This window comes from Quercus robur, chromosome 2 (assembly GCF_932294415.1).
Source record: "Quercus robur chromosome 2, dhQueRobu3.1, whole genome shotgun sequence".
Lineage (NCBI taxonomy): Eukaryota > Viridiplantae > Streptophyta > Magnoliopsida > Fagales > Fagaceae > Quercus > Quercus robur.
The window spans coordinates 43,109,975-43,182,063 of NC_065535.1; the positions used below are offsets into that span (position 1 = coordinate 43,109,975).

The following is a 72,089-nucleotide window of genomic DNA, read 5'->3' on the forward strand; positions in this document are numbered from 1 at the left end:
GTAGTAAAAATCTGCAAAAGAACCTATAGATTATAAGTTCTAAAACATAATAAAAAAGTAACTAATCTCATCAATGATCAATTAGAAAGTTTCTTTCTATTTCACTTTAGTTTTAAAACAAAATACATTTATGACTTTCCCACACCAAATGCCCAAAGACTCAAAGCAATTGCATGCTTTACAAAATTCAAAACATCTGACCTCAACATCAAAATTATAATCTATCATCACTCAATAAAAAAAGCAAGCCATCTTTCCTTTGTTATAGCCAACCCATATGGGTTAAGATTAGATGAGACGACGAAGTTGGAGCTAGGTAAGTGTCATTGAAAGGTTAAAGATAAATAACATCATTTTTTGTCTGGATGTATTTGAGATGAGATGACATGAAGGGTTGTGGGCTATACATAAAAGAGTAGAAGTGCAAGAAGTTTAGCTTGAAACATTGAAAAAAAGAAAACAAAGAGTCATACAAAGAATATTTATTCTTTAATAGAAAAAGTCTTTAAACATTGAACCAAAGAACAAAAAGTCCATATTTTTTTGTTCTTATCTTGTGCCTTAAGGGTATTTCAAATTTCTTTTTAAAAAGTGTGCCACATGGCAATATCTCATGTTCTCCTGCATAAAGTCTCTACTTTTATATATACTAGTCGCTAACCCGTGCGATGCACGGGAAATGTATTGAGTACAATATATAATTTAATCTTTGTTTATTTTACTACAACACCAAAATTGAATTTGTAAAATAAAATCATATAGCTAAAACATTTGTTAACAGCTATACGTTTCAGACATTTATTAAACTATATTATTATTATTATTATTATTATTATTATTATTATTATCAACTTACCAGTATTTTAATATATGATACTAACATGCTTTAAGAAAATGTCCAACACTGAAAACAATTTCGAAAACAAACTCAACTAAACAGTTTGATGAATAAATATATTACAATCTATAATATAAGCCAAGAAATAAACTTTGAAACCAATATGAACAAAATCCACGTCAAACAAAACCATTTCAATCATTAAAAATATGACTCACTAAAGTCATGAAAAACATAGGATTCATTACCAAAAAAAAAAAGCATCTTTAGTCTTTATAGATTTTGCCTAAGTACCCAAATACGATGACACATACTCACACAAAAAGAGACATAAACACGGACAATTAAAGAAAAAATAAGAAAAACAAAAGAGACGTAAACACGGACAATTAAAGAAAAAATATAGGAAAAAAAAGTTAGGAATAGAAATATAAGATAAAGATGGGTTACCCTCAAAAAGAATAATCCATGGATATTCATTGAAATCTTCTAGATAATTTCTGATAATAGAAAAAATAAAACCCAAAAGTTATGATGTTAAAACTTCCAAAAGGAAAAAAAAAAAATATATATATATATTTTAAAAAAATCAGAAGATTCAAAGCTTCAAAAGTATTGAAATAAAACAATATATATATATATATATATATATATATATATATATATATATAATTACGCAATAGAGAAATACAATAGAAAGAAGGGAATTCATGATTATAGCTTTTCCACTTATGTATTGGACTCCTCTCCTTCTTCGGTCAATGCATCAAGGTTAGGGTTATTTGATTTGTTCAATAAAAATTTGAAGATTTAATTAAAAGATTCAGGCCCAACAATTAAATAAACAAAACAACAATTGACAAACTTATAAGAAAAAGCAACAAATCTATAATTTTTATTGAACAAATCAAATAACCCTAACCTTGATGCATTGACCGAAGAAGGAGAGGAGTCCAATACATAAGTGGAATATGTGAATTGTGAAGCATGAGCCGCCCTCAAAAAAAATCTTGAAGAAAAATAAGTTTTAAGGAGAAAATTGTGTTGCGGCAAAAATAAGTTTTTGGGGCTTAGGTTTTCTATGCAAGCAATTCTTAAATAGGAGAGAGTAGAGGCGATGGGAGAGTGTCCTTATTTGGTTAGAAGTCTAATTGGCATTGGAAAAGGAAAACAGTGATGAGGTGGAAAATTTAATTTAATTTAAATTTAATTTAAATATTGTGCTGACGTGGAAAATTGTGAGAGCTTCAAAAGTTTCGGTTTTATATATATATATAGACTAGTGTGTAGCCCCATGCATATGCACGGGTACAATTAAAAATAATTATAATTATACGATTCAAATTATAAATAGTCAATTGTAGTGGTACTATTGATGTTAGCTTGAGTTATTAAACATATACGACATTAGTTCGACCAGGACATTTGAAGGTACTAAAATATTTTTTTTTTTGCAATTTTCATGATATTGGTTACATCGAGTTTCTCAAAGTTACATTTATGAATAATCACAATTAGATATATAAAAATTTTGGCCAAATATACACATTAGTTTCAAGTTTTTATTAGAGAATATACTTTAACCATCATGGGAAAAAAGCCATATTATGTGCCTTGGTTGTTTTGATAATATATATTTTGACAATATGTTATTTTTTTCATACCGATCAAGGGAAAAACTACCACCAACCATTAAAAATCAACTACTTTATAGGAGGAATCCCTTAATGGGTGCAATAAAAATAGAAAATATTTATTTAAGATTGCAATTGAAACCACAATTTGTCCCAATATTATGTCCATACATACATTAAAAAAAAAAAAAAAAACTCATTTTTGCGCACATGCCTATGCAGTATGCACCTTAGCCTCTGACATTAGTCAAAATCGCATTGGGTTGAACCCTTGAATCAACTGTAGATCACAAATATCTTTTCTACTCCCTACTTCACTAAAACGGATGATACAAAACTTATATATAAAAAAAAAGAACCAAGTATAAACAAAAGCAAAAACTAAACTTTAAAGTTACATTTATTTGGATCTAATAGATGAGAAATACCACCCAATACGAATCATAGACGCGATCATGCAAATTGTGTCCAATAGCAATAAAAATGTCTTGATTAGTTGAGTAGTTGATCATAGATGTATTGAGTTAAATGCTTCACCACATTTCTTGAAATCTCCCACATCACAACTTCTTAATAATTATGGAAACTGCTTGAAAGATGCTATAGCAATACAATAAATATATCTTATCAACACATGGGATTAAAAAAAGATAAATCCAAATGATTCGCTTATCGTAGAATTCAAAGCATTAATCATTAGAGTACTTAATGATCATAAACCATAACTGTAGGCTAAAAACTTGGAGTTGTAAAAGTAGAAAAGAAAAAGAAATGTAGATAACATTAAAAGTAATGTCTTACAAAAATTAATCTATTTTCACAAAAGGAATGAACTACGCACATCTAAACTAAATCTCAAATTCTCTTAAATCCAATTTTTTCCTTCAAAGCCATAAAGTTATATACCTAAGTCAAATATATAAGGTCCATTACCATAGCTCAAAACATTACAATAAAAGTGGTAACTCAAAACGTTATGATAATAAATAATTAAGAAAAGGAACCCACACGATGTTGGGATTGTTCTATAGTCAATTAATCGATCTGGAGTACGCCCTCTACGACATTCAACCAGCCTTATGGTGCTTTAGTGATTAATTAAATAAAACCCCAAATCTATAACTTTTAATCCATTTACCAAATGAGAAAAAAAAAAAAAAAAATCCAACAACAACAACAACTCAATCAATAGGCCCCTTAGATTACTACTACATAAATTGTGCTCACCTGCATAGTTTGCAACCAAAAAGAAATTGATATTCCACACTTCTTTGTATCTGAAGAGAAAAATATAAGCAGAGCCACCTTAGATTGCTACTAATCATTCTTACTAAAATAGAGTTGACAGGGAATATAGACTCCAGAAAGATTTTGTAGTCATTTCTAGATGTCTAATTGGAATTGAATTAGTTGGTTTGTTTTCTTGTTAATATGTTTATATAACAAACTGAGATAACATAAGACAATACTGGACAAATTTAAAACTGGAAAGGCATTCTAGCACAACACCAAAATAAAGCTATTTTAAAAGTTACTGTTATGTTCTTATACCAATGACATAATTTATGGCAACTTGGATTGGTTCTTGTATCTGCAAAAACCAACACCACCACTTTTTCATCACCAAAAACATAAATTTTCTTACATCGCCAAATATAATACACAAATCCAAATGAATATTGAAGCTAGACAACAAACAAATTCAAAGAGAAAAAACTAAATCCAATTAGGAAGACGATTTTACTTCAAAAATGCTACAAAAATAGTAATAGTGCAAGTACAATATTTTATAGTGCCTATTATGTTGATAAGTTGTATTTTTGAAAACAAAATAAAAGGCAGATCCAATATTTTCTATAGAAAAACAGGAAAAGGCAAACCTATTAGGAACGTTGATCAAAATTATGCTAGTAAACATTATTTACTTTGTCATTTATATCAATGCTTCCAATTCTTTCACATTTACACTTGCCTTCATTACTGAGTACTTCTAAATTTTACATCAAGCGAAAAAAAAAAAAAAAGAAAGAAAAAAAACAACAACAAAACAAAGAAAATTACACACACAAATAAAGAGACAAATGAGAGGGAAGCGAAAATAATGATTATGGAAGTATACAGAGTATTACCATTGTAGAATTCGAGGAATCTCTAGGGATCGTCTTTTTTGTTCTAAGAACCCTCCACCATGCGACTGTCTTCTCCACCCATCTCCAATTGATATCTAGAAATATTTTTGAAAAAGAAAAGCTTAATATAATCTTGAATTTAATTAAGACAATCAAAGCTCTTTGTGATGGACCTAAATTGTGAAAATTATCCTGAATAAAAAAAAAAAAAAAATGGAAGTCCCTAAAATTTCCTAAATGAACCAATCTTTAAAATCTCTAAATTCTAAAATTATCCCAACACCAAAAGAAACCCCCAATTCCCATTTGCAAAAAAAACCAAAAAAAAAAGAAAAAACGAAAAAGAAAAAAGGACTTTGGTGTGACTTACAATTGGAAACTTGGTGACAACAACACTTACTTTCCTTTAGGAGAAGTTTAACTCAAATAAATTGCAAACTGTGCCAACTTTTTAATAGGAACATTAACATATTGGTAACACAACAAACATCCCATGCATGAAAGGAATATAATATGACCATTTTCTTAGCAAGAATGTCACACAACAGAAAAATTATTAGGAGAAGAGCAAAGTTCCTAAAGAGTGCCTTTTAATTATATCAAAAGGCCAATCTTAGGAGCAAAAGCACCAACATGAAGTACCACTATATATCTTTTGTTATGGGAAAAGAAAAATAAAAACCCTTCAATTTCACAAACCCAGAAACCGTTTCACATGCAAACCTCAAAAAATGGAGAAAAAAAAGACCACGCAATCAGATATCAAATAAAGATACTATCTTGTTCTCAAGCCAAAAAAGAATAAAAAAATGATTTTTAAAAAAAGATGCTATCTTGTTATCAAACAGAAAACAAACATGAAACATTAATCATAGAAAAATAATATTAAAATTATTCAAGAAAAAAAATTTCACTAAAAGAAAGGAAAAAGAATATACTTACATTAATGGATTAGAAACCAACAACACTCAAACTAAAGCAATTATCAACATTAGTGGATCAATAAAACTAAATAAAGTTAAAATGATTCTCAAATGTCTGATGCTCTGGGCTAATACTGTTGCCGAGGAAGAGAAATATCTACAAACATTTTGATAGAAAACCCTAAAACCCAAAACAAAAACGAATCAAATCTAAACCTATCCAACAAAAAAAACTCAATTAAAAGTAACATTTCATACCTAAATCTAAAAAATGGAAAAAGAAAAAAATTTGCCAGTGCCGATTTCGACGATTTGGGTGGTTGATATATGACCTAACGGTTTCTTTATGTGCTTGCTATTTCGATGGTCTAAGTCTGGCTAGGGGATGGACAATGGCCGGCCTTGGATATTTCTCTCTTTCTCTTGAGGCCTTATGAACTCTACCTCTATCCTAGCCTATTAATCCAACGAACAACTCTGTTCTCTCTCTTTCTCCGTATATGGGCAAGCCTTTTGAATGTAATTTACTCGGTTAGTTTTGTATTTATACTCATAGACCAAGTTTTAATGCTGTGAGAGGAAGACTCTCCAAATGGTGCACCGTACGGTATTTTTAAGATTAAATTGTATACGTGGTAGCATTTTAAGTGGCCTTTTTAATAAACAGTGTATGGTGAGGTTGTTTTACACAACTTGAATTAAATCTATAGATAAGGGGATGAGTGGATGGCGTGCAATGGAAAGTAAAGGTGGCATGGTTCATGAGATGTTCATGTATGATGTCTGGTCTCACTATTTTCTCTTGGTTTCTTGTAACCCTTGGGAAATGGGATAGTGGTTGGTAGGAGACATGTACAGCTGATGCGAAATTGGATAATATGGAATTGTTCTCGTCTAAATGGGGCTTGGGGCTACTGCTGTGGAAGCTAGAAAATGACTACTTCAATTCCTTTTGTTAGGGCAAAGCTTCACCAAAAAGGACCCAAACACTGTTTGAATTGTGTTGGATATAGTGTATCGAAACACAACTAGTTCGCCATTGGCAGGTTGGAACATTTTCAAATTGCGACTTGATGATGGTGGAAATCGTCAGTAAGCCACATGATACCCACATGCTCGATACGATACCTGCGAGACAAAAATAAGGAAAACCCCTAGGAGAGTACCGGTGTGGTACCGGCCAAAAACCCTTCGAAGGTTAAGTTAGAAAACCTTTCACAACTCTAGAGTGCCAAAGCTGGGATGAATTATGCGTACCTTGTTTTATAAGAGCCTTTGGGTTTTTAAAGTAGTGTAGAACCGACCTCCATTTCTTGCGTAGGAAGGTGTTTCCTTATGGAGAAGATCATCATTAATGGGTAAATATTACAAGATCCTTCTTACGTTAGGATTCTATTCATATTGGGACTCTATCGATTAGGGTTGATCATGGGACGCAAGTTATTTCCATTTAGGATTCTTTGGAGGTTACTCAAACCCTGTGGATGTCACGTGGCCTTGAGATCCGTCCACCTTGTGCTCGTGCATCTTGGACTCGTCCACCATTAGCTTACTGGCCCTGCATTGTTAGGTTGGTTTGAATGGACCCGTCGTCCCTAATTTTACCCTCTTCAGTTGCCCCTTCACTCCATGGATTCGTGATCTTTGAATGGTCGGACCCGTGGAGTGATGGTTCAATTTGCCTCTTAAGGAACACACCCAACCTGACGGTGCTAGGCCAGTAGGCTAATGGTGGACGGATCCAAGACGCACGGGCACAAGGTGGACGGATCTCAGGGCCATGTGACATCCACATGGTTTGAGTAACCTCCAAGGAATCCTAAATGGAAATAACTTGCGTCCCATGGTCAACCCTAATCGATAGAGTCCCAATATGAATAGAATCCTAACATAAGAAGGATCCCGTAATATGTGCCCATTAATGATGATCTTCTCCATAAGGAAATACCTTTCTTCGCAAGAAATGGAGGTCGGTTCTACATTACTATAAAAACCCAAAGGCTCTCAGAAAATAAGGTATGCATAATTCATCCCAATTCTGGCACTCTAGAGTTGTGAAAGGTTTTCTGACTTAACCTTTGGAGGGTCTTTGGCCGGTACCACACTGGTACTCTCCTAGGGTTTTTCCTTGTTTTTGTCTCGCAAGTATCGTATCAAGCACGTGGGTATCGTGTGGCTTACTGACGATTTCCACCATCATCGGTTGGCGTCGTCTGCGGGGAAGAACGTTCATTAGAAGATAAGCCATATTCATTGCTTTCCGGACAAAAATTTGTATAGTACTTACTCGTTCGATGGCAACCACCACCAACAATTAGGGCGATGAACCACAACCCACTGCCCTGGAAAGGTAAGTCCAAACCCTCACAGCAGCAGTGGAACGTCTCACCAAGCAGAATCATGACCTAGAGGAACAGCTGCGCTAGGAGAACACAGCGATGGACACCCAAGAGGAAGACCAAGAAGGCACCAGCGCTGAGAAAAGGAACCAAGAAGGGCCGAAAATTAGCAATGCCCCAAATAGGCCAAAATGACAGGACACATGTTGCCCATCCGTCACAGATACGGTTCCCCTCATAGTTACTGAGATGCAGATGATGAAGGAACAAATGGACTTTATGATGAATGCCCTTAGAGGACTGGTGTTTAGTGACCTCGATAACTTGGTCTATCAAACTAATTCACCATTCACAGCGTTTGTCACTTCATTCCCCCTTCCACTGAACTTTCGTATGTCGCAGGTGGAAAACTATGACGGATCCAAGGACCCTTTAGATCACTTGGAGTCTTTCAAGACCTTGATGCACCTTCAAGGAGTGCCAAAAATCATGTGCAGAGCCTTCCCCACCATGTTGAAGGAATCCACAAGGATTTGGTTCAGCAGGTTGACACCCAACTCCATTAATACTTTCAAGGAGTTAAGTGCCCAGTTCGCCTTACACTTCAATGGAGGCATAGGTATAAGAAGTCCACTACATGCCTAATGAACATTAAGCAGTAAGAGGACGAGATGCTGAGGTCTTACATCACCTGCTTTAACAAAGGGGCTCTCCTGAATGATGAAGTAGATGAAAAGATACTCGTGGCTGCATTCATGAACAGACTGCGGAAGGGTAAGTTCCTATTTTCCCTATACAAGAACGCCCCAAAAACTATGTCAGATGTGTTGTACAGGGCAATCAAGTACATGAACGCAAAAGATGCGTTGCTGACCCGAGAAGAAAAGCCGAGGAAAAGGGAAAAACAAGAGGACGTATGGCAGGACAGGGGGCAGAAGATAGCTAGGATCGGAGAACGGCAGGAGGATAGGCGTTCTAAGCCCTCCACGGGAAAATTCAAGAGTTTCACCTCGCTAACTGCCTCGATTGACCAAGTCTTGATGCAAATCAAAGACGAAGGAGTTCTGACATTTCTCGATAAGCTAAAGGGAGATCCCAATAAGAGGTCTAAAGACAAGTGCTACCGCTTCCACCGTGACCATGGTCATGACATAGCCGACTGCTACGACTTAAAACAACAAATTGAAGCTCTCATCAGGCAAGGAAAGCTGCAAAGGTTCATTAGCAAGGGGAGAACGAGGTCCATAGGAGATATAAGAATGATTGTAGGAGGCACAACAGCTGCGAGGTCCTCCAAAAAGCTCGTAAGACTTACATCAGAATGGTCCAGAACGTCCAGCTGACGAGTTCGGTACCAGAGATGGCGCGGGTCGACAACCCTATTATCGAATTCTTGGAAGATGATGCTCGACGTCTTCACCACCCACATGACGATGCACTTGTCGTTAGTATACGGGTAGGGGACTACAACACGCACCGGGTTCTGGTTGACAACAGCAGCTAAACTGACATCCTATACTTCCCAGCATTCCAGCAGATGAGGATTGACAGAGAGCGACTGGTTTCAACGAACGCCCCTCTCGTTGGTTTTGGAGGAACAATGGTATTCTCCCTGGGCCCAGTTATATTGTCCGTGACGATTGGCGACTACCCCCAGCAGATCACTAAGGATGTAACATTCCTTATGGTCGACTGCTCATCTACCTATAATGCCATTCTCGGACGACCCACTCTCAATTCATGGAAGGCTGTAACCTCAACCAACCACTTAATGATCAAGTTCCCTACAGATTATGGAGTAGGGGAGTTATGCGGAAATCAGGTGGCTGCTCGCGAATGCTACATAGCTATGATGGAGATGGACGACCATCTCCAGGCCATGAACATAGAACAACATTGGATGGTGACAGAGCCCATTGAAAGGCTTGAAGAGATACTTCTCAATGACTCCAACCTTAATCGTACGACCAAGATTGGTACCCTTGCCCGCCTAACAGTCCGCCAAGCACTTGCAATTTTACTCAAAGATAACCGGGATGTATTTACATGGAGCCATGAAGATATGCTGGGGATCAACCCTTTGGTCATAGCGCACAGAATGAACATGTTGCCCTCCTTTCCACCCATCCATCAGAAGAAGCGGGTATTCGCCCCAAAACAAGACCAAGTTATAGTGGAAAAAGTTCACAAGCTACAAGAAGCGGACTTCATTAGGGAGGTTTACTACCCTGACTGACTGGTAAACGTGGTAATGGTCAAGAAAGCCAGTGGGAAGTGGAGGATGTGTGTAGACTTCACTGACCTGAACAAGGCATGCCCCAAAGATAGCTATCCCCTTCCGCGGGTTGACGTCCTAGTTGACTCTATGGCTGCTCAACACCAGTTATTAAGCTTCATGGACGCTTTCTCGGGCTACAACCAGATTAGAATGGATGAAGCAGATCAGGAGAAGACTTCATTTGTCACTAGCTAGGGCCTCTTCTGCTATAAAGTAATGCCGTTTGGCCTAAAAAATGTGAGCGCGACGAGGCTTATGAACAAGATGTTTGCATAGCAAATTGAGAGAAATGTCCAGGTCTATATAGACGACATGCTAGTGAAAAGCCAAAGAGAGGAAGATCATTTGGAGGATCTTAGAGACACATTTGACACCCTTCGTTCCTACAATATGAAATTCAATCCAGGCAAGTGTGCCTTTAGAGTGACGGTAGGAAAGTTCCAAGGATTCATGGTGTCGTAGAGGGGTATTGAGGCCAACCCAGACAAGATCTAGGCTATAATAGAAATGACACCCCTAAGGAACGTGAAGGAAGTACAAAGCCTCAACGGCAAGGTAGCAGCGCTAAACAGGTTTGTGTTAAGGGCGACGGATAATTGTCTACCCTTTTTCCGTACATTAAAGAAATATTTTGAATGGACGCTCAAGTGTTAGCAGGCATTTGAGGACTTGAAGACCTACCTCTCATCCCCTCCCCCCCGCCCCCCCCCCCCCCCCCCCCCCCCGGGGTTATTGAGTCCTTCCCAACCTGGAGAAGAACTATTCCTCTACTTAGCAGTATCATCAGCGGCCGTCAGCGCAGCCTTAGTCAGGGAAGAAGAGAGGGTACAGAAGCTCGTATGCTACATAAGTCTAGCGCTCAGAGGCGTAAAGGGAATATACCCACCAATAGAGAAGCTCACCTTCACTTTGGTTACAACGGCTCGCAAGCTAAAGCCATATTTCCAAGCCCACACTATTGTCGTCCTAACGGATAAACCTTTATGATGAGCAATGAATAGTCCCAAAGCTATCGAACGAACGGTGCTATGGGCAATAAAACTGAGTGAGTTTGACGTACAATATCGCTTGCGTACAGCCATAAAGGGATAAATGGTCACCGATTTCATTGCGGAGTTCACCAATATGGAGGGGCAGGGTGTAGAAGAGCCTCCTCACTGGAGCATCCACACGGATGGGTCATCTAACAAGCACGCTGATGGAATCGGTGTAGTGCTCCACTCCCCAGAGGGAGACGAGATCGAATGCATGGTTCAACTCGACTTCTCTACAACAAAAAATGAAGTAGAGTATGAAGCGTTATTGGCAGGAGTAGAACTAGCCAAAGTTGTAGGAGCAATAAGTGTGATTGCATACTGCGACTCTTAGGTAGTCACCAGTCAGATAAATGGCGACTATGAGTGCAAAGGAGAAAGGATGAAGAAGTATCTGGATCAAGTGTGGAAACATGTTGACAAATTGGAAGCCAAGTTCTTCCAAAGCCCGGGAGAAGAAAACGAGCAAGTCGATCGCCTTGCCAAAGCTATGTCAGCCGAATATATGCTTCTCCCCTGTAAAGTACTTTCCTTTGTTCAAATTTCACCCTTGATAGATGATGTCAGTGTGCAGGAAGTAAACTTAGAAAACAATTGGACTACACCAATAGTTTCATATTTGAAAGATGGCACACTACTCGACGATAAGGGGGGTGCAAGGAAGTTGAAGGTTCAGGTAGCGTGGTTTGTTGTGATGAAAGACGTCCTGTACAAGAGGGGCTTCTCTCGACCGTACCTGAGATGTTTAAGTCCTGAAGAAGTGGATTATGTTATGAGAGAAGTACACGAAGGGATCTACGACAACCACTCAAGATCACAGTCATTAGTACATAAACTAATTAGAGCTGGATACTATTGGCCTACTATGCAGAAGGATGCCCAGACTTATGTCAGAGCATGTGACAAATGTCAAAGGTTCAACAATGTCATTAGATAGCCGACGGAAGAATTGACCTTGATAACAGCCTCGTGGCCATTCGCCCAATGAGGACTTGACATCATGTCATTCCCAATAGCAACGTGACAGCTGAAGTTCTTTATAGTTGGTATAGACTATTTTACTAAGTGGGTAGAAGTAGAAGCCTTGGCTACCATTATGGAGAAGAACATAAGAAGCTTCGTTTGGAGAAACATCGTTTGCAGGTATGGAATCCCCAGAGTCTTGGTATAAGATAACGGGAAACAGTTTGACAACGACTCCTTTATAGATTTTTGCTTATAGTTGGGAATCAAGAACCACTACTCCTCCCCCGCCCACTCACAGGCCAACGGGCAAGTTGAGGTCACAAATCGATCCTTGCTTAAAATCATCAAGACTCTGCTCGAGGGGGCAAAGGGTGTATGGCCAAAAGAGTTACCAATCATATTATAGGTGTATAGAACGATGGCCAGAACACCATCAAGGGAGACACCGTTTCGATTAGCTTATGGAAGCAAGGCAGTCATCCTAGCAGAGGTTGGACTCACTAGCTACAAAGTGGATAATCATGATGAAGGAAGGAATGATGGAACTATGCGTCTACAACTGGATCTATTAGATGAAGTTAGGGCAACAGCTGAATATAAGCTTGCACGATACCAAGACCTCATGGCTAAGCACTACAACTCTCGAGTCAAATACAAAGACTTCAAGGTTGGAGACCTCGTCTTGAGGAAGGTAATGGGTGTGGCTAGAGATCCTACCCAACGAAAGTTTGGCCCTAATTGGGAGGGACCCTATGAAATCACATCATGGCAAAGGAAAGGCACCTACCACTTGGAGACATTGGATGGACAGAAGCTACACCATCCATGGAACACCGAGCATCTCCAAAAGTACTACCAGTAGAAGATAGCATGAAGAACAACACTCCTTATTTCCAGTTTATTTCTTTTAGTTAAATTTTTGCTTGCAGAAATTTTTAGGCCCAAAGGGCAGGTTTTTTTCTTTTAAGAACAATTTTTCTACATACATTTACCATAATAAAAGGAGTTTATTTAGATATGTCTTGCGTATTTTCCTGTTTCTACATGTTTATTCTACATGTTTAACAAAGTCCACAAGTGGACGGATTCAACATAAAGTCCATAAAAGGACAAGTTCATCCTATGAGGGTGAGTTACCATTATTAAGCCCCTAACTGGATGACTCTAGAGTCCACTAGTGGATGGGTTTATTATAGAGTCCATAAGTGGACGGATTCATGATAAAATCCATAAGTGGACGAGTTTAGTCCAAATGGACGAGTTAATATTATCAAGTCCATGAGTGGATGGATTTAAGATTAAGTCCAAAAGTCTACGAGTAAATTATTATTAAATTCCCAAGTGGACGGATCCATGATCAAGCACTTAAGAGGATGGGTTCATCAGATGAGATGAACGGAAAATTATAGTCTATTATGTGGATAAATATAGGTCCATAAATGGATGGGTTAACCCCAGAGGATGAACAAAAAATTATCAAGTCCATAACATGGACGGTCTCATTAGAAGACATGTTGGATTACAAGTCCATAAGTGGACGGCCTCATCAGTTTAAACAAAAAATTATTTAGTCCATAGAATGGACAGGTTCAACAAGCATGTTGAACTAAAATCACAAGCCCATAATGAGGGCGGTTTCAACAAACACGGTAGATTAAAAAGATATTAAGTTCATAATAGGATGGGTCCATCCAAGAAGATTAGAAAAAAGTCCATTTAAGAGGACAGGTTCAACCCCACACTGAAATGAAAATTACAAGTCCATAAGAGGACGGGTTCATCTAATAGGACCAGAAAATTATGAGAAATATAAAGTAGACAAATAAAATAAATATTAAAAAAACCCATAAAGGGAGATGTATATATATAGAAAGCAATAGTTAAATTAAAAAGCTGTTTTTCAAAAGGATTACATTAAAAAAAAAAAAAAACTACTTTTGAACGAGGGTGTTTTCTTCTTTCTCCTGCTCCACTTGAATGTCATCAGAATAACGGATGCTATCCATGACGGGTTTAGCTTGGATTTTAGCAGCAGGGTCGTTAACAGGGCCGTCATCAGCGAACAACTCGTCTGTGCTCTTAGAGTGGACGGGCTGAATTGAGGTTTGGGCTTGGGCATCAATGTTGACTCAATATGTCCAAGTTAGGATAAGAAGCCTTAACTTGATGAAGGGTGTTGTCGAAGCCTCTGGCAAAGGAGCCTTCGAGCTCTGCCAGAAGGGCATCGGAATCACGATACTCATGTATCGCTTCTTCCTTCGCCTGATGGAGCTGGTCCCTGATGTCACGAATTTCTTTCTCCTTCTCCTCCAAGACCTGCTTTAACAGCTTCGTCTGCTTCTCTAGCTCCTCCCTAGCTTCCTCTGATAAAGCAAGCTTCTTCTCCTGGATAGTCTTCCAGGCTTTCAACTCGTTCAGTTCATCCTCCGTTAAGCTTGCCTTCGCCCTAATACAGTCCAGTGTCGTCTCATGGTTCAGGCAAAGACCCATTAACCCCTTCATCATTAACATTGCCTTGAAAACAAATGGGTTAGTAACAAGGTGAGACAAAGGAAAGAAAAAAGAAAAAGTGGACGGATGTAGTTACCTGAGCAATGCAAAAGAGACCTGTCTCCCCTATGGCCTTCGTTGCGTGGTTGCTCAAGTCCTCATAATCATTAGTCGTGATGATGGACGAGAGTTGCTCCAGTGCATATTTCGAATCCTAGCAAAGGAGGATGGGTGCTTTCTCAGTGATGGGAACCAAGCCCATCATGAGTCCATTGCCCTTTCCTGGGCCAAGTTTCTTTATTTCAGCCTTCAACCCCACAACGGGCTCTGGGACCGTCTTGGGTTTCTTGGGAAGATGGTCAGTCTTCTCCAGCTGCTTCCTTTTAGTGGACGGATGGGACGAACCCGTCTCCTTAGAGGGTTGGCCCTCAGCTTGTTTTTTCAAAGTAGCTTCTGCTTGATATAAGCCCTTCTCTTAGTAGTGTCCATCTCTGCACAGAGGTAGACGGATGTTTAGAGTAAGATAATGTAAAAACAAAGAAACCAAAATACAGGATGACGGACTTATGTTGGCGAACTTGAGCGTCGTATCGACGGGCGGTTGCGGTTGGCATTGGTTCATCACAATACCAGTGTAGAGTGTCTAAATTGACCAACTTAGCCCACATCCTCTCCACTAACTTGGTTTTGTTAAAAAATTTCTCCGAAAAACTCCACTGTTCAAGTGAAACTTGTGGACGGTCCCAAGCTGCAACAGGAGACGAACAATTAAAATAACATACAGAAAATTTAAAATAGTAATGAACCTTGATATAGACAGATGCATAGCAAACATGTGGCATTATGCCACATGTTTTGTTGACGGGCCTAAATTCATTATCACTAGGGTGACTCATCCACTCGTCACCTTCCATAAATAAATAACGACTCTTCCAATCCCTGTTGGAGTTTGGGGTTTCACAAATGAGCCTCAGCAATGGGCTCCTGGGCAAGAAACTATACATGCCCTTGGACTGAGCTATCTCAGCAGGACGGTAGCAATGAAAGAATTCTTCCACCGTCAACCTCCGTGCTCCATTTGACATAGCACCATATAAGACCTCCACGCCAAGGAAGACCCTCCAAGTGTTTGGGGAGATCTAGGTGACGGCCAACCCAAGGTATTGGAGGAGGCGACGGTGTAGACTGCTTAAGGGAAACCTGAGCCCGGCCTTAAGCATTTGCTCATAAACTCCATCTATAAACCTTTCCTCTTGCAGCTGTCCTTGAGTTTATTGTGAATCTTCTCCATTTCTGAAAGGAATTTCCCTTGATTGCAGAGCTTTTCCAAGGCAATAAGCATATGCTGATAAATTTATCCCAATGAGGCTTTATTCAAAGTTATTCTTTGGATATTCATCATGCGAAGGGTTTCGTCTCCCAATGGTTTTGGAAGAGAATTGAGAAAAGTCCACTTGATATTCACATCATCCATGCCATTAAACTATGGAATTTGGAACATGGAGTTCAGCAATACACCATGACTACATGTCAAAAAAATTTTCATGCCACTTAGAAGGAGGAGCATCATCAATAGTGAATAAATGCTTCGAATCTATCATTGATGAATAGGTGAGACGAGTCTAGTTGTCTGGAACAAAAGGTGGAGGATGGAGGATGAAGAACATCATCTTCTTCTACTGTTGGTTGATCATCTTGTTGATACATAAATATTCCTTTAAGACCAAGATCAGAAAGATTCAAATCAGTATCAGTAATGATTGGGAGTACAGGCGGGTTATATGAGTCTTCTAGAGTGATGGCTTTTAGGAAAGATGAAATTGGGTTTGGAGGATCAAGATCTATGGTCAACATGTTCATATCTGGAGGTTTGGAGGATGCACCAACAATTGGATCTGAGTGTTGGGATAATGGGTATTTATCAGGGGAGGGTTTATTCTGTGATTGGCTTTGAGTCTCTGTTTTGGGTTGGATTGGATATGTTATGGCTAGAAATATTCCATTGCTCTTGAGAAGGTTATGATCAGGGTGTATTGTGGTTAAGGGTTGAAAGTTTTGACTTGTTGAATTGGACAAGAATGGAGAGGATAAAGGTATAGAAAAATCTTTGTACAACGTCTGTCTAGATTGGTAGGGGGTATAGACAAACATTGGACAAACCTGTGTTTCTGTCTTCTAGGATTTCTTTATAAACTGGAGTTGTGACAACAATTGTTTTCTTTCTTTTTCTTTTTGTCCCAAAAGGGAGAAGGAAACTGACATATCTTTGACTGTGGATGCAATTGTTGAAAGCTCTTGTTCTACTTTCTTGATTTTCTTCTTCAAATCATTGGTAAGAGATTCAGAAGATGAAAAGGTCTGTGTGACTACTTCTGCCAATTTTTGCTGGTTGTCAACAATCTTTAAAAGAGCTTGGTTTTGGGCCACATCATTCTCTGCTTGCCAATTTAAAGCTGCCTCTACTGACGAAACTTGTTTTTGGGTTCCATCTGAATTAGTTCCAACAGGAGTTTTGATCTTCCAAACATGTCTTGTGTTGGCTTGGGGGTGGTAAAAGTTTTCTAGTGGAGGAAAATCTTGATCATAAGAAGATGAAGGTCTGTTAATAGTGTAGCAAGGTAAAGGGTTTTGTGTTTGGGTTTGTGTGAAAGGAGGAGGATGATATTTATATAATTGAGGGAGAGGATATTCTAGTAATATGGAATCAGTGGAGAATTGGGCTCATGGTTAGGATTTTGTTTAGGCTTGGGTTCTTTGCATGGAGGAGGAGAAGACTAGGGTTTTTGTTTTTTGGTCTGGGATAAAAGACATAATAGTCAAATTTTCCAGAAGGTTCTCCCAAGAGATCTACTACAGGATCACTAGCTTCATATCTTTCTTTCAAGCTTTGCTAGAGAGATTTTTTCTTTCTTCTTCTTGATTGATCATCATCATCAATTGATTCTTCTTTGCATTCATCACAATCACAAATATCCCACCATATATGGCCAGAGGATGATTTTCCTTCATAACAACATTTTCCTTCATAACAACATTTTCCATCTTCACAGAATGCTTTAATTACAAGACCTTTTTCAGCAACTTATGGTACAGGCTATAACATTGCCATCTAGGTTGGAAAGGCTGTTATATCCTTCTTTTCTAGTGGAGCCTTCAGGAATCTTGTCTCTACTTCTCCATTTTCTTTCTTGATAAATAAAGGGTTATTGGACTGGATCGGCTGAACTACTTGATGAAGTGACTCGTACTTCGTGATCCATGAATCTGGGAAAAGGGAAGTCATCTGGTCCTTTGTATGCTGTCTAGGGACAAATGTACACATCGGAGTTAATCCCAGATCAACTTGAATAAGCAATGCATCATTAGTTTGAGCTATTTCTGGGACTGCTACGTCAAAGGCATGATTCTGGAGCCTATAAGCAAGCTGATAATGGAGTGTAGCTGCATAAGTATCTTGTACTTGAGAAGCTCTAGTAATCTGAACTTGAACTTTGAGAGCATCACAAAGATAGGGATCTTTTAAAGGCATATTGAAATTTGAGAATAATGTGACAAAAACAGTTCCAGCATTTAGAGTTGTCTAGATAGTTCTTATGACTGCATGTTGATACTCCAAAAATATGGAGTCAAGAAGTACCATTCTAGAGACTGCAAGGAGTCCCTTTCTTCCATGGAAAGTTAATGCCAACCTTACAGCACCAAAGTTGAGATGAGTATACCTTTGCTTTTTCCATGAGCTAACAAATTCCCTAGGAAGGGAAAGAGTAATGAAGTTTTCACCATCATTGGTTGGAATATTGAACTGGTCAAACTTAGAGGCTTGAACATATTCTTTACAGTAGAAGGATAAGAAGGACCAATATATATATATATATATATATATATATATATATATATATATTTTATGGTTTTTTTGAAAGAGAATTGGGGTTTATTAAATATAGTGTAGGGATTTACAATAGGGAAATCAATAATAGGGATTTTACTATCTTCTAGTACATGGGAGATTTCATATAAATATTCTAGTCTATTTGCTGTGGATTTATGAAGGGAAGGATCAAAAGGGAATTTAGAGGTATCACTCACTACAAAAGATGTAGTAGCCATAATAGTTTTCAACTGAAAGAGTTGTTTTCCACACACCAAACAGGACCACACTACCAACTTTTGGCTAAAACGTCCACAAGGTGACTTTGGAAAACTAGCTTCTTTGGTTCACTTAAAAACATACTCCTTAGTGTTCTACTTGATTATATAGTCTAGTGTTCTGATGTGATTGATACAGAGGATCCACTTATTATGGCAACTGTAAATCACAGAGCGTACTAATCAAAGGAGATGAAAACGTGATATGGCTTTGATACCAAATATAGAGGAACATGTAGAAAGACACAAAATATAGAGGAAGACACAGAGATTCAAAGGGGGTGTAAGAAGATTATTATGGAAGTTGGTTGAGAATGTAGAGAGCTAACAATACATACAATATTACTAGAAGATATGGATTAGAACAGGATACTATATACAACAAACTTACTGATATTATTAGATTGAAAAGAGTTGTTACATATGACATGAGAATTTTACATAAGTAGGAAGGAAGGGAGTTCTGAAACTCTAAGGCTCTATATCCCTCCTTCATACACTGATCTTCTATTTATAGCACTCGGAACTCAAACTACAATTCAACATATTTTACAAGCAATTATTTTGCTGACAACACAGTAGAATGCATGGGCTTGACAAAGCATCATAATGTCTTCTGGTAGGAGTTGTTGGAAATGATAAAAGCTGAACTTGATAAAAGCTAGGGGCAATGATAAAAGTTGCTACCATACGGAGGAGTGAATGGTTCCAATAGATAAAGATGCAATCTTCGTCCTTTTTTTTAATTTTTTTTTATAATTTTTTTATATATATAAGTGTCGAACACAATTAGTCCCATCGATCTCTTCCTTGGAACCAATCATCATCAATATCCAGATCTAGGTCATGATTGTCATAATAAGGGTCATTGTTTATGAAATGATGGGCAGCTAGCAAAGGATTTGGTAGTTCCCAAGCATCAACATGTGGCAATTGCTGGTGATAGACTTCTGGAGTACTTGGTCCTGAGTCATTCGGGTTTTGAATTCCTATGTTGAGTGTTTCTGTCCACTTGAGTGCTTTCAAGCAATATGACCAAGAGGGGTCCACATGCACATGGAGAGAATTATTTAGATTAGTGAGCCAATGGACTTCTGGTGGGTGGAAAATTCTTTCTGCTTGAACATCATTTTTTGAATTAAACTTGACAATCATGGATCCTGTAGTAATTCTATGTCCAAATCTTGTATGAGCTTCAGTGGTATATTATTTCCAATCTCCATCATGAGCATCATTTTTGAGGATTTCAAACCAGAATTTTTCAAAATATCTATTATTGTTTGGGAAAAAGAGCTTGTAAAATCCTGGTTCAAAGTGAATGCATAAGTAATACTCATTGAGCAGATACCACATGTAAAGGTAATGGAAAACAGTCTAATTGGATATCCAAAAGGCAAAAGGTGTTTTCCATGGCTGGTCAGGGTCAGGATAGATGGCTAGAAAATGGTTGTAATGTTGTTTAAGGTAATCATGGAGGACACTGATGAGTCTTTTGGATCTGGCTTCAAGGGTTAAGGTTTTATGTGGTCTTTTATATCTGAGGGAAGACTTTCTATCATATCAGTTATGGAATATGAATGTGAGGATGAGGATAGATCTATGATAGGGTATACACACAAGGGTGAAGGAATGACTGTGGTATTAATGGTTAGGGATTTTCTAGAAAGATAGTCAGTAATCAAATTATCTTTTCCTTTGATATGCCTGACTTGGAAAGACCACTGTGAAAACCAATTTAACCATTTGAGCAGTTAAGGATGAGGGAGCATCTTTCTTTTGAACTGAGGCATTTTTGGAAAAGAAGACATATCCATTTCAACTAGGAAATTATGCCCAAGGAGATGAAATTGGAACTTTTCAATTCCATTCTTTACTGTAAGTATTTCTTTAAATGTGGAATGGTAATGGAGCTCTGAGGTCTTGAATGCACCACTTTTATATCCACAAATTCCTTTTTCCATCAGTTTCTTCAAAAAGAGCTACTGCCTAGTATTCATCACTGGCATCTGTTTGTAGTACACGCTTGCCTAGTCCTGGAATTTGCAATGGAGAAAGCTTTTCTGCCAAAATTTTCAATTGCTGAACTGCTCCTGTATGGGTTGAATCCCATTCTGGGGGGTTCTTCTTCAAGAGTTGAGCTAGACAGTTTCTGTACTTGGAAATCTTTGGTATGAAATCAGACATATAATTAACAATTCTAAGAAATTGTTGTATCTGTTTGGCAGTAGAAAGCTTGTCTAGAAACTCTTTAAGAGACGTAGCAATATGTGGCTGTAGAGTATACTTTTCATTTGAAATAGTTATCCCCAAAAACTCTATTGATGTTTGCCCAATGACCATTTTTTCTTTGAGAGCATAATTCCTTGAGATTTCACTAAATTATAAAATTCAGTGAGCAATTTTTCATGAGAATTTGCATCTTTTGAGAAGAGAAGAATATTATCTACATAGATCAATGCATTTGCCAAGAGAGGTTAAAACCAGGTCACCATTGCTTTTTGAAACTGAGATGGAGAATTTTTTAGTCCAAAGGGCATAATCGTCCACTGGTAATGATGATCTGGGATGCAAAATGCTGTTTTGTATCTGTCTTCCGAATGAATTCTTAACTGACAAAATCTTGCTTTAAGATCAAACTTTGAGAACACTTTTGTATTTGAAAGATGCTGGAAAAGAGCACATTTGTTTGGCAAATGAAACATATCATCTACTAGAAAATGATTGAGATCTTGGTAGTTGATTACCAATTTGAGTCTTCCTCGGATTTGCTCAGCATGCTTGTTAACATAAAAGGCTTCACAAGCCCATGGGGAAGAAGTGGGTTCAATGAGTCTTTCAGTGAGGAATGCGGAGACCTCTTGTTTGGCTAGAGCTAAATGAGCTAAATGTTCTGGATTCATTCCTCTATGGTTGGCTTTTGTAGGATTGACATCTTCATTCTTTTTAAAGGGAAGGCGTATGAAAAAGTCTGGGTTCATCCACAAGGGATTTGGATTTTTTTGTAAGAACTCAGAATGGCTATTTGCACAACAATCATTAATGATCTGGAGTCTTAGGGAATCATAAGGATCAACAACGAACAAGTGAGGAACTTGGGTCTAAGTAAGGAGATGTTTTTTATGTGAAAGTCCTTTTGATGACCATCTAAGGTTAGGTATTTGGTGAAGGATATCAAAGCCTATAAGAAGGTCTCTACCAGTGAGAGGTGATCCAAGAACTTGATGTTTTATGGTGAGGGTTGGGAAAATTCTGATGAGTATGGGTTTGTCTTTTTTTTTTTTTTTTTTTTTTTTTTTTTTTTTTTTGTGATTGGGAATGTTTCTCCATTTGCTACACGGAACATCTAGTAATGAGGTAACTAGAATTCTTCAGGTAAAATTTTGGGATGAATGATTGTTGCTACTGCTTCGGTATCAAAAAGGGCAACGACAGGGGTAGGTCTAGAATATATGTCAAGGAGAATGTGAACTTGGGCAATAGGAATGGGGCTTGCCAAAGAGACTAAAGCAGGTTGAGAAGTATAGATAGCTTGAATTGAAGAAACTGATGGAAAAAGGAATATTTGTGGATACAAAAGTGGTGCATTCAAGACCTCAGAGCTCCATTACCATTCCACGTTTAAAGAAATACTTGCAGTAAAGAATGGAATTGAAAAGTTCCAATTTCCTGGTTCAAAATGAATGCACAAGTAATACTCATTGAACAGATACCACATTTAAAGGTAATGGAAAACAGTCCCATTGGATATCCAAAAGGCAAAATGTGTTTTCCATGGCTAGTCAGGGTTAGGATAGATGGCTAGAAAATGGTTGTAATGTTGTTTAAGGTAATCATAGAGGACTTTGATGATTCTTTTGGATCTGGTTTCGAGGGTTAAGGTTTTTATGTGGTCTTTTATATCTGAGGGAAGACTTTCTATCATATCAGTTATGAAATATGAATGTGAGGATGAGGATAGATCTGTGATAGGGTATACACACAAGGATGAAGAAATGACTGTGGTATTAGTGGTTGAGGATTTTTTAGAAAGATAGTTAGTAATCAAATTATCTTTTTCTTTGATATGCCTAACTTGGAAAGATCACTGTAAAAACCAATTTGACCATTTGAGCAGCTGAAATGATAAAATTGAAAGTAAGAAGACTATAAAAAAAAAAAAAAAAAAAAGAAGAAGAAGAAGTTAGAGGCACAGTTTTGGGTTTTTTCCAAAAAAAAAAAAAAAAAAAAAGAAAAAGGAAAAAAAGAAAAAAAAAGGGGACAAGCTTCATTGTCTTGTATTGTATGTAAGCATGAACGACGAGCTAAAAAAAAAAAGTTTGAACCCGAAGAGTCTCTCTCTTTGCGCGTATGCGAGTGTGGTGTGTGTCAGTGTATGCGAGTGTTTCGTCCGAGGAATCTTTCTCCACACAAAGATGAAGCTGAAGCAACTAGAAGGCCTCCTCGGTGATCTTCAACAGTTCTCCAACCCAAAGGTCTCTCTCTCTCTCTCCCTCAAATAAATACCGACAGACAGACATGAGTGTTTAATCATACCTCTTTCTGATTCATCATTCTCTATGCTGCAGGTGGAGCTGGAACAATACCCAACTGGACCCCACATTGCCTCTCGCATGCTCTTCACTGTATTCCTCTCTTCTCCAACTTCTCTTATACATCTCTATAAGTAAAAAAAAAATTATATTAGCTTTATCTGATTCTAATTTTGGTTGTATCAATCCCTTTTGTTTGTTTGCCGATCTTGGTCTTTGTCGAAATTGCTTATGGGCTTGTAAAATTAACAACTTTGGCTACTTCACTGTCTTTAAACAAAACTTGCATCCAACTTTCAAATTAGGGAAAAAAAGAGAAGATTGTAGCTTTTTTCTTTTAAGTATTTGTTTGTGATAGTAGCTTGAATTTCTCTGTGCTTATCTCAATCCTGAAATAAAGCCACTTATAAGTCGCTTTTTTGAAGGTGGAAATGTTATAGGGGTAATATTTTGAACCAAATGGCATGGCCTGTAATTTTTGTTGTTATGCCAAGAGCTACAATTTCCTATGATTGTGGTAGAATTTAACATTATGCTTCCACTTTGTTACTGTAAATTTTCTTTTTGGTGGTTAACATGATTTTTTATTTTATTATTATTATTTTTGGGATAAGTAACCACACCACCACCAAAAACCAAGCCCTAGTCCCAAAATTTTGAGGTTGGGTATGGATCCTGAACAAACTAGTCAGGGTCACATATCCTTTTCCGTCATTGTATTCCATTTGAACTCATTCTTTGTTACTTCCTTAATTGACATGTCTTTTTTTTTACTACTTCCATTAATGTTATTTTTGGGGTTAAGTAACATGTTTAAAAAATATATCAGGCAGAGAATTCATTTGGGGATATAAGCAGCAAGGTAGTGGCCGATTTTGGTTGTGGCTGTGGTACATTAGGTGCTGCCGCAGCTCTTTTGGGTGCAGAGTAAGAACCATCTTTCCCCTTCTTTTCTTTCTGCTTTCTCTCATTTGTTTTAATTGCTAAATTTTGGCTGAGATTTAAAGAATGCATCTGAGGCTTAGACTTGGCTTTGTCATCCGTTTTACCATTTATTTCTCTTTCTGTTGTATCTTAGGCCATGTATTTTGTTATGCATGGTCCATTATCTATTTCCTTACTGCCTCTATCTGGCATTTATTTCCTCTTCTTATTTCTTCACAATCCCCTTAACTTGAACAAATTTGAAAGTATGCAAAAGAATTTGCATTATTAAAAATCGAAGCAAACATTTTTAGGACTTAAGGATGATAGTTTACTCATTTGTGTTAATTTGTACTGCTCTTAACTTTGTTTACTTTGAATAGACATGTTATTGGCATTGACATCGATTCACAATCTCTTGAAATTGCGTCACTAAATGCAGAGGATCTTGAGGTACGGTCGTTTTCTTGAATTTGTTAGGTTGTAATGTTTATAGGTTTTATTATCTCGAAATGTTTATTATTTCATAGATTAGGAGATGCATGAATGGAATAGCCCAATAGTTTTTGTTTTATTGTTCATTTATTGATTGATTGATTTTTTTTTTTTTTTTTTTTGGTGAGGGGGGTGGGGGGGGGGGGTGTTCATATATAAGTTTTGTGATGGAAATGTTTTGAAGTAAATCTCTCTCTCTCTCTCTCTCTATATATATATATATATATATATCGCACACACACACATACATACATACAACATATGTCGCTAATTTTTCTTGTAAGTGGTTGTTCATTGTTGATGATTATGAATTCAATAATTAGATAATTTTGTATTAGTGTTGATTCAACTAATGTATTGTTGCTTTCTTAATGTCTTGAACCTGCAGTTGGATATAAATTTAATACAGTGCGATGTCAAGAACTTAGGATGGAGAGGTAACAATTTTTGAACCCAAACTGGCCACCCCATTGTGTCTGTCTTGTTGAAGCAGAATATTGTAATTGACTCTTTTATTAAAAATTCAGGGCTCAATGAGGTGGTTAGAACTTATAATTCCCTAGAATTCCAGGAATCCAAGTATATTGTTGACATTTAGGATGACAGAATAGAATATATTCTTTCTCTTTTTGTGCAAATTTATTTTAGTATTCACTCTTGCTGGTAACAACCAGGCTCCATAATCTGAAATCTTGTAAGTTTGCAACAAATTGGTTATTTATTATTTATTATTTATTATTAATAAGTTTGCAACAAATTGGTTTTTGACCAGCTACAGTGCGTTTGTGTAATATTGCTGTTACTCCACAAAGCGTTTCTTTGGAAATATAGGATTTTGTAATTTCAAGTAGAATAAAATGTATGTAGTCACTTTACTATAATATTCTATCTCAAGAAACACTGCTGGACTAATTTTGGGAGATAGCATATAAACTTTTAGCAGAAAGTCCATGATAGGTTTCATCTTGCATTGGTTGTATTTATAAAGATGATGAAAGGACGGAGATGTGTGGAGAATGGTTTTTTTGTTCACAGAAGCATGGATGGCAGGGACTTGAATTTCCAACTGCTTCTCTGATGATTTCCTGTATTGCTAGTTTCTGGAAGTTATTTATTATGTGATGCACAGGACAGTGTAGGTGTAATCTTTCTCTCTCTCTGGGATTACAAAGGGGTGGGGTGGTGGGATTTATGTAATTAAAAAAGTTGACAAAATAGTGGGGTAGGTGACTTAAACACTAGTAGATAACATCTGAGCCTGTGATAATAGATAATATTTTAACTTGGATTTTAATATTACATTTTCACTAGATGTGTGCCATTGACTTTGTGACTAATTTTTCTTGACTTTTTTGTTCCTTGTATTTTCTTGATCACTTATTTAGGTCAAACTGTTGATACTGTTGTAATGAATCCTCCATTTGGAACCCGGAAGAAGGGTGCTGACATGGAATTCCTCTCTGTGGCTTTGAAGGTAATGGGAATGATCTCATTATTTGGATGTTTCAAATGCATCTGAGCAATACTTTTTTCTAATATGTGTTCTATATTTTGCTTTTACTATCAGATTGCTTCTCAAGCAGTTTATTCCTTGCATAAGACCTCAACAAGAGATGTAAGTAATTACCTTTGATATCCAGCTTTTAGAATTAAAACTTAATTTCACTTTATAACATGGCATGTTGATTGCACTTTATTCATGTCTTATGCATCACATTAATTATTTGATTGAAGATAGTTATTCAGCCAAAAAAAAGAAGAAGAAAAAGAAAGATTAAAGATAGTTATCTAAAGATTCGGTTAATCTTGTACTACAAGACAAGCATTTCCTGTTTTAGATACATAGCGGAATCTGAGAGCATTTCAAGATGCTAGCATGTGTAATCTTTATTGTATAAATGAAAGATGGTCAGTATGGTGAATTATTGCCACATTCTGTTTCTTTAAATTTATGTTTTTACCTCTGATGGCTTGGCAGAACTACTTTTTGGTTGTTGTTCTGGACTGAACTACTTAAGTTGAGCCTCATGCTAAACAAATAGGTTCTGAAACACCTCAAGAAACTATTTAGTAAATGCCTAAAATTATTCTATGAATTGATTTTGGACCATATGATGTGGATCTCGTTATTTTATGCCATCATTTTTCTTTTGTCATTGCAGCATATCAAAAGGGCAGCCTTGCGGGACTTCAATGCTAGTAGTGCTGAGGTTTTATGTGAGGTCGGTGAAGATGGCTTTGTTCAGTAATACCCTGATATTTCCATTAAGATGTTGCCAATTGCATATGACCTTATTTTCGGCCAAACCATTCAATATTGCTCACAAGTCATTCCTTTATTTTATGCTGTTTAATGAAATGGTTTGATGAGTACAAATGATTTGGTTGTGGACATGCTATTCAGCTATTCATGTTATGTTTTCATTTTGTCAGCTTCGATTTGATGTACCACAGCTATACAAATTTCATAAGAAAAAGGAAGTGGACATTGCTGTGGACCTCTGGCGATTTGTGCCCAAAGTTAATCAAGGAAAGGGGGACTAGCGTCACATCAATATGTGCATGATTAAATCATAGGAAAAGAATATAAATATTAAAATAGGTATAGGAATGTGCCTTTCTAATTTTATTGGAGTTCTTATCCTGTAACAATTGAAGAGACAATGTTGAGGCGTTTTTTTCCTTCCTATTTTTAATTTTATACCCCTACTCAGTTCTTAATTTTATGAGAGCTGTATTAAAATTGTTGAAATGTACTTCTATTCTCAGGTTTACACTCGGTTTTCATATTTTTCTACTTCTTATATGGACTTGTTTTACTTTAAATGAGACAGACTACTTTTTTATTTTTTGGTAAATGGGATTATAAAACAAAGAAACTACACAAGCAACAGATCAATAGGACAACGCCTACTTACATACAACCCAGACAGGTCATGGTTAAGAGCAGGGAGTAACTCCACCAGAGGAACATCAAAAATGTAGAAGTCTTCATTTTGTTTCACACCTTTTCTGGCAAGGTAGTCAGCGCATCTATTAGTTTCACAGTAGCAGTGGCTGAAACGAATGCGTGGAATCTGAGCTGCTAACTGCTTGCAGTCATCCAGAAGGGGAGAAAGGATTGAGATTTGTCCGATTGGGATTTTTGAGGACATCTATTATAGCTTTTGCATCCAACTCTACTTCAACAGATTGGAAGTTCTTGTTCACACAGATGGTTAGGCCATCCCTTAACGCCCATAACTCCGCATCAAAATTCGAAGTAACACCGATCTTTCTTGAAAAGCCTACCACCCAATTACCAGACTCTTCTCTAATCACACCTCCTCCACCAGCTAGTCCCGGGTTGCCTAAAGAGGAGCCATCCGTGTTTAGCTTCCTCCAACCACTACTTGGCCTCTCCCACCTAATATTCTTCATAATGAAACTGTTGGCTTTCTTCCACTCTGCAGCACACCAGTAAAAATCACTTGCTTGACTGATAATATGAGCAACCAAATTTGGGTTGGGATCTCTATTCTGAAAAATTACACTATTCCTTTGCTTCCATAGCATCCAAATGGCAAAAAGGAACACAATATTCAAGGGGGGTTTGCTGTGACAATTAAGTTGCTCTTTCCTAGCGTTCACGATCAGCCATGTATGAAGATCACATGTAAAAAAGTTCCTGTCCATCTTGGAGATGCCTAACTGCTTCCAAAGTTCTTTTCTATCCCCGCAATCCCGCAACAAGTGGATAATAGTTTCCGGTTCGTCTCTGCACCGAGGGCAATAAGGGTCAGAACTGACTCCTCTTGAAGCTAGGCAACCTTTTACACCAATACTATTGTGAAAACATTTCCAAACAAAGAATTGGATTCTTGGAAGGATTTTAATTTTCCAAATCCAATCCCCCTCGAACTCATGGTTGACACTTCCTGAAGTTGCCAATTTATACGCACTATTTAGATCAAAATTCCCATGGGAGTTGGCTGCCCACGACAGCCTATCCTCACTTCTAGCTACTGATTTTGACATCTTGAGGAACAAGTTTACCCAAACTATCAATGTGCTTCAGTCAAGGCCTTAATTTCAGTTGTTGAAAAACTTGCATTGTGATTTTTGGTGCGCAAATGAAACAAGTTTCTGCCAAAGAAATTAATGTCAGGTCCTGTGAATAGCCACCGCTTGATGTCCTGTATGTCCATGGTTATACCTTGGATGCCAGGTAATGTCATTCGTGCACAAACGTAATGGGCACAGAATAGTAGTAATGTGATGTCACAAAAACGCATGAATTTTACGGAATCCACTCTCATTTTGAAACCCATATAACAAATGACTTATAGGGTTTTAGTGGAAAAAAGCACCATCATAGAACAAATTCAGTGTTAGAAGTAACCATCATTTTACCCAAAAAGAACCTTCAGGCAAAACTTTTTAACTGCAGAACCAGATTTTTTCCTTATAGGGTTTGGGGGATTGGGGGGGGGGGGGGGGTGGGGGGGGAGGTATCATAAAAATTCTTAGAGCGTGGGCCCACGTGATCTACAGCTCTTACTAGATCAGAATACTAAACTTATGCAACCAAAAAATTTATTTAGTGTGTTTAGTGTGTGTTTGGATGAGCTTATTTTGTTTTTGTTAAAGTGCGGACTTGAAAAAAATAATGCTTTAAAAATCTATACATTCCCTTTTAGGATGAACATAATGATTTACTCAACAAGAAAAAATGGTAATAAAAAGGTATTTTGCCATGCCTTGATCTTATATATTTAGTAATTCAAAAATGCCTCCACAGAATTGTATATCCAACTTTCATACTGCAAAGAACAAATTAAGAGATGCGCCTCTTTTCATCTCAAAATATAGATGCCGAAAGTAGCTTTCGTGATCATATAACACATACATAGGTGCCATCTGCGTATGCAACATTAATCATAACAAAAAGAATCAGACAACTCTCATCTAAAATTAGTCTTAGCCTCGATATCTTTGTGCTTGCTAACGCACCATGTTCCACGGGCTTCCCACATCTGGTTGTGCTGAAATTGATGTGTTTTTATTCTTCTCATGCTTCAGTTGCTGCTTTTGCATTTTCTTCAACTTTTTCCCCGAGAGTGAACCGAACAAACCTCCTAACTTTTATGTTCTCCCCAATTTCAGCTACAGTTTGTTTCACCAAGTCCTTCACCAAAATACCATCATTCTTAATGAAAGGCTGCTCAAGAAGAGCAAGCTCCCCAAGCCTCTTTGAGATCCTCCCCTCAACAATTTTCTCTCTAATGTTCTCGGGTTTTGATAGGAGGTCCTCTCTTTGCATTTCAAGCTCTTTTTCCTTGTTCACAATACTCTTAGGAATATCTTCAATGGATACGAACTGCACTTGTGGGCAGGCCACAATTTGCATTGCCAAATCATCAACCAACTCCTTGAATTTTTCACTTCTACCAACAAAGTCAGTCTCGCTGTTCACTTCAATAAGAACTCCTATGCGGGCATCATGAATGTAGGACCCTATTCTGCCTTCAGCTGCAAGCCTGCTAGATTTCTTGTCAGCAGCTGAAAGACCCTTCTTTCTAAGGTATTCCTGTGCCTTCTCAAGATCCCCTCCAGTTTCAGAAAGAGCTTTCTTGCAGTCCATCATCCCTGCTCCAGTTTCTTCTCGTAGTTGTTTGACCAATGTGGCAGAGACTGTTACTGTTGGTTGCCTAGAATAAAGAGTTGAAAAAAATACAACATTAGTAAGATATAGAAGAAAATGTCAGCCTCTTTTCAAATTTGTGGGAAAAAAAAAAAAAAAAAAAAAAAAAAAAAGGAAAAGGAAAAGAAAAGATATTTGGTAGGTCCATCATCCCCACTCCAGATAATTTTTCACATTTACTGGCTCACATAAAGAGCTAATGAGTTATTCTCCCAGAAGAACCATCAACAGCATTCAGTTTACGAAACATACATATAGGAATTTGAAATTATTTTATTTTATTTTATAATTCAATTGTTACATCACGTGGGGGGAGGAGGATTTGAACCTTGGTTCTCCTCATAAAGGAGACCAAGCAATGTCACTGAGTTATAAGACGCTTGACTTGATTTATGATGCATCTTATATTAGATTCATAATATCAAGGTGCATGAGAGAGGAGGAAAAAATATTTGGTAAGAGCCAACACGCTAGAATTTATTTGTATTTTTATTTTATTTTAAATAATGCCAAATTGATGCCAATCTACTTTTCAAAAACCATCAAGTTCTTTGCAGTTTGCACTATGGAATGTTTTTTCTCAAAAAAAAGAAAAAGAAAATCATAATATTGTTATTTCATCTAATCTCATTTCCCAGCTTTAAAACACTCATATACAATAGTAAGTTAGAATTCAAAGAAAGCAGTCACTTACTTTTGAACAGTTTCCTTGGCTTCCACTGGAGCAGGCTGCTCTTTTTCTGCTTTGGGCTCTGCTTTTGCTGCAGTTTGGGCTGCCACCTCAGCAGCAAAATCCTGGCTTTTTTTTTCCAAGCCCTCTCCAAGATTGTACCGCACAAACCTTGTCACTTTTATATTTTCTCCAATGGTTGCAATGGTCTGCTTCACCCAGTCCTTTACCACCATCTTATCATTCTTTATGTATGGCTGCTCAAGCAATGCCAGTTCCTCGAGCCTCTTCCTGATTCGCCCTTCAACAATCTTTGATCTGATTTGCTCTGGCTTTGACAATAGATCTTCCTTCTGCATCTCAATCTCTCTTTCCTTGTTCACAATTTCTTTTGGAACATCTTCTGTAACAAGATACTGTACTTGAGGGCATGCAGCCACTTGCATGGCTAGATCATCTACCAGCTCCTTAAAAATGTCACCGCGAGAAACAAAATCTGTCTCACAGTTTACCTCTACCAAGACACCAATCCTGCTATCATGAATGTAGGAACCTATCCTTCCTTCAGCAGTGGCTCTGCTGGCTTTCTTTTCTGCACTTGCTAAGCCTTTCTTTCTAAGGAATTCCTGAGCTTTAACAACGTCCCCTCCAGTCTTTGAGAGAGCTTTCTTGCAATCCATCATTCCAGCTCCTGTTTCTTCACGCAGCTGCTTCACAAGAGCTGGTGATATAGCAGCTACAATCCAAATATAAATAGATGTTAAAAGAGGAGACAACTAACCAGTAGAAGATTGCTACTAAACACAGTTGAATTCTTATTGATGACATCCTTCCTTAATATGCCAAGGCCTAAAGTTTTTAATAGCCAAAAGAACATCTATTGAAGAGTTGGCCCATTCTTATTCTTGGTTTATACTTTATAATATCCTTTTATGAATTGGCAAATGTCTTGGTATCAGATAACAAACTATGATGTACAATAAATATTGCAATAAAATAAAAAAGAGAGTAGAAAAAAAGATAGTTCTTGGTCCATCCTCATATGATTAGATTCTATATTTTACATACATTAACATATATTAATGCATGTACATGAAAATGTTATTATCTATATGCATATTTACACTACCTACATCATCACACCAAGTTTCTTCCTCTATCACATGGTCGTGCTTCAGAACCATTGGACAATCCCAACCCTTTCCATACTAATGAACTAATGTATCAAACGAATGTTATTTAGGTTTGTCTTCAAGTTATAATTTTTAACTTGTTTACTTTGGGTTTGACAAAAAAAAATTGTGAGACGCATTAAAGCTAGGAAAAGGAACAGGCAAAATGGAGAGAATAAAAACCTTTAGTTATGCTTTCCTTGGGGGAAGAACTACCATTGTGTCCATTTGAATTAGTCATGCTGCCATTTTTCTCAGGGGCAGCTTCCACATTGTCATCTTCAACTTGTGAGGCAGAAGGAATTTCACTCTCTGCAGCAGGTTTTTGATTCTGCATGGCATCATTGGTACTGTCAACAGAGCTCTCTACAACTTCTTTGATTGCTTGACTTCCTGAAGAGATAACTTGATCATCAGCTAATTTTCCAGATGGATCAGAACTTTCATCATTTTCCTCTCCGTCTGTACATAGAATTGACAATTCAAACATATACCCACCAAAGTGAAACAAAAACATCTTGAGAAATGCAAAATCAAAGGACCTAAATCCATACAGTACTTACCAATCCATCATTACCATCAAACCCAACAAAAAGATTGCATAGAAAAAAAAATTTGCAACATGAACCACAGCAAAGATTATAATAGGAAAGGTGTCTCAACAATTACATGTTCACTGGATGAACCTTCCTATGATATATCTTACAAATTATCTTTTACTGTTAAATATATTAACTGATACATTATTGTACAGGAATTAATAATGTTTGGTTTCAAGTGACCACCTCAGACAAGGAGTTATTACAGAAACTACACAGAATAGAAGACAAAAAACAGAGAGAGCTGGGGAGGGCACAAACCTTTGGTTTCCTGGGTAGGAGCATCTGGTTGTAAACCTGAGCTGGTTATACTTCCATTTTTATCAGGGTTGGGTCCAACCTCATTATCTTCAGTTGGTGCACCAGAAGGAAGTTCATTCTCCGCACTAGGTGCTTGTATCTGGAGTTCATGATTCACTACTGCAACATCAGCTTGACCCTCTATAATGTCTACTGCGGCTGGAATTTCTGAAGACAAGATTTGATCAGATATTTCATCAGATGACTCGGATTTTACTTCAATTTCTAGTCCATCTGTTGTAATTGCCTGCTCAATTATCTGATTTGCAGTAGATACACTCCCTTCAGGAGCTGAAATTTCAGAAGTCACCTCTGCTTCTTTCTCTATGGTTTGAACGGCGTTATCCAGAGTTCGTGTTGAGCCAGGGATAGTGCTTTGCAGGTTCTTTTCATCATCTGAAACATCAGTTGATGTATGATCTAATGTTCTGGCTACCACATCCACCTCCGTTGAAGAAGCTTCATCATTTATTTCACCAAGCGAATCAGATTTTTCATCACTTTTCAATCCATCTGTTTGGGAAGCCTCTTCAGTTATCTTATTGAATGTAGATACACTCCCTTCAGGAGCTGAAATTTCAGAACTCACCTCTGCTTCTTTCTCTATGGTTTGAACGGCACCATCCAGTGTTGGCATTGAGCTAGAGATAGTGCTTTGCAAGTTCTTTTCATCATCTGCAACATTGGTTGACGTTACATCTAATGTGCTGGCTACCAAATCCACCCCCACTGAAGAAGCTTCATCATTTATTTCACCAAGCGAATCAGATTTTTCATCACTTTCCAAACCATCTGTTGGGGAAGCCTCTTCAGTTATCTCACTGGAAGTAGACATATTTTCTTCTGGAGCTAGAATTTCTGCACTCAACTCTGCTTCTTTATCTTTGGTTTGGGCAGCACTGTCAATACTTTGTGTTGAGCTAGAGGCAGGGTCCTCATTGTCTGCAATATTGGTTGAGGCATCATCTAACGCAGTGGCTCCCACATCTGCCTCCTTTGAAGAAGCTTCATCTTCTTCAATTGTTTCTTCCACAGTAGAAGGGACACTGACCATCCTCTCATAGCTGCTTACTGGTTGGGCCTGCTGCTCCTGCACTTCATCAGACCCGATTTTGCTTTGATTTACTTTTTCTTCTATTTTTTCTGAAGTCTTTGTTATTGCTTCAGTTGCTTTCACTAATTTCTCCCTCTCATCCAAAAACATAGAAATATCCTTGTTTTTACGAAAAGCAAGCACAAAAGGGTTTGTCGCAGCATGGACAACCCCTTGGTTGAGCTGTGAATCCAACTTGGCAATATCTTCTTCTTTCTTCATTGTCAAGGTTACCCGCCCTCTTGAGATACGCAACACCCGGACACTGACTTCTTGGCCAACCTGTAGTGAAGAGTTCCCCATAAGAGTTCCAAATCCTTCATCAACTTCCTCTGACATGGGCAAGAAACCTTCTTCCCCATCAGGAAGAGATATAAATGCACCAGACCTTGTCATATTCTTCACTGCGCCCTCTAGGTCCTGCCCCTTGACAAACTTTGAGCTTTTTTTTACCTCATCCCTCCTCTGGTTAGACATTGGAAAATTCCTATTGGCTGGTCCAGCCTTATCACCACTGGCAGGAGAATCTTTCCGTTGCCGCAGGTTACTAGCATCATCCCTTTCACGCATGGTGAGAGAAATTCGTCCTGTCTCAGTGTTTGCTTCAACTAATCTTACCTTCACCTCTTGACCAACAGAAACAATACTTCTGACATCCTTAACATAGCTATCACTCAACCTGGAAACATGCACCAGCCCATCAGTGAAAGCTCCAAAATCAACAAAAGCACCAAATGGCTGGATTGATCTAACTTTCCCAGTAAAACTTGCACCAGGAACCAGTTCCTCATCTTTTACAGGCGGCATCTCACTTTTCCTAACAGGTCTTGAACGTCTGGACATAATTGAAGTAGGACTGGCATCTGGTTTATTGGACAATTTTTCACTACCTCCAACTCCACCGGATGGATCTTCTGATGCTCCTGAGGAATCTTCATCTGCAATAGGTGAATCTGCCTCCACTGCCACATCAGTTCCTGTGGCTGATAATCTATGGATTCTAGATATATGATGTAAAGAGCATCCCCTACTATACTGAGGGAACAATTTAATAGAAGTTGACAGAGGTAACAGACACTTCTGGGGAGATGGTGTAAGTTTTGTAGGTTTCCTTGCCAAACTGGATCTTGTCAAACAATTGTTCTTCCTTGTTGCAAACACAGTTCCAGGAATAAGTGAAATATTGCTTATAGAATATGGCATTACTGGCGTCATATTGACTTGAATTACAAAAGTCGAGCTATTAGTCTGCAGCTAAAATAAGTTCTTCATCCCTTGCTTTTCCTGCACAAACATAAAAATGGGGCATGACAGAACCCTTGAGAGTTTGAGATTTAATTAGACACCTGCTGTTGGGGTGACTTTCAAACCAAGATGCTTAATGTCTTCAGAAGATATAGAAGAAGTCACCAATTTGGCACAGCAAGAAACATTTGCAATCGAGTGCATGAACTACCATCTAGAGCTTTGTGATAAAATTTTTTGCTCCGCAAATCAGTTTCATGTTCAATACAACACATGGAAATGAGGAAATCTAATCATGCGAAAACCCAACAGAAGCTAATTTTAAAAATACATAAAAACATGAACTAAAACTCAATTCATATATCTGGACATAGTTTATCCTGATAGTGGAATACAAAAGAATCTAAGCAACCAACATCAAGGCAGATAATTCAATCAATGTTCCCATGAAAATAATCAGTGGCACAACACAAGGATATTTATCCTCTCCATTGTTCAATGTGATAAGAAATTGTCAGAAAATCAATTTCGTAATTTTTAGAAATCAATTTAAAAAATACAGCCTTAAGGTACATTACAAAGCATTAAAAAAATTTATAAGATACAAGCACTTGTCCCCAATCCTGTGTCTACAATCCAATTCACACAATTCTCCATCAGTGTACTACAACTGGCAAACCATTCACAACTAAACAACCCAACACCAAGCTTTCTACAGCAATTCAACGACTAATGAAGGAAGAAAAGTTCAACAAATATCACAAGAATTCACAAATTGCTGAAACAGCCCCATAGCCATAAAAGCAGGTAAGAGCAGTAAATAACCAAAACCCACATAAATTAACAACAACCCAATATTGGAAGGTCATCCAAATTCACAAAGCAGTACAAAAGTCAAAGACCCATTTGTCCAAACAAAGTAAAGGTAGTACCTTTGAAGCCTGAAGAGCCAAAAAGACCTCAAAAGAGTAGTACTTAGAGAGTTAGAAAATGTTAAAAGAGTGTCTAAACTTTGCTCGTTCAGTGGTGAAGGGAGGGAAATGAAAGGTGGGGCTTTAAATCCTTATCTTTTATGACATTGTTTTTTTTTATAGCTCATGATGGATAGGAAATCCGGGACGAGGTTCTTCGGCTCTTTCGGCTCGAGGTGTAGAGCCAGCCAAGCCAGCAAGACCATGATATTATCACTAATAGTACTGGTACTGTTCTTATTCTTTTGGGCCTTGCAAGATTGGAGTTTGGTACTATTTGGACCCAAAATTTGGTACTGCACAAATAAGAGCAGGCAGTAGGCCCAAAAATGAACTCATGTTGTGCAAGTGATATTGGGTAACTGCCTAACGGGTGCTCCAATTAATAAATTCTTTTATAAAATTAAATTGTAACAAGTGCTGGTGGAGGACAGGAGAGAGATTTGCATCCAGTTGCGGCTGCTCCACGTTTCGGTCAGGATACTTGCAAAAAAAATGCATATATATATATATATATATATATACTTACCAATATATATATATATATATATTCACACACTAAATTAATCTATTTTGATCACCCTAAATAAAAATGTTGAGTACCCTGATTTGAGAATTACAAGAATTTGAGTTCAATAAAAATAAGAGTCATTTTTACTATAATTTCATAATAAATCCTATGCGGTAAGTTGTTATTGATTTTGATTTGAGCCCAATATTGACATCACTTTTTTTACCCATAAATATAGCATGTCACATAAGATTTGTTAAATACTGTGGACATAACATTACTCGAAAAATAATTGTGACCCCTCAAACATAATCTTTAATCCCTTAAATAAATAAATAAAAGCTTACATACAAACAATAAAATGTTTATTCAATAACAAAAAATAAAAATAAAAATTCCTAATTATTCAAATTTGTAACATGTTCAATCCATTAAATAAAAATAATGACAAAAATACCATTTCATAGTCACAGTCAATTTGATCCTTACATTTTGGTAGTAGTCAATTTGATTCATACAATTAACTTACTAACGGAAATGCTTATGTGGCAAACAGTACGTATTGTTGGCACACTTAAAGTTGACAAGGCTAACAAAAAATAATATAAATTTTTAATAACTTAAAAAAAATACAATATCAGCATTTAAATTAACAAAATTAAAAAAAAAAAAATTAATCTCCCAATTTTAAAAGACAGAAAACAAAAATTTAGATCATTCCCAATTTTCCTTGCACTTTCTTTCTTGTCAACCAAACATAAAAACATGAAACTCAAACCTAGATTTAGACCATATCTGACTATTATTCTCACTCAAACCCAAATAAACTCTTCTAGCATCTACTACCAGTAACACTGCCACTTGATTGCCAATGAAAACTCTTTGTCTTCGCTCTCCTCCACTACCATTGATCACCACAACACCTTTGGACACAATGTTGGCCAAAACAGATAACACACATGCACACGATTACACAAACTTAGACACCTTCCTGCCTTCAATTCTTTCCTTGGAACCATTTTCTTTTCACATTTGACATTTGGGTAACCATTTTCTGTTTGCTTGCCCAGAAACAAGACAAAATATAAAAAGGGTAAATTATAGTAAACTCACTTGTGGTTAGACTCATTTTCATCTTACCTATCCGTGGTTTAAAACTTGACACTTTACCCACCCGAAGTTACCTCTATTAGGGTTCTGTAACCCACTTCCGTTTAAAAAAAAAAAAAAAAAAAAAATCTAAATGCATATTTGTAAAAATTGTGAAACTTTGGCTAAAAAACATTCTTCGCCTACCTAAGAATTTTCTTGAGCCAATCTATTCAAACAATTCACAAGAATCTAGCATTCAAATAAGGGTTTGTTTGATATCTGCTTATTTTGCTGAGAATGAAAACTTTTTACTGAAAGTACTGTAAATAAAGGTAAAAATTAGCTGAAATAGTATAGTGCGACCTATGAATAGTACCAAAAAGTGTAGTGGGACCCACGAATAGTAGCAAAAATAAGCTGAATAGTAAAATAAATTGGCAAAATTAATCATGCTAAACAGACACTATGTCACAAGAATCAATTCAAACAAGTCACAAGAATTTACCAATCGGATCAAATCTTTCTTTTTGTGTGTTTTATATCCATAAAAAAACCCACAAAAAATCTCAACACCACTATGATCTAGCCGAAAAAGAACCTGGCAAAAATTCATTTTCCACCATGACCCACCTTTCATTAGCCAAGAAAAACCCATAACAGTAGCCTTGAATCTAGTAAATCTGTTAGGACATTTGTGATTTACTTGTTAGGAACATATGTCACTATTTTATGTAATTGGCTAATCTTTTGACAAAACACACTTTACTTGTATTTGGGAAGATCTAAATAGACACTATGTCACAAGAATCAATTCAAACAAGTCACAAGAATTTACCAATCAGATCAAATCTTTTTTTTTTTTTGTGTGTTTTATACCCATAAAAAAACCCACAAAAAATCTCAACACCACTATGATCCAGCCGAAAAAGAACCTAGCAAAAATTCATTTTCCACCATGACTCAACTTTCATCAGCCAAGAAAAACCCATAACAGTAGCCTTGAATCTAGTAAATCTGTTAGGACATATGTGATTCACTTGTTAGGAACATATGTTACTATTTTATGTAATTGGCTAATCTTTTGACAAAACTCACTTTACTTGTATTTGGGTAGATCTAAATAGACACTATGTTACAAGAATCAATTCAAACAAGTCACAAGAATTTACCAATCAGATCAAATCTTTTTTTTTTTTTTTTTTTTTGTGTTTTATACCCATAAAAAAACCCACAAAAAATCTCAACACCATTATGATCCAGCTGAAAAAGAACCTAGCAAAAATTCATTTTCCACCATGACCCACCTTTCATCAGCCAAGAAAAACCCATAACAGTAGCCTTGAATCTAGTAAATCTGTTAGGACATATGTGATTCACTTGTTAGGAACATATGTCACTATTTTATGTAATTGACTAATCCTTTGACAAATCGCACTTTACTTGTATTTTGGTAGATCTAAGATGTGTTTAATACTTTAAGAAACCTTGTTTCAAGATCAAGTATCGAAACCATGCAAGTTTGTCCAAGATTCAAATTGAAAAGTGTCTGTCATTAAAGCTCGACAACTAGCCATCTATCGAGCTTGAAGAGCTGTTCCAGCCCCGTGGCTTGACAGCAGCTCAACAGATAAGGTATCTGTCGAGGTTTAAGAAAAACAGATTTTCAGTTCTGTTTTGACTCTAATTCGTGATTATGTTTTTGGACTTTCTTTTCTCACAACCCTAGACATATAAAAGGATTATTTTAAGGGTCGTCAAAGGTGGAACAAGTTGCACAAGTATTGAGCAAAGTTTGTTTAAGAAAATTGTGACCGGAGACAGAATTTGCCCTAATTCATCGTTCTTGTGTAGAAGTTGCTGTGTTTGTGACCGGTAGGGTTTTGTGACCAAGCATCTTCTTGATCTTCATCATTTGAATGAATTGAAGAATTTTGCAACCAACAACCTTCTCTAGTTGGTGATTGAAATTGTGTACTGGGATCCGCGTAATTGGTTAGCCACGTATTGAGAGCCGTGCATTACAATAAGAGATTGTCACTACAAAACAAGTCTAATTGGGTATTGGGGTAAGGGTTCAATTGTAGGTTGGTATAAGGTACTGTGACTCTTTTACTTGTAACTACTTGTTTTGATAATAGTGGATTCTCGAGAGTGGTGACCTTAAAATCACTTGGTGGGGGTTTTTTGCCTTATAGGTTTTCCCCATTTGTAAACAAATTATCATGTCAAATTTATTTTCTACTGCATATTTAGTTATTTGGTGATTTGTTTGCGCTACCACGCATTTTGCATGTAATTAACTTAATTAATTCACTTGGCAAAATTAATTGGATCCATCTCTTCACCTCCCAAACACTCTTTTCTCTCTCTAAACCTTCAACCCACGTAATTTTCGAACTCTCCTTGCTTCAAATCACTTGGTATGCTCTCTTATCTCTTCATTCTTCATGCATTTCATGCATTTAGATCTAGGTTTTGGGGTTTTTGAAAATTTTTAGGGTTTTTCAAAATTGTTGAGTTTTTGTTGAAATTTTGGGATGGGTTTTAAAGATTTGATCTTAAAAACCTCATGTATTGCATCACATAAGCATTATAATAGTATTATCATGCATTTAGATGTGTGCAAATTGACTGTGTGCTGGTAGGATTAGATTGGGCTAAGCCCATGATGCTTTTTATATTGCATATCACATGTTTATGCATTTCCCATGTATACGTACTCTTTTTTCAATATACTTACTATATTTGAACTGTGTTGGGACTTTTCTGATTGTCTCTCTCTCTCCCTTTCTCTTTTGTCTGTGTTTATGGCACCTAAATGCAAGTCTATTCCGACCTAGAACCCTCTTCGTTCTGGGGCATCCACTTCGTCTGATCCTACTCCATCTGTTTAGTTCTGTGATGAGAATGCCTGAAAGGCCTTCTCGTAGAACTTTTCTCGATGAGACATTCATTCTGAATGCCAAGTCATCCTGGTGGACTTCGCCAACACTGACCTACCCGATGTCATTCACAGTCAGGGTTAGGAATCATTGTGTGACATCCTGGTCACATGTCCATCCATGCTAATCCAGGAGTTTTACTCCAACATGCATGGATTTGATTCTTCAGTATCTCTCTTTCATACTCGCGTTCAAGGTACGCGTAATGTTGTTACACTAGAATTGGTATCCGATGTGCTCCTTGTCCTAAGGGTAGAGTTTCCTGACTACTCTAGTTGTGAGCGTCTGAGGACTGTGTCCAAAGATGAGCTCAAATCTGCTTTTTGTGAGCGCCCTTCTAAGTGAGGTGAGTGTCAGTTCACTTACTATTTGGGCTTTGCAAAAGGCCCTTGGTTTTTGAATATGGTCATGACATTTGTTCTTCACCCTTTTTCTCACTATAACTCTATCACAGAGCCTTGTGCTCGATTTTTGTTGTGCCTTCTTGAGCATCTTACTATAGATTTTCCTTCTCACTTTATTCTTTCTATCTTAGATGTCTATAGGGATATATCATCCCATGATAAGCTCATCTTCCCTTCCGCTATCACGAGGATCGCCATTTTTTTGTTCCTTTTCCAACGTCCGACCACTTTTCTTATATGTATGCCATAGACACTGCTACTGTTAAATGGAGCGAGGTGCAGTTCAGGTCAAGGCAGTCTGAGTTAACAGCTCTTCCCTCCTGTTTGGTTCCATCCCGATTTGCTCCATCTACATCCGCTCCTTCCTCTTCTATGGGCGATGTGACTCTCGAAGACATCATGACGCAGCTTTAGCGCATGGATGCTCACCTTGATACACTTTCTACTGAGCTGTATTAGGTGAACATTCGTGTTAGTCGTATTGCACGATGGCAGGTGGTCATGGGTGGCTTTGCTCCTGAGGCGTCTCCTCCATCTCCTCCAGCGGCTTTTGAGGATGAGGATGATGATGATGATGATGATGATGATGCTATTGCTTCTGAGGATGGTGATGATGGAGATTCTAGCTCTTCCAGTACAGATGAGATGTCTACTTGACACTCTTACCCTTTGTCACTCGTGACAAAAATGGGGAGTAGTTTTGGATATAAGAGTAGTCATACTTAAGGGGAGAGTTAGTATAGGACCATTTTGTTAGGAGGAGTGTTGATATCTGAGGGATGTAGTGAGGATTATTTGTATCTTTTTCTTTTCTCTACTTTAGATACATTTATATCTTGTACATGGGTCTTGTGACCATTATTGACATACATTGTACTTATCTTCTTTATATGTTGATGTATGTTTCTTTCACCTACCCTTACATGTGTTGTTTCTTTTCTCTCTTTATGCACATGCTTCTTATTACTTGTATGCAATCTATTATTTTTGTTTCACACAAAGATGCCTTGATGAATTTTGTTTAAAGTGTTTCAAAAATACAAGTTGTTAAAATTTACTTGCCATAAACTTTCTTTGTAAGGTTGAATTTAATCAACCATGTGTTGGCTTTATTCCGTGACATATTTTCTTGTAATACAACACTTAGAAATCCTATATTTAGGTGGGAATCATGTAAGGGTAGTGTGTGAAAGAGTGTGAAGAAATGCTCAAGACAGTGCAGTGAAGCAGAGACTCGCGGCTTGATCTCGCGGGAGGCTCGCGGCTTGCAAGCCGCCAAAAGTTGCACACGTGCAGAGCATGCAGGGGAGCTGAACAGTCATGCCAGCTAGAGCACTACAGGACAAAAATCCAGACTGGCCATTTAGCTAGCTCGCGACTTAAACTCGCGACTCAGTTAATCGCGAGGTCAAGTTGCCAGCCAACCCTGTTTTTGGAAAAACTGACTCTTTGCATTCTTTTCTCACACCAGTATAAATACCCCTCATTCCCACAAAATATGTGTGGCCATTCAGAAAGAAAAACCCTAAGAGAGGTTTCTTAAAAACACCCACCCAATTAGAGAGAGCTACTCATTCTTAGAAAGAAATCTTTGTAGACTTTTCTCATTCCCTCTCTCATTGTCATACCTATTGAGAGGAGATTTCTATCCAAACACTACCCACTCCCATTTAGAGTGTTGAGTGCTTTTGGAGTTTTGGGAAACATTGGAAGATGCCAAGGATGGCGGATGCTATGGATTATAGCGGAATCCGGTAAGCTAGAAAAGAAAAAGGTTCGGCGCAACCTCGTTGGAGCAAGAAGCTTGGAGGGCTTAGGTACATCGGGTAGATTAGGCTTGGAGGGTCTATTGCTGTTCATGTATCCCAACTACATTTTCTAGTGGATTATTGACCGCTTGGAGGGCGGCGGAGAGGTTTTACGCTGAGGGCTTCAGTTTCCTTTTCTATAACATATCGTGTGTTGTCCTTGTGTTTGCATCTCTCTTCCCTTTATCTTTGCCTTTTATTTTCTGCTGTGGATGTGTTTTTAATTTGGCTTAGATAGTTTTACCAATTCTATATTATAGCTTATGTTCATTTTTCGCACACTTGTTGTTTGACATATAGCTTGAATTGGTTAATTTGTTAATTGGGGGTCTAAACGTTCAAGGGTGTTTATACACATATTTGAACTTTCAATTGGTATCAGAGTGGATACACTTGTTTTGGTTTTATTACCTAAGTGTGATCCTTGACCCCTTGTGTGTTTTGCCACGGATAATGCTTTGTATGCTTCTATGGATATTGTTGATTATAGCATGCCATGTGTTTGTGAAAATGTCTCTATGAGTGTTAATCCTCATAATTGTGATGACATGTTACTTGAATCTATGGGTGTTGTTGACAAACTCTTGAAGAAAGGAGCTAAGAAGTTTCAAAAGAATTTGAGCAAGTTAGTTTGTGAAAAGGATGATTTGATTGCTAAACTCAATGAATCCAACAAATTGGTTGAGAAATATAAGAATCTTGCTGAAATTTCTCTTGAAAAGCTGAAAGAGTTTGAATGTTTAAATAAGGACTTGGATGCTAAACTTGTTTTGTCTAACAAACTTGTTGATGATCTTAAATCTGAAAATAAATCTCTTAAGATGCATGCCAAGTGTTTGATTGCTGAACCTGTTGCTAAAATGGAAGAAAATATATGTTGCAATCATGTTGTGGTACCCGATTTTGTGCCTATTGTGTGTTCTACCTCAAATGACAAGTCGGTGTACATTCCTCCACATAAAAGAAATCAAAAAGTGGAGAGAAAGACTCTTAAGCCTAAGCCTCTGTTTAGGTCCCAATCTAGGGAATTGAGTGGATCTAAGTTTGTTCCTACTTGCCACCATTGCGGTGTGATCGGTCACATAAGACCCCAATGCCCTAAGTTAAAAAGAGAACAAACCTTTGTTGTTAGATCCCTTTCCAAAAAGCCTAATGGACCTAAATACATTGTTTGTCACCATTGTGGTGCCTTTGGTCATCTAAGACCTCATTGTTCTAAGTTTCAAGCTCTTAAGAGAATCAAAAGAAAAGAGAAACTTGAGCTTTTTGGAAGTTGTGCTTTGAAAGCTAAATCGGATTGGATGGAAAATGGTAAGTTGTTGAAGAAAGTGGTTAATGCTCTTACCTCCTTGTCTATGTGCATCTCCGGTTTTCATTCTTCCAACCCTCGTCTCACTTCCCATGAGACACTCATTCCAAACAATCATTCCGTTTGGATGAGGAAGGGTTCCTATGGTTAAGTTTTTGCTCTTTTGGTCCTTGATCTAATTCTTTTGATCTTTGTAGGACCCTTCATGCATTTAATGTCATATCTTCATGCATTTTGTGTATCTTGCATTTATTTGTATGCATTGTTTCATTTTTGATCTTACTTTTATGTTTCTGTTTTGTGTGAGTAAAAAATCCAAAACCACATAAAAAGTGAAAAATTCAAAAAGTTTGATCATATTTGTTTGAGCACATATCACATGTGAGTTTGGCCTTGTACCTTTGTACAAATGGCTTTGTGCATTTTCGAGCTTAGCTTGTTATTTTTGCACTTATATCTTTGTGGGAAAAATCTTGACATCTTTGTGTGATTGTTGTAAATCGATCTTCAAGCTTGTCATGAATGATTTGTCAATAGTCATGTTAGTTTTGATACATGCGTAGACTTGTGCTTATATCTCTTCCCATTCTTTTATTTTTATTGCTTAAAGAGCTCAATAAATGTAAATCTCAAAATGAAAAGAGATAATGAGCTGTAAAAGCCGTCGCATATACTAGTATTTGACTAGGAAAAAGGGAAAGCGACTTGTATTGAAAATGTTTGATGCCCAAAAGCCAAAGGCTTGTTCATCAAATTGAAATATCAAAAATTTCAGGCATCAATCTCAAAAATGAGATGTATTGCTCAAAATGAGTTGTATTGATTCAAAATGATCAAATGATATGAATTGTAAGAAGCCAAATGAAAAGCTTCAATCTTATGTAATCATTTTCTTGTGAGAGATCATATATGTTCATTTCTATAATTGAGATAGACCACTTGACTTAGTACTAGTTGTGTATGACTTGATTGAATTGATCATTGAAGCTTCACTCTAGACTAAGGACTATTCCACATTTGATACACACACACAACACACATGCCTAATGTTCAATAAATGTCTTATTCATTTGTTAGATTGTATTTGTCTAAATGTGATGTGTGTGTGCTCAATCATATATGGTTCAATCCAAAAAGATTTTTGATCATTTTATATGTTTTTGGAAGTGATTTTTATCACTCTTTGTGTTCATGTTTAGTGTTTATTTTGTTTTTCATCGTTTAACCATGTTCTGTATTGAAAAACAGGTGTCAGTGTTTTTCGCGGCTCAGCTGGCGACTCGCCAGTCGTGAAACCCCAGTCGCGAGTTCATACAGAAGCTTTTGGCGACTCACTCGCGGCTTGCTCGCGACTCACTTGCGACTCGCGAAAATTTTCGCGACTGAACCTCGCGACTCGCCCAGTCGCGAAACGCCCAGAAATAGTTTTTTTAAAGGGCTTTTTGTGGGAAACTTGTTTTAAACCTCTCCCATCCTCTCTAAAACCCCTCTTTCAATATTTTTTTTTATTAAAACCCAACCAATTTGAATGGTTTTTCATTCCATTAACATTTCTAAGGTAATTATAAATTCTTTTCATTAATTTTGATCATTAGATTATGTTTTGGAGAGTTTTGTACTCTTGGTTGAGATTTTTATCATAGGGGTTGGGAAAACTTAATTTTTGTCAAATTTCTTCATGAGATTGGTTTCTTTTGTTGATTTGCATTGGATGTTGGCCCCTTGTGGCAGAAAGAACATGTATTAAGGGTGGATTTCATGATGTTCATGCATTGTTTCACATTATTGTTCATAGTGTGCATGCTAGGTGTTTGATAAAATGCCTCTTAGACATTTTCTCGCTTGTTTGGACTCCAATGAGTATCAAACTTTGGGGTTTCTCATGTTTCCTCATTAGGAACATGCTTAGTTCATTGGTTGTGTATTTAACATACCTTACTCCACATGTGCATTTTTCATGCATTGGTCATGCATTGCACTTAGCCACCTCTTGCACACATCTTTGCTAACCTTGTCATGCATTGGTCTTGACCTTGCTTCTTCATCCTAGCAGGTCATGTCTACCTTATGCTCTGTAGCATTTTACTTTGTCTTTGATTTGAGCTTCATTTTCTCATTCATCTCTCACCCCTCAAGCATCATTATCATTGTTCGTTCCTTCATCTCTTACCCTCGTTTCTTCTTGACCCTTTGTCTATTCCTGACAAAAAGGGGGAGAGTATACTCTAGAGAGTATATCGGAGTGTTTTGACATTTCTATATGACTCTTGTACACATCCTTAGGGGGAGAAATTCTATTTCTCATGCACATTTGTAGGGGGAGAGTTATTCTATAGGGGAGATGCATATACCAAGGGGGAGAAGACATTGAGATCATAAGAAAACTTTGTTCTGTTTGTTTTCTTGTTGATTTTATGGTGTTTTGAGTTATGCTTTATGGTTCTCATCGCATCATGTTTTTGTTTTGGACATGCATATATCCCTATGTTATTGTGCTCCATTGAATGCATGTTCGGATGATCATTTGCTTTGCTATGTGATCATTGTAGTCATTTCTATATGACTGTTTTGGTGTATGATCAAGCTGCTCACATGTTTTACATCATGTTTACTTGATCGCAATTTACTTGTTACATTATACTTGTCCTTTTATTACTTACTTTACCTTGAGGGTCTAATGTGTTTTGTGCAAGTGTTTCAGGTTACAAGTATATATGTTCCAAGTGCATCACAACCTCTCATCACTTTGATTTAAGCACTTTTAGTTTATATTGTTTAAGTTTATATTCAGTATTTTGTGGTTTGTACCCATGTTGCTTATGTAAGCTTTTAGGGTTATGTTTTTATACATATTTGTAGGCTTTATGGTTTGTACCATGCTTTATGCAGCCTTTTATGCTTTGTTCAAATCAGACTTCTATCTAAATATCTTGCATTTTCTTTTAAGTACTGTCACTCTTGTGCCCTTGTAGGATTGTTCCTAGATGCATATACTTAGTGTATTATGCATTGGTTGAGTGTTGAGCATACAAGTATCTTGCTTTGTTCTTGTTAACTTGTATGTTCAAGTGTTCATTCCAAGTGTGAATGAGCACTGTGATTACTACCTTGTAGTGATTACTTATTTGATCAAGCCATGGTTTGTTTCTTAACTCCATTTTTGCTTGATCACATATTACTTGCTTCATATGCATTTCATGCTTTTCTGCATACAATGATCATGGTGTATTGTTGTGTTTCAGGAGATTCATGTTCATATGATTTAAGAGCTTCACAACTTCTAGATTTAGGTGTGAGTGAGTTTTGCCATTGTTCCCAAACTCACATTTAAGTCTAGAGTCTGTTTTAGGGTGTTTTGTCACGGAATAGCCAAAGGGGGAGATTGTAAGGTTGAATTTAATCAACCATGTGTTGGCTTTATTCCGTGACATATTTGCTTGTAATACAGCACTTAGAAATCCTGTATTTAGGTGGGAATCATGTAAGAGTAGTGTGTGAAAGAGTGTGAAGAAATGCTCAAGACAGTGCAGTGAAGCAGAGACTCGCGGCTTGATCTCGCGGGAGGCTTGAAGCTTGCAAGCCGCCAAAAGTTGCACACGTGCAGAGCATGCAGGGGAGCTGAACAGTCATGCCAACTGGAGCACTACAGGACAAAAATCCAGACTGGCCATTTAGCTAGCTCGTGACTTGAACTCGCGACTCAGTTAAGTCGCGAGGTCAAGTTGCCAGCCAACCCTGTTTTTGGAAAAACTAACTCTTTGCATTCTTTTCTCACACCAGTATAAATACCCCTCATTCCCACAAAATATGTGTGGCCATTCAGAAAGAAAAACCTTAAGAGAGGTTTCTTAAAAACACCCACCCAATTAGAGAGAGCTACTTATTCTTAGAGAGAAATCTTTGTAGACTCTTCTCATTCCCTCTCTCATTGTCATACCTATTGAGAGGAGATTTCTATCCAAACACTACCCACACCCATTTAGAGTGTTGAGTACTTTTGGAGTTTTGGAAAACATTGGAAGATGCCAAGGATGGCGGATGCTATGGATTATAGCGGAATTTGGTAAGCTAGAAAAGAAAAAGGTTCGGCGCAACCTCGTTGGAGCAAGAAGCTTGGAGGGCTTAGGTATATCGGGTAGATTAGGCTTGGAGGGTCTATTGCTATTCATGTATCCCAACTACATTTTCTAGTGGATTATTGACCGCTTGGAGGGCGGCGGAGAGGTTTTACGCCGAGGGCTTCAGTTTCCTCTTCGATAACACATCGTGTGTTGTCCTTGTGTTTGCATCTCTCTTCCCTTTATTTTTGCCTTTTATTTTCTGCTGTGGATGGGTTTTTAATTTGGCTTAGATAGTTTTACCAATTCTATATTATATCTTATGTTCATTTTCCGCACACTTGTTGTTTGACATATAGCTTGAATTGGTTAATTTGTTAATTGGGGGTCTAAACGTTCAAGGATGTTTATACACATATTTGAACTTTCATTCTTCTTGCAAAGTTTTTCAAGAGTTTGTGTTAGGATAGATTTTATTGTATTCAACAAGTGAATATAAGTTGAGTGATTTATGATTTCTCTCATATGTTCATTTTTTTGTTGTGGTTTTGTCATGGATTGCCAAAGGGGAAGATTGTTAGGACATATGTGATTCACTTGTTTGGAACATATGTCACTATTTTATGTAATTGGCTAATCTTTTGACAAAATGCACTTTACTTGTATTTGGGTAGATCTAGGATGTGTTTAATACTTCAAGAAACCTTATTTCAAGATTATGTATTGAAGCCATGCAAGTCTGTCCAAGATTCAAGCTGAAAAGTGCTTGTCATTAAAGCTCGACAACTAGCCATCTATCGAGCTTGAAGAGTTGTTCCAGTCCCGTGGCTCGACAATAACTTGACAGATAGGGTATCTGTCGAGGTTTAAGAAAAATAGATTTTCAGTTCTGTTTTGACTCTAATCCGTAATTATATGTTTGAGCTTTCTTTTTTCAATCCCTATACATATAAAAGGATTATTTTAAGGGCCTTCAAAGGTGGAACAAGTTGCACATGTATTGAGCAAAGTTTGTTTGAGCAAATTGTGATCGGAGACAGAATTTGCCCTAGTTCATCGTTCTTGTGTAGAAGTTACTGTGTTTGTGCACCGTTGGGTTTTGTGACCAAGCATCTTCTTGATCTTTATCGTTTGAATGAATTGAAGAACTTTGTAGCCAAAAACCTTCTCTAGTTGGTGATTGAAGTCGCGTACTGGGATCCGCGTAATTGGTTAGTCACATATTGGGAGCAGTGCATTACAAGGAGAAATTTTCACTACAGAACAAGTCCAATTGGGTATTGGGGTAAGGGTTCAATTGTAGATTTGTATAAGGTACTGTGATTCATTTACTTGTAACTACTTGTTTTGATAATAGTGATTTTTCGGGAGTGGTGACCTTAAAATCACTTGGTGGGGTTTTTTGCCATGCAGGTTTTCCCCATTCGTAAACAAATCACCGTGTCAAATTTATTTTCCGCTGCATATTTAGTTATTTGGTGGTTTGTTTGTGCTACCACGCGTTTTGCATGTAATTAACTTAATTAATTCACTTGGCTAAATTAATTGGTTAATTTATTGTAAGGGGTTAATACATTTTTGGCCTATCAAAATCCACAAAAGACCTTAGCACCACTATGACCCATCCAAAAAAGAACACAGAAAAAAATCCCTTTACCACAATGACCCACCCCTCATTAGCCACAAATAACGCCATAACAATAGTCATGAATCTAGTAAAGAAGAGAAGGTTGAATCTAATTTGTACATCTAACTTGGTGAGGCAGATCGGCAACCACAGAGATGCCCGAATGATGCTAATAAGTGTGGTGGCTAAGATCCAATGAAGGTGCTAACATGAATGCGAGATCGAGTTGGATCTACTTCTCTCTCACGCGAGATTGGCGGAGGATCTACTTCTTTCTCATGTAGTTCGGCGGTGGATCTGTGTGTGAAAGGGTTGGAGTTTGGGGAGGATCTCATCTCCTCCCTTTTTTGGAAGGAGTTTGGGGTTTTATGAATACGGAAACTTTGTTTAAATTTTTAGCTCAAGAATTTTTTTTTTTTTTTTTTTAAGAGGAAGAATGTTATTAAGCCAAACCTTCATAATTTTTACAAACATGTATTTAGATCTTCTTTTCTCTTGTTTTTTTTACAATTTATTTATTTAGTTTTTAATGGTGAGTTTGATGAGGTGGGTTATGGAACCCTAGTGGAGGTAACCTTAAGCGGGTAAAGTATCAAATTTTAAACCATGAGTAGGCAAGGTGAAAATAAGCCTAACCACAAGTGGGTTTATTGTAATTTGCCTCTATATAAAAACAATTGAAATATGGGTATTCTATTTTTTTAATGGTTCTTTTTTTTGGGAAAAGGAAAACTTAGCTAAACTAAGCTAAAATGGTTCTTCCATAAAGAAGAGTTGAAAGAATAGAGTTTGAAGAATATATTGTTTTTGGTATTCTTTGGTTCGATTGTCCCCCTTCTAATTTAACTTATGGGTATTCCTTACTTCGGTATGTGTCTTTGTTGTTGTTGGTTTGATTGTGAGTTTTCTGCAAGATTTTAGAGATAGTGAGGTAAAAGAGAGAGAAACTGATATTGAAGAGGGACCAAATTTGGGTTTTATCGTTTTAGGGCCAAATTTTCCATTTAACACAATTTTAGGAACAATTTTGTTAGTCAGTAGGTTTTCAAAACATGTTAGCAAACTAGCATCTTGAGTCTTTTAGACTCGAGTTCACTGTAGTAACTCGAGCCTAAGAGACTCGAGAGTTCTATGTGCTGGTAGAGCTGAGTTGGATTTAAAATCCATGTAAAGACTTAAGTTCCTGCTCTACTTTCTTCTTCTTTCATTCTTTTTTATTTATTTATTTATTTATTTATTTTTTCATCTTCTTGTTGTCCTACTCTCCTTTTCCAAGCCCCAAAAACCAAAGAACAAAACCCATTTCTCCATCTTTTTCTCTAGACTTAAGTTCTACCTTTCTTCTTCTTCTCCTTTCTCAAACATCCAAGCTCATTTCTCAAAACCCAAACCTAAAAATCACGATCTCGGCACCGGAGTGGCTCTTTTAGATTGGGTTTCTTGATCTCGGCACCGAACGGCTTGGGTTTGTTGTTTCTCTCTGGTATTATTGCTTGGTTTTGTTGTGTCTGGTGGTATTGTTACTTAGTTTTGTTGTTTTTTGGGTTTGTTGTTTTTTGTTTTTTGGGTTTGTTACCTTCAGTGGTCTATTTTTTGGGTTTGTTGTCTTTGGTATTGTTGAGGGAACTCAAGTCTTTAAGACTTGAGTTCCACCTGGATAATTTTCCACATCAGCTCTTGCCGGCACATGGAACTCAAGTCTCTTAGGCTTGAGTTTCTATAGTGAGTCTAACAAACTCAAGATGCTAGTTTGCTAATATGTTTGGAAAACCTGCTAACTAACGAAATTGTTTCTAAAATTGTGTTAAATGACAAATTTCCCTATCATTAAAGAGAGAAGCAAAAAATTAGATTTGGAACAAATTTGGGTTGAGTTTTCTATTTTGTGTTTGGTTACATAAAAAATACAAGAAAATTTGAGGATGATCCTTCTTTTTTTTTTTTTTGTTTTTTTTTTTCTATCTTTTAAAATTGAGAATTTTTATTTTATTTTTTTTTCAATTTAAATGCCGACATGGAATTTTTTAATGTTCATTACAATTTATTATTATTATTTTATTAGTCATGTTAGCTTTAAGTGTGCTAATATTGCACACTGTTTGCCACATAAACATTTTCCATTAGTAAATTAATAGTAGGAACCAAGTTGACTGCAAATTGAAAATAACAGAGACTAAATTGACTGCGACCCCAAAATGTAAGGACCAAAATCGTTTTTTAGCCAAAAATAATCTCTAGTTTTATTTTTCCTTAAAAAGGTAACAAGAGAAATATTGTGGTCATTGTTGATGCCATGCGGCAGTTCAACCACCCATCACGACTACGCTCGCGCGCCCCTGAAGCGTACAGGCTCGAGAGCTGAGGTGCTGCGGTGGAAGGTTATAACTCGGCTGTGTGATTGGAACAAGAGTCAATTTTAAGGAAATTACCAAGGGTAAGTGAAGTCACCACCAATCATTGAGTTTTTCTAAGGTGTGGTTGGTCACCTGACTCTATTTGATTTTATCACCAATTTTAGGCTAAGAAAAATGTCATTTTTCCTAATCTAATGTGGATGGGTAAAAAAAATCTTGATTCTTGAGTTCAAAAGTCTGGTTACATGTGGAGGATGTCGACGCCCGGGCCTTGAATGGTTAGAAAACTATCGGGCCTTCATTCGACCACCCGCCGTGGCGATGCTCCTGCGCGTGCGGGGCCCGTTGGTGGCCCCTCTTGATGATTTTGTGGTTTGATTCTGGGAGTCTCGTGCAGAGCTTCGAGTGCTCTCTCTCTCGGTGGAGGAAGGTTGGTCTAGCTTTGGAGGTATGGTGGGAATCTTGGCCAAATTTTAGGTGATTACCAAAGGTAAGTGAAGTTGCCACCAATAATTAGGTTTTTCTAAGGTATGATTGGTCACCTATTTTTGGTTGATTTTATTACCGATCCTAGACTAAGAAAAAGGTCATTTTTCCGAAACTAATGTGGATGGAAAAAAATCTTGATTCTTGAGTCCGAAAGTTTAGCTATGTGTGGGGAAGGTGTTAGGCACCTCACAATGCCTATCCAAGGATAGTTCTTTGTTTTGATAAAACCTTAATTTTCGGAGATTGGCAGTAAAAAATATGATTTTGGTATTGGCTTTCGGGGCTTTGCATGCATGGGGGGCTTTGAGGTTTCGCTTTTGAATGGGTGTGGTCCCAATCTATGCTTTCCTAAGGCATTTAGGCAAAGTACTAGATTTCCACAGCGAAAATTTGGCAACATGTCACCTTACTTTCATAGTGGAAATTAAGCATCGCTTTGCCTTAGGTGACATGGATTGTGATAATCACACTGGAAGGGGCAAGCATGTATATATATATACATACATCATGCATAATACAGGCACACAAAGCAGGAAAGTAAATGCCTACATCCCTAGAGCATGACCCAAAATATAGGTGCAGGAAAGTAAACAGGGATGTCCATACTCTAGAGATGAGGACGAATGGTACATGGCATGATATACCTAATACAACCCATCTAGGAGAGAGAGGAGGGAGGAAGGAAGGTGGTTTAAAAGAGTACATAACCAAATGGGAGAGGCTAGACCCCTAAATCTACTGAACATGGCTGCTTGACTTATATTGACATGCTTGCATCCTCGCCCTTTTTGCTTACGCTTGGGAGACTGTGCCCTAGCTCCATGCGTCCTCGCTCCATGTGTGTACATGCAAAGGTAAGAACAAGAAACCAACAAACAAGCAATGGAAAGAAAGAGATGCGTAGATAATGCGCAAAGGGTACAAAGCAAACAAGCAAGATAGATATGGCAAGCATAGCATGTGGTGGGAGACATGGCAAGCAAAGATAAGTGAAAGTTCAAAAACGTGTACAAAAACACTTTTGAACGTTTAGACCCCCAAAAACCAACTTAACCAACCCAAGCAATATGTCAAACAACTAGTGTGCGGAAACTTAACATATGCTATAATATGGAATTGATTAAACAACTATCTAAGCCATAACAAAATAAACCACAGCAGATAATGTAAAGGCAGAGATAGAGAGGAAGGAAGATGCAAACACAGAGATAACACCCGGATGTGTTATCGAAGAGGAAACCGAAGACCTCGGCGAAAAACCTCTCCGCCGCCCTCCAAGCGGTAATCAATCCACTAGAAAATACAGTTGGGATACAAGGACAGCAATAGACCCTCCAAGCCTAATCTACCCAATGCACCTAAGCCCTCCAAGCTTCTTGCTCCAACGAGGTTGCGCCGAACCTTTTTCTTTTCTAGCTTTCCGGATTCCGCTACTACACCGTAGCATCAACCAATAAAGATTGGCTCCTTCCTAACTGCTTCCCAGAACTCCAAACGTCTGTCTCACATAGATGATAATGGTGAGAACCAGGTTTGGTATAATGCCTCTCAAGGATTTGACAATGGAGAGGAAGAAAGTGAGGGAATTTGATGAGACTCTAAGGTAGAGATTGTGGGTGAAACAATCTGGTTTTTCTTTAGGGTTTCTCTCTCCTATTTTATCATTGTTTATGCTTCTATATTACTGCTGTGCTCACTCCTGGGTAGTCAATGGTATCAGAGCCATGGATGGTAGGTGTATGAGTTTTATTTCTTTGCAATTAAGAAGTTACTAGGAACTTATATTACTACTTTAGCCACTACTTGCTCCTTGTTAGCGTTGGTCAGCCTACAGACTCGTTGGCAAACCATAGTTTCGCGTTGGTCAGCCCCTTTGTTGTAGCCGACGGACAGGCGTTGTTTGGGTGGTCCCGCAATGGTGTTTTCCCGAGGAGGTGGTCCCGATGGCAAGGATACCAGTGGTTAGTAATAGTTCCGCCAGTAATTATTAATTGTTTAGAGATAAAATGAATATATTTAGTCGCTCATCATCTGTTGCTAAGACACACTTAGGTCAGGCACACACTAATCTGAACATGGAAAGTGATAAGATAGTTAATTCTGAAGAATTTAGCATGAGAGATATAGACAGAAATTTGTTAGAATGGAATAAATGGAATATACCGGCTGAAAGAACTGATAAAATCTACAGACAGACTACTTTTTCTAAATTATCTTTTTTGACAGATTACACCATAAAAACTGTTGAAAGAACTTACTCTTTATTTAATGAATATGAAACAATATTAAAATTGAAAGACACTATAGAAATACCTATTGCTTGCATTAGGTGCAGGAAAGATGGTCACCACGTCACGAATTGTAGAAAGGAAGAAAAAGTCAAAGACAAGAAAGAAAAGGTAAAAATAAAACAAGATAGTGTAGAGATAAAACCAATAGCTCTACTGACAGAAGAAGAAATTAAAAAAGAAAATCTGACAGACATAAATGAACATAATATTATAAAAGAATTTTCTAATCCCATGATAGACCCCCTTGTTCCTCCTACAGATAAAGAAGTTATAGATATTAATGTTTCAAACAATAGTGATAAATTTGATAGACAGAATTTCTTAAGTATAATTGATAGAGTAATTTTTAAAAAATGGCATACAGAAATTACTTTAGAATTTTCCTTGACAAAAATTGCTTTGACAGATTCAGGTGTTGATATGAATTATATACAAGAAAGATTAATTCAGGCCAATAGAGAAAGACTAATAATTAAAATACCCAATGTTCATATATGCCATGATAGAATATATTTTGAGACAGCCTTTGTTTTAATTAAAGACTTTCCTTTTTAAAATTATTTTAAGAACTCCTTTTATGGCTTTAATTTATCCTTTTTTAATGACAGATAAAGGAATTAAAACTAATGTGTTAGAAAAACATATATTATTTAAATTGATTCTACCACTTGTCCTGACAGAAATACACCCTTCCAAAAAGATTACTATTTTAATAGATATCAACGATAGAGGAATCTACAGAACTGAAAGAAGTTTGTCATCTTTAAAGACAGAAACACTATTTATCAATCAATTAACAGAAAATGACAAGAAAGAATTTAAACAAGACAGAATGACAGAGATATGTTTTTATTCTCCTTGTTTTTGTTCTCCTTTCTTACATAAAGTCCAATCTACAGAAGAATCCATGAAAGACGGAAATATGATTACATGGACTAATAATAGTATATGTACTGACAGATGGCAATTTGAGACTATTGCCCCCACACAAAATATAGATAGTAAAATTATTATTTCTTTTAATGACAGACATACTAATAGACTGATAGAAGCACTAAATGACAGATACACACCCTTTATAGCATATTTAAATATTCATATAACAGATATTTTAATAAAAGAAGCTTTGACAGACTTTCTTTTATTAATCATTAAAGAAAACATTAATTATGGTAACTTCTTGAATAATGACAGATTTAAATTCCCAACAAGTAGAATTAATTATAATCCCTTGACAGATTCTCCTATTAATGAAAGACTTTATGAAGATAGAATCATACTAGATTTAAATATTCTGAATCTCACTTACCTTGATAGATTCCAACATGACTTTTCTAATATTGTTGCTACTCAGCGAAAGCACAAAAGTGTACAAAGAAAAGTTTGTTTTATAAATTCTGTTTGTTTTATAAATTTTTTTATTATTTTAAAATATTTCAAAAGAATTTCACAAAAAGACATTGACAGAAGAATTCCAAAAGAAGTTTTTATTTGTCCCAAATATAATATGTCTCTTTTTCTGTCTGTCTCTATTGGTAAACTTAAAAGTTCTATCTTTTTAGCCAATTCTATTAAACTGTAGTTGTCAGTTCTGTCGATTGTTTTAAGTCTCTCATTAATTTCTTCTTTGAAACTATTACACTTTTTGTCTTTTACTTCCATTTTTGCTTTTACTACACTATCACTATTTGCCTTTTCTTTTAAATTACCATAACTATTTTTCCCACCATTGTTGACTTTTTCTTTTTGTCTTTCATGTCTTATCTTTTCCTCTATTTCTATCTTCCTACGTAGTGATTCCTTACTACTATTTTCTTTTGGCATGTCTTTCTCTTCTTTCAAGCTATCATCATTATTTCTAAAACTATCATCTTTCTTCTCTTTCTTTATCATGTTTCTTTGTTTTACTATGTCTTTTCCTATTTCTAAGTCTTTTAAACTGGTTTGTTTACTATTCTGTCGTTCAAACCTTTCTTTCATTATTTCTTTATTATTATCTATTAGCTTCTCATAAAGAGATTCTTTCTTGTCTGTCGCTATTAGGCTCTTTTGTCTATCTATGTCTAGCTTTTTACATATAATTTGTACTGAACTAGAAACTTCTCTATTATTTTGTTTTTCCACTATTTCTTTCATTTCTTTTAATCTGTCATTTTCTATAGGACTATCATCTTTTATACGTGTTACTCTTTCGTTAATAGGGCCAATTTCTAATCTGTCAGTTGCTTTTAAAGTTTGTAAATTCTTATCTTCAACTTCTTTTAAATTACTATTTATAAACCAATTATCTGTCATAGTTTCTGTAAAAGATGATCTTAGATGGGGTTCAAATTCTATTTCTTTTTTATAATGTGAATTTAAAGCTTTCATTCTTTCATAGAGGTCCAAAAAACTATCATTTTTCTTTTCAATTTTAGTATGTATAGTAGATCTGTCAATATTTTCCAAGGACTCCAATTTTCTATTAATTCTGTCTAAAAAACTATTATTGTATTTATTAGTCTGTCGGTTGATTTTATCTCCTGTTAAATTACTCCAATTATTTGTGTTACTATTATAATTATCCATTTCACTGTCAGAATCAGAATCTGTCTCATATTCCATATCACTATTTGACCAATTATCATCTATATCTTTCATGCTATAACCTTCATCATAATCTATATCATCATAGTCCATGTTTCAATTAGTGTGTGCCTAGCCTAAGTGTAAACAAGCAAACAGATGATGAGCTGATAAATGTATTTATTCTCTTTCTAAACAATTAATAATTACTGGCGGAACTATTACTAACCACTGGTATCCTTGCTACCGGGACCACCTCCTCGGGAAAACTCCATTGCGGGACCACCCAAACAACGCCTGTCCGTCGGCTACAACAAAGGGGCTGACCAACGCGAAACTATGGTTTGCCAACGAGTCTGTAGGCTGACCAACGCTAACAAGGAGCACGTAGTGGCTAAAGTAGTAATATAAGTTCCTAGTAACTTCTTAATTGCAAAGAAATAAAACTCATACACCTACCATCCATGGCTCTGATAGCTCTGATACCATTGACTACCCAGGAGTGAGCACAGCAGTAATATAGAAGCATAAACAATGATAAAATAGTTGATAAGGAAGATAATAGCAAAATAGATATAGTCAAAATAGATTAAAACAGAGTATGGAATATGAAAACTGAAACAAATAAAATCTTACTTGAAAATACTTCTGTCTTTGATTATACTTGAAAACAAACTGTCTTTCTTACAAGCTTTGAAAATAAGAACTGTCTGAAGAGTTACAAGATTACAAAGTAAAATCTGTAAAGGGTTACAAGATTGTCTGTCTGGAAAGGTATATCTTTCCATTGTATTTGTTGAGGTACCCGCAATCTAGTATTCCGGGTTGAGGCTTGCAAAAGGAGAGTCTGTCCTTTAGGGGAAGGGTCAACTATGGAGTCAGGGTCTAAAGTGGTTTTCATTAGTTTATAATAAATCCTATAAATAATAGCTAAAGGTTCTGAGCCTTCTTTCATGTAATAACCATTTGTTTTTATATTTAAAGTTAAAGCATCCATAATATTTCTGTCAGAAAGGCTTAAAGCAAAGTTAGGATAACAATTAAAATAAACTGGTCCTTTATGTAAACTTGTTTCCATCATCCCAAGAAGTGAGTCATCAAATCTTAAATGTCTGTCATCTCTTAAGCAAAGTAAAACACTTGCATTTAAAGCTTCTCTTGTTAATGGTTTAACAGCTACTTGGACTAAACCAACATGTAAAAATGCATATTTCTGTCTATGTCTGTTAATTGAATCTACTAAGAATAACTGAATTGTTTCATATTCATTAAATAAAGAGTAAGTTCTTTCAACAGTTTTTATGGTGTAATCTGTCAAAAAAGATAATTTAGAAAAAGTAGTCTGTCTGTAGATTTTATCAGTTCTTTCAGCCGGTATATTCCATTTATTCCATTCTAACAAATTTCTGTCTATATCTCTCATGCTAAATTCTTCAGAATTAACTATCTTATCACTTTCCATGTTCAGATTAGTGTGTGCCTGACCTAAGTGTGTCTTAGCAATAGATGATGAGCGACTAAATATATTCATTTTATCTCTAAACAATTAATAATTACTGGCGGAACTATTACTAACCACTGGTATCCTTGCCATCGGGACCACCTCCTCGGGAAAACACCATTGCGGGACCACCCAAACAACGCCTGTCCGTCGGCTACAACAAAGGGGCTGACCAACGTGAAACTATGGTTTGCCAACGAGTCTGTAGGCTGACCAACGCTAACAAGGAGCAAGTAGTGGCTAAAGTAGTAATATAAGTTCCTAGTAACTTCTTAATTGCAAAGAAATAAAACTCATACACCTACCATCCATGGCTCTGATATCATATTGTATTCTGATACTATTGCCCCCACACCAAAAATAGAAAACACTGAACCAGACTTCATAGCCCAAAATACAGATGGTACAGTTATTATTTTCAATAATAATGACAGACATACTGATAGTCTCATAAGACCTAGTTCTACAGGCAGAAAGACCCCAATGATGTTTACCCCTAGAAGCTCCTTTTCCTCTAGGACACCTTTCTCTGATTCCAGGCCTTTACCTCCTCAGAATCTTCCTCCAGTAATACACCTTCCCCCTATAAATACTAAGAAAACCCCTATTCAGACAGAGCCAGCTTATTATCCGACAGATACCACACAACCCACCCTTAATGTTCACCAACCTCTTTATCAGCCCCAACCTCAACCTGATTCTCCTACCCACACAGATATATTAGGATTTACAGATGATAGACAAATTAATGTGTTATCTAAAGAATTTGTTTTAGATAAAGAACTACTAAAATATGATTATTTAAAACCTGAAAATAATGACAGAAAGAACCAATTTTTTGAAGAATATAATGAACATGAAAGAACCAATTTAAGAACTAAGTATTTTGAAATGATGACAGACTTACAGACACACTTTAGTTTCTTTGACTTTTTAGACTATCATAACAAAAAGATAAGTGTGATAGAGAAAATATTATCATGGACAAAGACAGAAAATCATGAGAAAGTGTATCAGACTTATCCACCATTTGAATCAATTATATTGAGTCAAAATAGTGGAGTCCAAGTTTTGGCTACACCTATTAAAAGACCCAGTCTAAGTGATGATAATAAGAATCTAGACAGTATAATTCAACAGAACAATTACACCAATACTTATCTAAAAACTATTGGCCAAAAGTTACAAGATATAGAAGACAGACTTATACCCCCTTCTACTTCCATAAAAAAAGAAAACACGTCCAATACCCCTTTATTTATCCCTCATGAGATACCTCCTCACCTTAGAGCACCTTTAAAGAAACCCATGGCAGAAAAAACTGATAATTTACTTAATGAGATAAATAAAAAATTAGACTTAATGAAATTAGAATCATCAAAGGATATGGAGCCATTAAAAAATAAGAATATTATAACATTAAAAGGAAGAACTGACTCTTCAGAGGATGAAGAATCAGAAGACAATCAATTGACAGATTTGACAGATACAAATAATTTGAATTTGACAGATATAAATAATTTGGAATCACAATTTACAGATAAATTACGAATTAATAAATTAACTTTAGCATCTTCATCACAAGATCGTAAAAAAGGAAAGATTGACGATCTATACCCCAGAAAGAATTGGTATCCTAAACCTACTCCCCCTGATTTACAATTTGAAGAAAGACATACTTATGTTAATTCATCTTATTCGCCGGACTTAATTTATGAATTCATATCAGCACCTGAGTCAACAAGGGCAATAACAGTTAATGAAAATTCTTTATGAATTACCAAAGTTATCTCTGTGTACCACTTTTGAAATATCATTCTGTCAATTATATTTAAAAATTCATCTTTATCAACTTCTTTATGAGAACTTTCACCAATATAATTATGTCTGTCAAGAAGAGAGGAGTCTGTTAGAGGCTCATTACAATATTTAATTCTATCTTTTATGCTAATTACCTGCGCAGTTATCTGTTCAACCATGCCTTTTAATATGAAATTTTCTGATTTTAAATTTCTCAGTTCATTTTTTAGGTTATTAATGTCTGTCTGTAGGTCTGTCATAGTTATGGGTTTATTGGGTTTAAATCTATCAGTAATTTCAGTAAAATTATAAGTGGACTTATAATCTTTTAGATCTATTTCAAATCTATCAATTTCAGTTAAAGATTCTTTTAATTTAGATAAATAATCTTTTTTAGATTGTAGGTCTGGAAGTTTATCTATCAAATCCATTATTATGTCTTCTTGTTTTGTTAAGACACATATTTTTAATTTTCTTTTACAATAACAATTATCAGGATTGTTACAGTTACATAATTGAACATTTCTATCACGTGAAGAAACATCTGTAGAGGAGGATGAAGTACTGTTGATATTATCTATCTGGTGAATTTCATTATCTGTTTCATCACTATCTGTCAGTTCCGTTATACTTATTAATTTATCTTTTAATTTTCCTGATATATCAAGTTTATTTATCTGTCTTTGAAAGTTACAGTATCTGCTAGTGTGTCCCTTTTTTCCACATTTGAAGCAAGTAATGTCACTTTCCCTACGTCTATCATAATTCTTTCTTTTGGATTCTTCTTTCTTGTCTTTAGACTTGCTTTTATAATATCTTCTATTATTGTTTTATATCTATCACTTCTGTCATCTTTCTTATATCTATCACTTCTGTCATCTTTCTTTTCTTTTCTTCTTTTCCTAGAGGGAGCAATTAATGGATCAAAACCATATTGCTCACAAAAAGTTCCTAATTCTTTTTTAGCAAATCTTTTTTCTTTTTCTATCTGGTTTTTTAGTCTTAAATCATTACATAGCCATAAACCTGTTTTATTAATTGAAGATATTATGTCTCCATATGTTAAGCTAGGATAGTCTATAGTTCCGTCATTATTAACTATATCAAGTCTAACTTTCTGAGCAAAGAAATAGGGTAAACCAGCAATAAATTTTTCTTTCCAATATGACTGTTGACAATCATTCCTACTTAAAACTTTTGAAATAAAAACATCTTTATACCATCTAAAATCTGAAAGTTGTGGACATCTTAAATTAATTAAAACATCTGAAGCTCTTTCTTTATATTGATTGGGATCACCAACAAAATGTTTGGTTATAGTAAAAATTAAAGTATTAACTGCATCTTGTGAAGGCTGTCTATCTGTCATTATAACACTTCCATCTGTTTCTCTTTTAACGGCTGTCAATATTCCATTTCTGTCATCATTATTTAAATAATGATCCCACCAGAAGGGTCATTTGGAATAAGGGTTTCTGTCTGAGGGTAAAGGCTGCCTGTAAATTATCAAGAAGTAGTTTAATATGAAAAGGAAGGTCTGTAAATTCTCTGTCTTGAAACATAAAAGCACTGTCGGGCACTTTTTGCAGAATTACACTTTTATCACCACATGAATACATTGCCTCTGTTAGCAGTGTATCCTGAAGGGATATTGTCTCTTTCGAGACGCCTTCATGCATTTCCGAAATTTTTACTGAAGGTTTTCGGGTACCTTTGGGTTGCACCGCTGGTGCCTTGCCCTTGTCTTTCTGAGAGAATCTTTTACTCATGGTAGTCTGCAATTGGGTTTTAGGAAAAGGATTATATTTGGAACAAATAAAAACTTCTTTTGGAATTTTTCTGTCAATGTCTTTTTGTGAAATTCTTTTGAAATATTTTATAAGAAAATTAATAAAAACATTTAGAAAACAAACAAAATTTTTAAAATAAACTTTTCTTTGTACACTTTTGTGCTCTTGCTGAGTAGCAATAATATTAGAGTAGTCATAATGGAATCTGTCTAGGTAAGTGAGATTCAGAATATTTCTTAAATCTAGTATGATTCTATCTTCGTAAAGTCTTTCCTTAATAGGAGAATCTGTCAAGGGATTATAATTAATTCTTGTTGTTGGGAAATTAAATCTGTCATTATTCAAGAAATTACCATAATTAATGTTTTCTTTAATAATTAATAAAAGAGAGTCTGTCAAAGCTTCTTTTATTAAAATATTTGTTATATGAATATTTAAAAATGCTATAAAGGGTGTACATCTGTCATTTAGTACTTTTATCAGTCTATCAATATGTCTGTCATTATTATTAAAAGAAATAATGATTTTACCATATATATTTTGTGTGGGGGCAATAGTCTCAAATTGCCATCTGTCAGTCCATATCCATGCATATTGATTACAAAAGATTGCATTCATATTTCCGTCATCTATGAACTCTTCTGTAGATTGGACTTTATGTAAGAAAGGAGAACAAAAACAAGGAAAATAACAACAAGGAGAATAAAAACATATTTCTTTCTTGCTGTCTTGTTTATATTCTTTTCTGTCATTTTTTGTTAATTGATTAACAAATAGCATTTCTGTCTTTAAAGATGACAAACTTCTTTCAGTTCTATAGATTCCTCTATCGTTGATATCTGTTAAAATAGTAACCTTTTTGGAAGAGTGTATTTCTGTCAGGACAATGAATTTAAAGAATATATCTTTTTCCAATATATTAGTTTTAATTCTTTCATCTGTCACTAAAAAGGGATACATTAAAGTCATAAAAGGAGTTCCTAAAATAATTTTAAAAGGAAAATCTTTAATGAAAACAAAGGCTGTCTCAAAATATATTCTATCATGGCATATATGAACATTGGGTATTTTATAATTAATTATTAGTCTTTCTCCATTGGCCTGAATTAATCTTTCAGATGATCTTTCATAATACTTTAAGGGTACTAATCTTTCTTGTATATTATTTATTTCAGCACCTGAAACTGTCAAAACAATTTCTGTCAAGGAAAACTGTAAAGTAATTTCTGTATGCCATTTTTTGAGAATTACTCTGTCAGTTATACTTAAGAAATTCTGTCTATCAAATTTATTACTATTGTTTGAAATATTAATATCTATAACTTCTTTATCTGTAGGTCACCATGTTACGGATTATAGAAAGACAGAAAAAGACAAGAAAGAAAAGGTAAAACTAGATGGTGTAAAGATAAAACCAATAGCTCTACTGACAGAAGAAGAAATGGTAAAAAAGGAAATTAAAGAAGAAAATCTGACAGACATAAATGAACATAATATTGTAGAAATAATAAAAGAATTTTCTAATCCCATGATAGACCCCGTTGTTCCTCCTACAGATAATCCTTCTTGTATGCAATTCATATCAGCACCTGAGTCAACAAGGGCAATAACAGTTAATGAAAATTCTTTATGAATTACCAAAGTTATCTCTGTGTACCACTTTTGAAATATCATTCTGTCAATTATATTTAAAAATTCATCTTTATCAACTTCTTTATGAGAACTTTCACCAATATAATTATGTCTGTCAAGAAGAGAGGAGTCTGTTAGAGGCTCATTACAATATTTAATTCTATCTTTTATGCTAATTACCTGCGCAGTTATCTGTTCAACCAGCCCACATTTTAGTTCTTATCCATGATTGGGGTTGTATCCCTGAACATAATTGGTATACAGGAGATACTTATTTATCACTTGATGATCCAGGTACTCTGGCTCAAGAATGGTCTAATTTCATGAGTAACAAGATTAATGATGTACAGAAAGAACTAGACAGAGAAAGCTTCCACTTATATGGCTACACCAACAGAATAGCTGTATATGGTCCAAGTCTGAAGGTAAAGCTACAAGATTACAAAAGAAAGTAAAGTACAAAAGGGGAGTACAAAGTCCTTCGGGGAAAGGGAAAAAGAAAGCTAAAAGTCTTTCTGAGGATTGGACCTTGGAATGGAAACTTAAAATTTGAACCTAAAACTTGGACCTTAATTCTGGACCTAAAACTTGAACCTTAATTCTGGACCTCAAACTTGAACCTATCTTCTGTCTTCGAAGTCTGTCTATTTATAGATAAAGTGAACCATAGTAAGTCTTCAAAAGTAACCTGAGTTAAGTAAAGTGAACTCAAGTTAATCTGTCGGTAGAATCTTGAACAGTAAAAGTCTATCTGGCAATCTGTCTTCTGTCTTCTTTTGTCTTTTCAGTCACGGGTCTGTCTTCTGTATTCTGACATCTTATCTTTTGGTCTGTCTTCTGTCTTCTTTTGTCTTTTCTGTCACGGGTCTATCTTCTGTAATGGATCTGTCTGGAAGCTATTCATGCATGTCGGTGAATAGTGATCTGTCGCTGGTGAATAGTGATCTGTCACCGCTGTCTGTTGGAAGAGTATTCTGTCTGTCTGTGCCTTCTGTCTGTCTGTCAATCTGTATCCGCGTAGTTATCATAATCTATTGAAGATCATCGCTGCCCACAATAGCTGCCTCATTATTTCTCCAGTTGATGTACATGCTCTGGACAATATTGGCATCGAATACATTAATCTTATCAAATACAATAGCAGAGCCAGAGATGAAGAAAGCAATTAGAAAAGCTTGTGATAATGCCATCTCAGACCCCAATGAAACAATCGCTTCTTTGTTATGCATTTGCATACCTTATAATTAAGGCTTTATTATATATAAATTTATGCCACCGAATATGCACTCATAAGACGAACTTGGTTTTGATTATTATTATTATTATTTTTATTAAATTTTAAATCCAGAACATATGTATTGAGTTCAGAGGTGAAAGCCTAGAAGGTTAGTTGTTAATGTTCAAATTTACATTTGACTATTGAGACATGGTTGAAAATAGCAGGTACATGATTTGGTCGTAGGCTGAACAATTATTAAAATGTAGCAGTAGACTTTTGCGTAGCGCATATTTACTAGTATATTATTTTCCAAACTCAACTCTTAATTATTATAATTAATTATGGCATTTTCAATTTCCGGCACAGGCCAATTCTATAGGACCCGTAGGCCGTAGCTATAGGCATTAGCTAAAATCTATAAGGCATATATATATATATATATATATATATATATATCATTAACAGTTAGTTCTTTAGATTTTTTTTTTTTTTATTAAATCTTTCCAAAGTTTCTTCAAAACTTATGGTTGATTTTGATTTTTTACCAATTTCATCTCTTATCAAGTTTTTCTTAAACCTATCCAAATATTCTTTCTGGAGTTCAGGGTTTTGAATTTGATTTATTAGCTGAATTATCAATTTTTCATCTTCTTCACTCTTGGTGAGAGCATTAATAACATTGCAACAGGAATCTCTACAACCAATTTTAATATTAGGAGAATCAGAAGAATCATCAGCAGATTGATAGCAAGAATCAGATGAAGAAGAAAAATCATCTTCCAAAGAATCAGACGGGGTGTTTGATTCAAGGATTCTGAATAATTCTTCTTGCACATTGTCATCAATGTTTAACATGTTGAACTTATTTTTTAACTTACCAGGTTTTTCTTTACAGTCTTTACTAAAGTGTCTAGGTTTACCACAGTTAAAGCATTTACCTTTACTTGGTCTTTGTTTAACATGTTTTTTAGAAACATTTTTCTTCTTAGCATAGAAATCATTAGGTTTAATAAAGTTATTTCTGTATTTTTTATGGCTTTTATCATGTTTTTTACTTTTTTGCTTAGAAGGAGCAATAGGAGGCAGACCATATTGTTCACAGAAATTTCCCATTTCATATTTAGCTTTTCTTTTATTCTTTAATTGGTGTTTTAACAATTTTTCATCATTGCACATATTAATACCAAGTTTTTTAATAGTACTGAAAACATCACCATAAGTTAAATTATCATAATCAATAGAATCATTTTTACCCATTAATTCTTGTTTTACCTTATGAGCAAAGATAGGAGGCAGACCATCAATAAACTTTTCTTTCCAATAAGGCTTATGGCAATCTTTCCGGAGCATCACCCTGGAAGTAAAAACATCTTGATACCATCTGTAATCAGACATAGTTGGACAACTCAAATTATTTAGATAATCAGAAACACGGGATGAAATATTGGATGGAGTACTAACAAAATGTTTGAGAATGGTATAGATCAAGGTATTAACACCATCAGGAATACCACGACCAATACTTTCATCAAAAATAGGCAAACCTTCTTCATTCTTTTTAACAGCATGTTTAATAGACTCTTTGGATTCTTCAGTGATGTATGAATCCCACCATCCACGAAGAGTACCAGAAAAACCAGTAAGAAGCAAGTTAACAATTTTAGGTTGATCAAGATCATGGTTGTTTTGATAAGCAATACCAACCATAGACATGTGACTCATTTTATTAATGATTTCCTGTTCAGACAAACCATCAATATTCCATTCATAGAGCTTATCAGCAGAGACAGAAAACTGTGTTTGAAAAGATCTCTCTTCAAACTGCATATCAGGAGGAGTAGGTTTTGGATACCAATTTTTTGTAAAGGACATGGGTTTGGAGTTCCCAACAAATCTTTTAATTTCTGGGAAATCATCATCAAAGATTCTTTTTGCAGGAACAGAAGAAACAGAAGAAACAGTATCAGAATCTGTATTTTCTTCAGAAACAATTTCTTTTTTGGAAATAGTTCGAGCAGTTGGAGTACTTGTAGAAGTACTAGTACCCTCAGTTTTAATCTTTAGATTAGAAAGCATTTTGTCAACAATTTCAAGAGTCTTGGACTGAGAAGTTTTAAACATAACTTTTTCTTTTTGACTGGGTAAATCAATCAAAGGTTTCTCAGTTTTAATAGGAACAGATTTTTCAAAAACAGAAACAGTTTTTTCAACAAATTTTTCTTCAATACGGTCAAGCTGTTGACCAATAATATGCAAAGATTGATTAGTAAAATTTTTTTGTTCAATAAGGCTAACAATAGGAGTTTGGTCATCAGCAATTTTGAAAGGAGAGGCCTTCACTTCCTCTTTTGTCACTTCATCTTTCTTAGTAGTTATCAAAATTGAATCAAGAGGAGGATGACTAGACCTAACAATGGTTTTATCAATCTTAACAAAATTTGATTTCTTTATCACATATAAATGTTGTTTTGAAACCTCATTATTTGGAACATAATGGTTTTCAAGAAAATCAAAGAACAAAATATGTTTTTTTCAATTGATTCATCATTTCCAACCATTTTCTTTTAACACGGTCTTTATCAGACTGAGCAAAATTATTTTGGAAATATTTTCTCTTGGTTTTGTTTGTTGCAAGCATAAACTCATTGTACAAAGAATCCCAATCAATTTCAAAATCATCATTTAAAACAGTCAAAACTCTTAATTGATTTTGGTAAACAGGAGGATTTTCAATAGGAGAATCAAAATCAGATGGAGTAACAGAAACAGTGTCTTCCTCATCTTCATTAGCAGTTTTACTAAATGGAGTGGAAGTGTCAGGTTTAGTTGAATAGTAAACAGAGCTAAATTGGGATTTATCACTTGAAATACCTTTTAGCTTTAAATCAGAGGATGTTTCCAAATTCTTTTTCAAAAATTCATTGATCTCGCGATCTCTTTTTGAAATGCTTTCAGATCCAGCAAAGGAATGTCTTCCTTCGTTGATCCTCAAAGGTGGATTGTTTTGAAAACTTATTTTAACAGTACCATCAAGATATTGTTGAATATGGGTGAGATCAAGCTCATCAAAAATGGGTTTAGCAGGAGGGGTTTCTTGTTCTAACAACCAATCATTAGGAAGTTTAACATCTTGCCATTGAATCATTTTTGGAACTTGGATTTTAGCATCAGGAGTTGAATATTGAATTAACATGGTTTTACCTGAAGGTTCTCTAGGAATCATAGCACAAGGATTCATTTCAGTACCCATAAGTTTATAATAAATTCGGTAGATCAAAGCAAAAGGCTTACTACCCTCTTCCATGTGATAACCAGATGAAGCAATATTCAAAGTCAAAGCTTTAACAATATTAGGATCATCCAAAGCAAGAGTAAGATCAGGATAACAGTTAAAATAAACAGGACCATCATACATAGAAGCAGTGATCATACCAAGAATGCTTTCTTTAAAAATCTTAAATCTAGCATCTCTTAAACACATGAGAACAGAAGCATTAATACCCTTTCGGGTAAGTGGTTTAATAGCAACTTGAACCATACCAATATGCAAATAACTGAATTTCTTAGTAGCAAGGAAGTCATTAATATTCTTTTTAGTAAACAAACAACATTTTTCATGAATTCTCGAAATAGAGAAAATTTGTTCAACCGTTCTAGCTTTGTAAGCAGAATGAAAAGTACTTTCAACAAAACTAGTTTTATAAATAGTTTTAGTATCAACTTTAGAAATAGTCCATTTACGAAAATCAGGGATCACCTCATTATCATCAATAGTGTGATCTTCTTCATTTACAATATCAGGAGGACAACTAGTCCTGGAGCTGATAGAGGAGTTGGATCTCCACAACTTATCCATACTAACCTAGGTTCAACACTCAGTTATCATGTTTTTCTCACAACCGTTGCATTTCGTAACACATACCCTAACCAACCTTATACCTCTCATGCCCTACACACCCTCTCTTGGCTCAAACGGGCCTTACAGCTAGGTTCTAGGACTTCACTTTACGACTAGGGTGGCGCCAATGACGGTAAGAAGGGAACACAACAACGAAATATCAAGCGTTTGGGTAGACACGGACAAGAGACAAAGAACACAACCACACTACCACCAGCCAGAAAAGAGTGGCTCTGATACCATAAAGGGGGAAGGGGACGCACTGCTGAAGAGAAGGAGACGGAAGCACAGTAATATTGTAAATGGAAATAATGTAAAGAACTTGAAAGTGAATAGCTTGAAAATAAAAAACTTGAATGTAAGAACAATAATAAGGCGGTAGAACCAGCCAAGCAGTATATATCAAAATAATTCAAAGTAAATAAGAACAATAGTTCAAAATAAATTAAAGCAATTTAGAACCATCCGGTATGGCGGTAATCCGTCCAAGGTGGTGGTAACAACAAGTAAAGTAATGAACATAGAACTGAAAATACTTCTTATTGAAAGTAGGATAAACACTTACAGTAGTAGTAGTGAATACAATATCTCAACAGTTACAGGTTAACAATTACAAAGCTTGAACTAGTCCTAGTTACAAGGTTTGTAAGATTACAAGGCTTGTAGTGAACAAGGATGAACAAGGTTGTAAACAAGGTAGTAGTAGTAGAAGCAAGTGAGTTCTCTCTCTAAGAAGGCTAGTTCTAAGGGAAGAGAAATCAGAACTAAAACTTTGCTTCTAACTTTGCTTCTAAGAAGGCTAGTTACAGGTTAACAATTACAAAGCTTGAACTAGTCCTAGTTACAAGGTTTGTAAGATTACAAGGCTTGTAGTGAACAAGGATGAACAAGGTTGTAAACAAGGTAGTAGTAGTAGAAGCAAGTGAGTTCTCTCTCTAAGAAGGCTAGTTCTAAGGGAAGAGAAATCAGAACTAAAACTTTGCTTCTAACTTTGCTTAGAAAAAACCCCAAAACATAAGGGACAACCCCCCTTAAATAGGCAAAATTCGGAGTGAACAGTGTCATGAATAGTAACGGATGAACAGTAACAGTGAATAGTGACAGATGAATAGTGACAGGTGAATAGTAAAATGGAATTTTCTTCTCTTTTTGACCCAATCTTGTGAGGAATCCACAAGATTATGGGAATCCCTCTTAGACATCAGCAATAGGCCTATAAGTGTAGGAACAAGGCCTTATTATTGGTGTCCTTAAGAGACAAAAAGAAGCCAATAAGAAAGAAGTCACTAATAGGCATGCACTTTGTTGTCTTCACGTGAACATCATTCTTTGGGATCCTTTAGAAGCATCATAATGGTGAAAAACCAGCTTCTAGTAGTAGTAAATATTGGAGCATTGGCCATTGTGCAGGCTAGACAAATAAGAGAATCAAAATCCTCCGCAAAATCCGGAGTATTAGTTCTGAATATTTTGGCTGTTGTGCAAGCCAGGCAAATAAAGTAACACCAGTCTTGTAGCAGTAGTGACCTCATCAATCAGTAGAGGGAGCATCGGAGGGATAACCATCAAAAGGATCAAAAGGACCTTGTGGAGAATCACATACATGCTCATGGTAAATAGCATACTTGTTACAGAATCCACAATATAAAATTGGCTCAAACTTTGGAGTTTTTCCTGGGATAAGAAGACTGTTTAGATTAGGATGATCTTTTGTTTGTAGGTGAACAAAGGCATCAGCATAGGGTTTGGGGCCAAAAACAGCAATTCTACCTGTGCTTCCTATGAAATGATAATTTTTCCATAGATCATGAGCAACTTCACGAATTTGATTATTAAAATAATTTCTCCAGCATTTTGCAAGACCAAAAGGATCTTTAAAGGACAATTGAGAATTTCCCTTGAACCATGGCCCTTGGTGAGTATAGCCATTAATGAGAATGAGATGCTTTGAGGGGTTAACATTCATCCAGTTATTTTTCTCCCATTTTGGTAGAGTGCTCCAGCATCTAATAGTAACAAAAGGTCTAGTGGAAGAGTTTTCAAACCCTTTAATAGCATTCTGAATGATCTGTGGAAGTTGGCTAGCCTGTTTATGACTTGTCAACTTTACAAACCTAACAAAGCCATATTCAAACATTTGGGAAAGCCAGCTAGAATTAGGATCATCATCATCACTATCATCTGAATCTTCATCAGTGAAATATGAACCATCATCAAAATTAATAAGGAGACCAGGAAATGGATGTTTCATTTCATATACTCTGAGACTGCTCCCAAAGTGATCTTCCCATTCAAGCTGAATAAAGACATTATCACCTTCGTCTATTTCATTAGGGTCAGG

The 72,089-nt window shown here is 36.2% G+C and overlaps 2 protein-coding genes and 1 long non-coding RNA gene across 6 annotated transcripts; 1 reads left to right on the top strand and 2 right to left on the bottom strand.

The window, feature by feature from the left end:
* Positions 1-2,568: 2,568 nt before the first annotated feature.
* On the bottom strand, positions 2,569-6,103 carry LOC126713751 (uncharacterized). 2 transcript variants are annotated; one of them, XR_007651414.1, is made up of 4 exons: positions 5,544-6,103; positions 4,602-4,696; positions 3,700-3,749; positions 2,569-3,072 (listed from the first exon to the last, which is right to left on the bottom strand). It is a non-coding gene; the product is annotated as an uncharacterized LOC126713751 (long non-coding RNA). The 2 variants fall into 2 exon arrangements; XR_007651413.1 differs by having other exon boundaries at positions 5,783-6,095.
* Positions 6,104-23,063: 16,960 nt separating this feature from the next.
* On the top strand, positions 23,064-27,499 carry LOC126713752 (uncharacterized). The gene is made up of 9 exons (XM_050413607.1): positions 23,064-23,249; positions 23,343-23,399; positions 24,136-24,233; positions 24,614-24,683; positions 25,114-25,162; positions 26,111-26,199; positions 26,293-26,340; positions 26,888-26,947; positions 27,159-27,499. The coding sequence occupies exons 1-9, from the start codon at positions 23,067-23,069 to the stop codon at positions 27,267-27,269; spliced, it is 765 nt and encodes a 254-aa protein (XP_050269564.1). The 5' UTR covers positions 23,064-23,066; the 3' UTR covers positions 27,270-27,499.
* Positions 27,500-29,437: 1,938 nt separating this feature from the next.
* On the bottom strand, positions 29,438-36,592 carry LOC126713753 (polyprotein of EF-Ts, chloroplastic). 3 transcript variants are annotated; one of them, XM_050413610.1, is made up of 5 exons: positions 36,420-36,592; positions 33,111-35,526; positions 32,434-32,643; positions 31,103-31,814; positions 29,438-30,415 (listed from the first exon to the last, which is right to left on the bottom strand). In XM_050413610.1, exons 2-5 carry the CDS (start codon positions 35,455-35,457, stop codon positions 29,776-29,778), a joined length of 3,909 nt encoding a protein of 1,302 aa, XP_050269567.1. In that variant the 5' UTR covers positions 35,458-35,526; positions 36,420-36,592; the 3' UTR covers positions 29,438-29,775. The 3 variants fall into 3 exon arrangements, with proteins under 3 accessions (XP_050269567.1, XP_050269565.1, XP_050269566.1); XM_050413608.1 differs by having other exon boundaries at positions 32,434-32,712; XM_050413609.1 differs by lacking the exon at positions 36,420-36,592 and having other exon boundaries at positions 32,434-32,712; positions 33,111-35,560.
* Positions 36,593-72,089: the final 35,497 nt, after the last annotated feature.

Coding starts and splice junctions, on each gene's coding strand:
- LOC126713752 (XM_050413607.1), top strand. CDS start 23,067: ATGAACGACGAGCTAAAAAAAAAAAGTTTGAACCCGAAGAGTCTCTCT. Junction 23,400..24,135: donor CCTCTCGCATGCTCTTCACT/GTATTCCTCTCT, acceptor AAAATATATCAG/GCAGAGAATTCATTTGGGGA. Junction 26,200..26,292: donor TCCTCTCTGTGGCTTTGAAG/GTAATGGGAATG, acceptor TTTTACTATCAG/ATTGCTTCTCAAGCAGTTTA.
- LOC126713753 (XM_050413608.1), bottom strand. CDS start 35,457: ATGACGCCAGTAATGCCATATTCTATAAGCAATATTTCACTTATTCCT. Junction 32,713..33,110: donor TCCTACCCAGGAAACCAAAG/GTTTGTGCCCTC, acceptor TTCTATGTACAG/ACGGAGAGGAAAATGATGAA. Junction 31,815..32,433: donor CAAGGAAAGCATAACTAAAG/GTTTTTATTCTC, acceptor TTTGGATTGTAG/CTGCTATATCACCAGCTCTT.